Source organism: Loxodonta africana, chromosome 3 (assembly GCF_030014295.1).
Source record: "Loxodonta africana isolate mLoxAfr1 chromosome 3, mLoxAfr1.hap2, whole genome shotgun sequence".
Classification (NCBI taxonomy): Eukaryota; Metazoa; Chordata; class Mammalia; order Proboscidea; family Elephantidae; genus Loxodonta; species Loxodonta africana.
This window is the reverse complement of record NC_087344.1, coordinates 67,442,283-67,511,453: the sequence shown is the minus strand read 5'-3', so window position 1 is coordinate 67,511,453 and position 69,171 is coordinate 67,442,283. Positions and strand designations below refer to the sequence as shown.

The following is a 69,171-nucleotide window of genomic DNA, read 5'->3' as shown; positions in this document are numbered from 1 at the left end:
ATACAATACTTGTATGAGCCAGTCACGTGCCTTTCCTGGAGCTGCTCTTCAGCAGATCCAGCTGGCCACTGCTTTGACTGTGGCCAGCACCTCCACAGGGCCTCCTGTCCCCACAAGCCCCGCTTCAGCACCTCAAATCGCTGGTGACTGTAAGCCATCAGCACCAAGCCTTACCGTGGCCCCCAAGCCAGGAGCTCCTACCCCTACCTTCTGCAGTGTCTTGCTGACTATGTGCACTGCTCTAGAAGCCTTAATTCATTTAAGCCTCAAAAGAACCCTATGCAGTAAAGTAAAGTAGATGCTATTAATTTCCCCATTTCACAGATGAGGAAACTGAGATAGGGGAGAGTGTAAATGACTTGTCCAGAGTCATCTAGCTAGGCAATAGCAGAGCCAGGCTTCATACCCAGATGGCACAGCTTCACAGACTGGGCTCCTAACCACTAAATAACACTGCCTTCCATTAGGTAAAAAAAAAAAAATTCATTGCCATCGAGTCAATTCATTAGACACCCCCTAAATAGAAACTCGCGGGACAGCTACATCTGACCCAGACACAGCAAGACAGAGTCAGACCCACAAACAGTTGGCTGAAAGCATCACCTAAGATGGGAGGGAGGGATGTTTTCACCACAGCTGTGCTGGGCCAGTGGGGCATTGGTGGTTCTGTGGTAGAATTCTTGCCTTTAATGCGGGAGACCTAGGTTTGATTCCTGGCCAGTGCACCTCATCCTCAGCCACCACCCATCTGTCAGTGGAGGCTCATCTATTGCTGTGATGCTGAACAGGTTTCACTGGAGCTTCCAGACTAAGATGGACTAGGAAGAAAGGCCTGGCAATCTACTTCTGAATATCAGTAAATGAAAACCCTATGGATCACAACAGTCTGATCCACCACCGATCATGGAGACGGTGCAGGACTGAGCAGTGTTTTGTTTCATTGTGCATGGGGTCATCGTGAATTATGGACCAACATGACAGGAATTAACAACAACATTCTGGGCCAAGTGTGGCCTTTGTGCATGGCAACCCACTAGGGCTCCAGGAAAGCAGCTTCAGGAGGAGGGGACTGTGCCTATTCCCTGAGCAAAGTACTGCCTGTCTTGGAGACAATGAGGTAGATTTTGAATCCGTAAAGCCTTAAGGTCAGACTTTCCAGGCCTCACCCTCAGCCAGGTGAACCCTTTCCCACCCTGAAACCAAATCTGAGATAGGCTTACCCTCTCACCTACTTCTCTCAGTATCTCACGGGCCTCTCTGCTGAGAAGCTTGTCTTGAAGTCTAACCTTCAGCCCTCCTGCTGCAGCCAGAATGCGGCCTCTGGGGGCTATGTGCTCTCCCCCATCAGGCATTTGGTGTCTTCCCTCTCTCTTTTCCTCTCTCCCCAGGCCTGGAAGCCACTCATTCAAGCCTGCTGCTGGCTGTGCTGCTTCCCAAGGCAGGGTTGCCAGACACAGCAGGTTCCAACCCCTTGAGGGGGAAGGTTCGCAAGACAATCTCCTTCAACAAGAAAGTGGAGACAAGATGCTATCAGCCAGAGGATGGGAAGGAGAGTGTGGCCCTGAAAGGCTCCCCTCCCCCCAGGGGTGCCCTGCAGCAGAGCCGGGGCAATGGCAGCCTGGCTCCAAGGGGGATTTGTGCTTGGCCAAGGCCCTCCAGAGGCAGGGGGAGATTGTGGGGAGAGTCTGAGGCCTCACAGGGTCCTGGGCTAGGGCATTGGACTCCAGGGTCAGGTGGGTGCCATTCCTGGGACCCCTTTCCAGCAGCACCAGCTGGCCACTACTTTAGCAGTGGCCAGCACCTCCACAGGGCCTCCTGTCCCCACCAAGCCCTGCTCCAGCACCTTGAATCCCTGGTGACCATGAGCCACCAGCTCCAAGCCTCACTGAGGCCCCCAGGCCAGGAGCTCCTGCCCCCAACCTCTGCAGCATCTGCCCAGTGCCCTACAACCCCTGGGATTCTTGGCTTCCTCTGCCAGCCCCCTGCAGCTCCAGAACCCCCTGGCCCAGCCCCTGACTCCTCCTTGGGACCCACAGATGGGGCTGGCCCTGAGCACCCCCTTCCCAGAGAGGTCTGACCATCCATCACCCACCAGAAGAGGGGTGTCTCGATCTCTTTATGGGAGTTGTTCCAAGGAGAGAGGCAGGGGTGGAGGAAGAGGAGGGTCAGCATAACGCATCTGTCATGTTTGAATTCCTTGTTCTGCAGCCTGTTTGGTGTTGATTTTTGGTTCAATAAACAGTTGGACAAATTTGGGGCTGTATCTACTGACTGGTCAGGAGAGATCTCTGCATCTGCAGGAGGTCAGGTTTGGCCTGGGTGGGCGTGTCCATGGGTTGCTGTGCTGAGGTGTAGCAGAGCTAAGTGCTGGGGCCAAAGGGGGCGGTTGCCTTGTGAGTTCCTTGTCTGAGGTCCTGAACCATCACTGTGCCTCAGGGCACAGCTGTTGTCATATCGGCTCTGGAAGCATGTTGTAAGTATTCTGAATTATCTGGGAAGAAGGGGTATTGGGAGAAGAGGGTGGGGAGAGAGAGAAAAATGAGCAGAGGCTGTTAAAGGGTACCAGTTTGAAAACCAATTGTCATGGGGTTGATTCTGAGAAATGGCAGCCCTTACGTGTGTCAGAGTAGAACTGTGCTCCACAGGGTTTTCAATGGCTGATTTTTCCGATCACCAGGCCTTTCTTCCAAGGCATCTATGGGTGGACTCTAACCGCCAACCTTTTGGTTAGCAGCCAAGTGCTTAACCTAGTTTGCACCACCCAGGGACTCCTGAACGGGCACAGCCACCTAGAGATTGCTAGGGAGAAAAGTTGCAATGGTTTTAAAATTTTTCAGTTACCAAGATTTTTTTCTTTTGGACAGTGCATAACTCCATCATATTCTCTGTGTGTCTGTGTTTGTGTGCATCTGTGTGGGTGTGTGTGCATGTGCCTGTGAGCGTGTGTCTGTGTGTCTGTGTCTGCTTCCACGTCTGTGTGTGAGTCCCTGTTGAGGAACGTGGGAGATCCAGACGGGTCTCCTTTCTCTCTACCTCCTGCCACTCCCAGAGACTTGGAGGTGGGCACTCAGGGTGGGGTTGAGTTCGGATGTTAGTGCTGGATGGTGCTGCCTCTCCTTGGGCCGGGAATGTAAAGCGTCTCAGTGTGGTGTGTACCTCTAAGGGCTGACAGGGTAACCAACTGTTCCCTGGCTGACTGACCAGCGTGGGGAAGCAGGGCTAGTTTGGAGACCAGGACCTCTGCCAGGACCCCACTTTTCGCTCCCGGGCCTGAAGGGGCATACTCCTGCCCACCTCCTATCGAAGTCTACGCACATACCGGCCTTGCCCTGGACCCTGTTGGACTAGAAAGAGTAGGGAGATGGTGGGGTGGGGGCGGGGAATCCTCTGCCCCAAGAGCTCTGCGGCTGCCCTACCCGCGGCCGACAGCAGAGGGGGCCCTCGGCTTTGGGATGGAGGCCCGGGGCTGGCGGAATGGGAGGCCGAGCTGGGGGCTAGGGGAGGATTTAGTGGGAGGGGCTGGGGGTGTTAGGGTGGGAGGGGGCTGGACAGGTGAACCGGAGGAGGGGGCGGGGCTCCTGTGGAAATTTTTCCGGCTCCGAAGGGCGTGGGAGCGCTACAGCCTCCGCGCCATATGCAAATGACGCAAATTACTATGCAAACCTGCAGCTCTGATTCTTAGTCTGCAACTTAGGTCGTTTTCCTAACGCAGCTGGGGGTGTGGAGGGAGAGGGCTGTGCACACTCACCCCAACCCGGGGCCTAGGGCTTCCTCCGAGGGCGACGGGACAGATTCCTGCGTCCAGGGAGGTTTTCGGCCTTCCCGGGGCATTTAGGAAAAAACAAACTCCGTACTCCGGGAAGTGGCTTCCTTTCGGAGCTCCAGTTCTCCTCTCTGTAAATAGGGGTGATAACGCGGCTCTCTAACATCTCGCCCCGCGGAGAGGGTTTATAGGTGGATCCCGAAATCCTGCAGCTTGCCTTGAGGCTGGGGGATGGACAGCACTGACCTCCACCTTTTGGCCCCAGACCACGAGCCCCTTCCTTACTCCCCTTTGGCGGAGGCCGGGAGCGCAGATTAGGCAGAGTGTTGCTAGGGGGCGTGATTCGGCGGTTGCTAGGCTGCAGGGACGTTGCCAAGCAACGCTGGGCGGGGCTCGTGTTGCTAGGCCCGAGTAGACGTCGCCAGGGATCCGAAGGGCCTCCTAGACCCTTGGTTTTAGAGGAGGACACCCCAGGCTGACAAGGATTGCGTCCCTGCTCCCCCCGTAATTCTCCGCGGCCTGCGGCTGTGGGCGACCCGCTGCCCCACTCCGGGCCTTGGCTTCCCTGGGCTAGACGCAGTCTCTCAGGGTTTTCCGGTTCACACCCTCTGCGACTCCGTGATCCTCTGGGCTTCGGAGCGAGGAACCCTGGGTCTTTGTGCACATGTCTATGCGCCTGCTTGTGGGAGGGGTGGGGGTAGCGTTTGGGTTTCCATAGCAACCGCTCCTGTGTCACCCCCATTGCTCCCAAAGGTTAGAGCGGTTATCTGTGTACATTTACACATATTTGCACGTCATTAACATAGAGGAGGGGCCGGAATTTGTTGGAGCAACTATCCCTGGACAGTTCCCTTGTTTCTCCCTTATCCCGTTTGATGGGAAGGTGAGTTGCGCATGCGCGAGCGTTTTGCTTATTGATGTTACCAGATTTGGGGTGGATGGGAGAGCCATGATAGCGACCACTGGTTCCCAGCCCTCACCTCCCGTAATTGAACCATTAGCCTGAATCCATCCAAGATCCCTGCCCAGAAACATCCAAACCCTGAGGCAATGCCAGGCCTGGTTGAAATCCCAATGCTGCTCTTTCCTGTGTGGCCTTGGGCAGGTTTAGTTCTCCTCTCCATGCTTCCATTTCTTTCTCTCTAAGTGAGGATACATCCTATGAGCGGTTCTACTCTGTCACATGGGGTTTCTATGAGTCAGAACCAACTCGACGGCACCTAACAACAACAATCCCTAACTCACCAGTAGTGTGAGGGTGGGTTCAATGAGATGCCACTTTTACAGGTACTTATTGCTGGTCTGGCAGGCAGCAGCCACTCAGTGGTAGCTTCTTCCCCTCCTCATAAGAGCACCGGCTCCTCTCAGAACCCAACCAAAGCAGATTAACTTCCTTTGCAGCTGAAGAGATGGCAATTAGACACCAGCAAGAACTTCCAGATGTCATGGCAGTCTGGAGTTGAGGCACAGAATGAGGACTATCGGTTTGCCTGTTTGTCCTGCTTGGAGGCTGGAGGCCAGGTTGGTGAAGTGTGGGCATAATCTACGCCAACACGCACACACACAGTTGTTTCCAGAAACCTTGCATTCTTGTCCTAAAGGTGGCTGCAGCAGTGGCAGCTGAGGTTGGGAGGCTCAAAGACCAGAGCTGAGGAGGTCTGGGCTGAGATGCCAGGGATGGGGCAGGTCTGAGAGCAGAAACTTTGCTTGGGGATCCACATGTCTGAGCCTTTACCAGAGAAGACTGGAGGGGTCCTGGGGGCACTTCCTTGCCCTTTCTGGGCCTCAGTTTCCCATATGGACCAGGGGACTCCTCTGCTGTGACTAACGGGCAAAGTCAGCTCAGGAACTCTCTCACAGCTGCAGTTCCCTGTCCTTGGGGCTGCGCAAGCAAAGGTGGAGAGGGAACCCTTGAAGGCAATTGGGATGGAGCCCCAGATCTCCTCCTGGAAGTTCTTGTTCTAGTTTGGGCTCCAGCTACTCCAGATACCCTCCTCAACAGCTGGGAAGTCCTTCCTGGGACTAACTTGCACCTTTCCTGCTCTGGAGGAAGCTCCTTCTTCTTGCCCTGTTTTCTCCCAGTGTCTCTGTAACCTCAACAGCCTTGACTGCTAGGGTCAGAGGGAAGGCAGAGGAGGGGTTACGGGGGAGAACAGTTCCTCTCTCTGTTGAACTCTTAGTTTTCAATTAGGTTCAGATAATTAAAATAAATGAGGCTGGCTCCTGTCCTGGGTAGAGGAAGGCTGTTGGTGATGGGGAGGAGGTATAGGAGCTGGATTCTGATTGGTCAGTTGGCTTCCAGAAGAAGTAGGATGGCGTGGGAGCCGTACCCTGAAGTTGTCACACTGGCCACTATATGCAGCACTGCTGTCTGCTGGAGGATGGTGTTGGGCCAGCTCCTTCCCTGGGAGCCACCTGTCCTCCACAGGTGAGGGTTCCAGGGACAGGCTGAGAGCCTGGCAGGGCCTGACTGGCCTGCCTGTGTGCCTGTGTCCCACTCTGGGGGCCAATTAAGTCTCCATCCCTAGCCGTGCCGATTAACAGTTAATAAGGCAGCAAACACCTGCAGCTATGGAGGCGAATTAAGAGCAACAGTCGGCATAATACACAACCCGGTAAGTGAGCAATTAACAACTGGAGAAAGATTAATAGAAGCAATTATGTCCTACTCGGAGCTCTGTAAATACGACTGTCAATGACTGGGAGACTCAGTCCATTCCCGCCCAGCCCCGCCCCAGGCCAGAGCCTCTGCCCGGAGTGGAGCCAGCTCAGCCATCCTGTGGATTCTGGGCCACCGAGCCACATACATGGCAGACATGCACAGATATCCAAACGTGACCGTAGACTTAATGGATAGAGATACACTCCAAGAGATGGCTCACAAAATGTAGTCACACAGATACATACATCTCCCATTGTCACAGACACTCACACAGATATGTACACACATCCAGAAATATGCACAGACGTAGAGAAATACCCACACAGTGTCAGGGAGACAATCCCCTTGTTATACGTACACAATTCCCGTTATATGTAGAGGTTCAGCGAAAAAGAAGACCTTCAGTGTGGTGGATTGACACAGTGGCTGCAACAATGGGCTCAAGCATAGCAACAATTACAAGGATAGCACACGACCGGACAGTGTTTTGTTCTGTTGTGCATAGGGTTGCTATGAGTTGGAAACGACTCGACGGCACCTAACAACAACAACAATACACAGAGCTAGAGGCACACAGACTACCAGACACACAGTGAAACTCAGATACACAAACTTACCCATGTAGACACACACAAGTACACCACCATGGTGTCACAGAAGCATATGGGCAGCTGCTGTCCTTTGATGACCTTGCAAAGGGTCAGCTATAGTGGGTGAGGACATTGGACCAAGAAAATTGGAGTGAGGGTGGAAAGGGACACATAAGGACTGTATGTGTGTGAACGTATATGCAAGCATGTCTGCATGCATGTGACTGTAAGCAATGTGTGCTTGCAAGAATGTGTTTATGTATGACTTTCTTACCCATTGACGGGTATGTTTCTGTGTGTGAACACACATGTGCCTGTATGTATAACTGTGTGGCTGTATGAGTGTTTGTGTGTCATGACGTGTGCAAGGGCAGGTGTGTGCGTGCTTCTGTCTGGAAGATCTGTGACTACACATGTGGGCATCTGGTTCACGTGTGAGGCTGTGTTGGTGCCCATGTCTGGGTAAGTGTGTGACTTCATGAGAGTGGCTTTGTGGGAGTCTTCGGGTGGCTGTTTGACTGTCTTGAGGCTGTGCTGGTGGGGGAAAGGGCATCTCTGTGGGAGGCTTCCCCGGGGAGCCTAAGGTTCTGATGATGCCTGAAACCAGGGTCTACCTCCAAAGAACAGGGGCTTGAGGAGAGTCCAGGGTCCTCGAGGATTCCTCAGGCTGACTTAGTCTCCCTCACAGGGACTTCTGGGTTCTCTGGTGGGGCTCGGGACCATGGAACCTCATTCAGGTAAGAGGAGAGAAATGAGAGCGGTTTTTAAAGAAATGAATCTGGAGGTTAATTTCTCCGGGTTGAAAGCAGAACCAAGAATTCACTGAGAGTGGACACCTTCTTCCCAAACCCTAACCCTAGTCCCACCTCTTTCTCACGCCTGGAGCTTCCTTGGAAAATACCCAGACCCTAACCCATGTGCTTAGCCCACAGTCTGAGACACACACCTTCATATACAGAAACCCTAAACGACAAGGACACAGCCACACAGATATACAAACATAGACACACAGCCATGAATGCAAACACAAAATCCTACTCACAATCATACCTAAACCTACCACCCCACACAGATCACAACACACACAGGTCACATGTACAGCCCAGCTCAGACACACCTGCACTCCCACACACCTTCACACACTGATCGATGTCTGAGATGAGTCTAGTGCCAAGCCTGAGAGCCAGAGGAGAGTCCTGAGACAGGTACTTGCTTCCCCGCAACACCAGCCTGGCCAGATGGCTGAGGCCGCAAGGGCCCCAGGAGAGCTCTCCATCACCGTTAACCCACTGGCCAACAGGTGGGTTCACTGAGGCCTGGCTCTGCCAGAGTCGGGCAGGGGTGTAAATAGGAGGTAATGAGGCTCACCAAAATCCCCCCAGACCCAAATGGGCCGGGAGGAGGTTCTGAGCAGGGGACACACAGAGACACAGACTCACATGGAGACAACCACAAGACATGAAAGGACTCAGACACCAGCAGATACTCCCCCCAACACCCACAGGCGAGGCACCCTTTCTGGAGGGATGAGCTGCTCACCAACCAGGGTTGACCTTTTAGAGACTGGCCAGGCCCCTGGCTCCCGGCTCAGCCTCCCACTGTCTAATGAAAACAGACAGGAAACAATGATGTTGTCCTGGGCAGCAGATCTGAGGCCTCCAAAACCAAAACATCTGCCTGTCAGTCTGCCCTTCTGTCAGTCTATCCAGCCTTCTGTTTGACTTTTACTCATTCAATCTTTGTTTTCCATTCATTCATTCACTCATTCAACCAATAAGGATATTAAACAAACCATTGTGTTCAGTGCAATGACTTGGCTGCTCTCCTGGCATCTTGGCCTAGTGGTGCAGGAGCTGGAGGAGGAGAGAAGGGGAGTCTGGGCTCTGAAGGAGGAGGGGAATAAAAGTAAACAGAGGATGTCCCCATCCCCTACTTCTTTCCCACCCTCTCAAAGTGAAAGAGAAAGTGCTTCTTCTCCTGCTGGAGGGAAAAAGGCCAAATCCCAGAATAATAGATAATAATAGTGAACACTTACTCGCTCTTACTCTGTGCCAGGCACTATTCTAAGTGTTTTACATGAATTAACTCAGTTTATTCTCAGAACAACCCTATGAGGCGGGTACTATTACTAACCCCATTTGAGGACATGGTGAGGTTAAGTAACTTGCCCAAAGTCAAAACATTTGAAGAGCCTGGGGACAAGAACATAAATGGAAGTCCCTGGTTTTCCACCTGCCTTCCTTCTCATCTTACCCTGACTCCATCCTGCACAATGGGGAGCATTGTGTGCATGCCTGTGGACACCCCAACATTCAAGTCCCTGCTTGGTCCATACTCCCGGGAAAGAACCACCCCTTGGACCTGAGGAAGAAGGTCCTGGTAGTAGCTTGGGACTCTTTAGGCAGGGAATTCCAGGTCCCGGGTAGTCTAGAAAGGGGCTGGCACTCCAGGTGAACATAACCCCATGGGCCTTTGAATCCCTTGTCTGGAGTGGGGGGGCAGGGACTGTGGTTGCCCAGGTCTGAGGGTATTGGAGCTAGTAAGTGGCAGATCTAGGATATGAACCCAAACACTGGGAGTCAGCTCTTAACCAGACTAGTCAGGGCTGAGGGATGTGGGAAGGGGCAGGGTTTTACTCCCCCACTCCACTGCCAGCTCAACCCTTACCAAATTCAATCCATTCCCACCAATGGGAATTCTCTGTGCCCAGCTCCTGCTGGGTGCTGGAGGCTGTCAAGGATCACCTGATTCTAACTCTTGTCACACCTCCCCACCCCATTCCCACTGACATCCCACCCCTCCTGCACCAGGAGTTGGGGAAGAAGTGGAGGCTCCTGGGTAGATGGAAACCCTCAATATCAACAGTCAGCCCTCATCTCTGTTTCCTTGTTCCCAGGATTCCTGCTCAGTCTCTAGAGTCCCCTCTTTCACACAAGTTCCCAGGCCAGGAATTTCGATCTCTGGTGCCAGCTAGGCCCTTGTTATGCAAATATAAGCAAATGAGATGCAAGCAGAGCAGTCCCAGATTAACAGAGAAATCCCCAGCAGCTGGAGGAGTCACCATAAAGTCAGCTCAGGCCTGCTCTGAACTGCCCCTCCCACCTAGTCTCTCTCTGTCTACCTGGGTCTGCCTGGTCCCTCCCTGTCCTTGCCACCATCCTTCTGCCCCCCTTAGAAGTTACCTGCTCAGACACAGGGGCTCTGGGCAAGGGAGGACATCAAGACCCAGGCCCTCCACTCCCAACTTGAGATCTCTGCCCCTCCCCCCACTTTTAAGAAATTCAGGCAGGGGTAGAGGTTAGGGGTGGGGTGGGGGTGAATAGAGCTGAGAGAGGGAGACCTTTGTTTTGCACCAATAAAACCAAAAAGAGAAAAAGCCAAACCCATTGCCATTGAGTCGATCCTGGCCCAGAGCGACCCTACAGGACAGAGTAGAACTGCCCCACAGGGTTTCCAAGTCTGTAAATCTTTACGGAAGTAGACGGCCACATCCTTCTGTCTCTCTCTCTCTCTCTCTCCCACACACACAGAGCTCAGGGTCAGAATACCTGCTAAAATGTACACACACACACTCATTCACCCTTGGCTCACACACACCATCATACAAATCTGGCCAAGCTCCCCCTCCTACACCCCTCCCCCCCACCCAATAAATTAAGCAGCAGACATCAACAGGCTGTAGTGGGATGGCTGGTTGTGCCCACCCCCTGGGCCTGGAGGGTGGAGGGTCCTACTGTGGAAGGAACTTGGGTCTCTGTGAAGAAACGAGGGAACGAGGATCCTGCCCAGGGCAACACTCTGGGGAAGGGGCCTGGAAATGTGCCCAGGAAGCCTGGGCGTGGGCAGTACCCACCAGAACCCCTCTGGGTGGTTGAGATTCGTGTCTGTGCCCACGGGCACTGCCCGGGGCAACCTGGCCCGCTGGCCGGCCCAACCAGTCCAGGCCCAACTTCTAAAAATAAGAGTCAGGAACCTAAGCCTCTGGTTGGTTCTGCAGGAGCCTGTTGCCTTGGCAACCCCTTCTCAGAGGCCTCCCTTCCGTCTGCCCCGTTTGGCTGCTGGTTCCCGTGCCAGTCCCCTGTGCTGGGCCCCTCTGCCAACCCTCTGTCCTGTCCTCCTGGAGGAGGGAGAAGGGGGGTGAGGCTGGGGGTTGAGCCACTGAGAGGACCTTGGGGGCTCCAGCTGAGCACAATGGCCTGTGTGTGAGACCCAGCATGGGGCTGAGTGTGTCTGTGGCTGTGTCCGACTGTGGGTGTGTGGCCTGCCCCGTGTCTGACAGTCTCTGTCGAGCTGTGTCTCTGGTTATACACCTCTGCCAGAGACTTGATTCTCAGGGTCCCCACGGGTGACTGTGCTGTATTTGTGGGGACTTGTGTCCTTGTGTGTGACAGCGTATGTGACAGTTTGTCCATGCCCCTCTTTGTGCCCCTCCCCTCTCCGTGGGCTTTCCCTTCCCCCTGTCCACCCCCTCCTCCCAGGGCTGCAAGCTAGGAGTGCAGAGGTGCCCAGGGGGAGCCAGCAGGAAGGGTGCGGTAAGCGGGCCAAGGTCAGCTTTTTCCAAAGTCTGCAACCAAAAGCACATAAGCCCCAATCTGCCCATTTTCGGAAAATGGGGGGGAGTGCCACTCCTGAAATCGTGCAGTCTAATTCTGCGCGCGCGCGTGTGTGTGTGCGTGCGTGTGTATATGTGCGCTAGAGTCACTGTCAGAGGGCAAGCCTCCCTTCCCCCTCCCGGCCCTCCCCTCCCATTAATCACCAAGTCCTGTCAAATCTCCTCAGTAATCATTGCTCCAGCCGGCCCCTCCTCTCTTTCTCTCTGCCACCACCACCCAGCCCAGGCCAGCCCCTCTCTCACCCACAAGATGCGATGCGACAGCCTCCTAACACTCTCCTAGTTTCTAGGTTCCACATCTTGTCCCACCCCACTTCCCATGCCCTGTCCCCTTCACTCTGGGGCCATACCAGTCTTCCTAAAACACAACACAGACACAGACACACACAGACATACACACACGCCCTGTTTGGGGCCCATGATGCTCTACTTTGTTCAAAGTGCACACTCGAAGCTCTAAAGGCAAAGTCCCTGCTCTCCCCTTTACCCAGCCCCACAAGCTAAGCTTCCAGAAGAGGTCAGGATCTCTGTTGCCTCTGTGCCTTTGCACACACTGTTTCCTATGTCTAGAAAACCAGTCCTCCCTGCAATGGATAAAGCTTACTCATTCTCAGAGACAGCTCAGGCATCACCTCCACCAGGAAGTCTTCCCTGATTGGGTTAGGGGCTGGGTTCGGAGCCCCTCCTCTGTGTTTCCATGGCATGCTGGGCTGGCCTCCCCTCCCTATGGCACTCATTTCTAATGACTTTTTTTCTGAAAATTTGTAGAAGATTTGGAAGAAACAGAAAAGTATAAAATGAAACAAAAATCACCCATAATCCTTTCAGATAACTCTTGGTTTGTTTCCCACCAGACTCTCTTTAAATACATGGCTTAAATATTTTCTTTCCAAAGCCGAGACCATCCTATATGTATAGTTTTGTTTCTTGTTTTGTTTCACTTATCATCCTATAGTGAGTATTTTCCCAGGTTATTAAAAACTCTTCAAGAACATGACTTTAAATGGTTGCATAAGACTCCTTTATATGGGTGTATCATGATTTATTTAACCAACCCTTTGTTGCTAGACATTTATGTTGGTTGTGATTTTTCATGGTTATAAATAATGGTATGGCCATAAGCATCCTTGTACATGGTTCTTTTTTAACATCTTAGGTTATTTCTTGGATTGAGTTGCGCAAGGTAGATTAATGGACCCAAAGGGTCTGTCAGCTTTTAAAGCTCTTGACAGCACTGCATGATGGCCTTCCAGAAAAGCTGTTCCAATTTACCCTTCCATCAACTGAGTCTGTGAGCACCCTATATTCTAGTTCACACCCACACTGGTGCTGTCTTAAAAAAAAAAATAGGACTATTAATTTCAGAGGGTAAAAACGGCATCGTATTGTTTTAATTTGCATTTCTTTGATTACTGGTGAGGATAAACCTTTTGTATCTCCTCTTTTGTGTCATGCCCAAATCATACTGAGCTATAATTATATTTTTACATCCTGCTTCTCCCTCACCAACCTAAGCTTTTGAGGGCAGGGTCTGTTTGTGTCTAATTCTCTCTATCAGGAGCTGGGACATAGTCAGTGGGGGATTAACCAGTAAACATGGAATGTACCAGCTTACAGTAAGCAACCTACACACAGGCTTGATTGTGTGTGGTGAAACCCATGTGAAATTGTGCACTGCAGATTAGTAAGTAAACCCGTGCAAACCTTGCTTTTTGGGTAATCCATCCCTGGTTAGTGTGTGTTCTAGAATACTGGTTAGATTGAATCAAGGACTCTGTCTTCAGCCTGAGCTTTGGCATCAGGGTTAAGCTTAGCTCTGAGATTTGAGCTTAAGCAAATCGCTTTGCCTGTCTGGGCCTCAGTTTCCTCCTACGTGAAGTGGGATTGAATGAGGATTAGATATAATGAAGAGTGTGAAGATGCACGTAAAGCGCTGTGAGAAGTGGCCAGTGGCTGATATTCCAGGGTCAGAGAGAAGGTGTTCCTCTCATATCTGGGGGGTTGACTTTGCTTGAAAAGAAAAAAATATATGGGAATGGCCACTTCTTCCCTCCAGAGACAAGATGGTGCCCAGACGCTTCTTGGTCTAGGGTGGGCAAGGAGCTGAGAGCAAAGGTTCTGGGCAAGACTGAGATGAAGCATGGAGGCAGACAGGGCTGAGTTTGAGTTCAGCTGAGACAAGGAGGCTCTTGTCCTTGGATGAGCCTGAGAGGGGAGCCACTGGCTCTGTTCGTATCTGTCAAGGTTCGTATATTCTGGGCTGTTCCTTCTGCCATTGCTTAGTGTGGTCTAATTGCTGCCATTTGTACCCACTGAACAGAGAGGGCAAGCACCTCTGCTCTGGCACAGAGCATCTCTTCCTGGGGTTGGCCCTCTGCCACAGGAATGTCTCAGAGACAACCCCCTGCTGGGGGCATCCTTACCCATCCTGGCTCAGGACATGTTCCAAGGCAGACACGCACAATTTCTCCGAACATTACCAGCCTAATGGCACTGTCATTTGGAGTCTGGGAATGAGGAGAAATCAGCTTTTTCTCAGTAATTAACGTGACTGATGGGCCCTGAGACAGAGTGGCAGCCCCTTGAGTGAAAACCAAGCTCCCAGGAAAGTCAGCCAGGTCATCCCTCTGCCTCCAGAAAGGTCTGCATCCCATTCCTGGTCTCTGCCTGGCTTCCCTTGAATAGGCCAAGCACCCTCCTTCCCACTGGTCATTCCTTTAGGAATCACTTCTGGGGCTCAGCCTTGATGGTCAGGAGGTTCCTCCTTGACTCTGCCCATACTGGAATTCAGTCTGTTCTGCCATCGGCCTCATGAGAACTGCCTTAATTTGAAGGGAATCCTTAGCTTCAGCGGGTTTCTTTATCCCATTTGTTGAAAACACCAGAATGGAAGTGAGTTGAAGTAGAATACACCAGGCTTCCTGAGGGTGTTCAGAAAAAAGCCTGGAGGGAATGGGAGCAGAGCTTGGCTCTAATGGACAGAGGGTTGAAGGCTGACCCAGCTTTCCTTCTGAAGTGAAGCCTCCTCTAGATTAATGAATATTTCTCTGGGTGCTTGCCTCAGTTTCCCCACTGTCCCCAGGGGAAAATGTTTTTATATCATCACTTTGTCTTCTCTATTATTCACTTTCTGTACTGGATAAAGGAGACACTAAGTAAATCAGTCACAGACCCTGCCCATGAGCAGCTCTGACTCCCAAGTGGGACAGGCAGACCCTGATACAAACAGCTATGGTACAGAGAAGGAGCCTGGGTAGCACAGTGTTTAAGTGCTCGGCTGCTCACTGAAAGGTCAGTGTTGCAAACCCACCAGCTGGTCTGCGGAAAAAGATATGGCAGTCTGCTTCCATAAAGATTTACAGCTTTGGAAGCCCTATGGGGCAGTTCTACTGCTTTATAGGGTCACTGTGAGTCGGAATCAACTCGGTGGGAAATCGTAACAACAACATGGTACAGAAGGACCAATACTACACAAGAAGAAGGTACAAAGAGAGCCCAGAGGAGAAAAGAATTGGTGCTTCATGGAGGAATCTGGGAGGCAGGGGAGTCACAGCAAAGAGAGGTTGGAGAGCAATCCAGGCAAAGGAACAGCATGGTCAAGGCTTGGCGGTATGAACAAGCCTGGCATGATCAGGTGGTCTAGTTCCTGGGGCATGGGGTAGATGTGGAAGTGGGAAGGGAAGGAAAGCTGGGGAGGTCAGCAGTGACCCAATGGTGAAGGACATTGAATGCTGAGATAGGAGTTTGAACCTTATCCTGAGAGCACTGGAGAGCCATTGAGGGTTAAGCAGAGGAGGAATATGGTTGGGTTTGTGCCTTAGGGCGATCATTTCGGGAAACCATGGAGAGAGGATGGGAGACAGCTGCTGGTATAGTCTCACGGTCCTGAACAAGGGCAGTGGCTCCAGAGATGTTAAGTGTGGAGACCAGATGGGACCCCCGTAGTAGTCTGTAGGTGGAGTGATGGTTTCTGGTGATCCCAGATCAGGAGCCTAAATTGAGTCTTAGCACAGTCCCTTCCCCCAATTCTGAGTCGCCAGTGGCTCCCAAGGCCTGCAGGAGAATGTTGAAATTCTCTGGAATAGCATTTCCAATCTGATCTGGCCCTGCCTACCTCTGCAGCCTCATCTCCTCCCACCATCCTGTGCTTTGGACCAACTGGTTTCTCCATAGCCCTGTGCCCATGTGACCCATTCTAGCACCCAATCTTTGTTCATATTAATTACTGCCCCTCCCTCTATGCAATCTTCCCTCCTGTCCACCTCCCCAAATCCTCCCACCACCTCAGTGAAGCCAGACTGGTCTGCCTCAGCTTCTCTCTGCCCCCATTTCTCACCCTCTCTCCCCTCACTCTACACCTAGTTTAGCACAGACCGTGCAATTGGCATAAACAGTTTTGTAAAGATTCTTAAAGGAGAATGCAGACTTTGGCCCAGGCCAGAGTAGGAGGAAGCCTAGCTCTCATCCTCCGGGGGCCCTGATGGGGCCAGGTCGGGGGAACAGTCGTGTCTACAGCCATCTCTCCTCGGCCAATGGCACTGTCGTTATTGCTCCAAATTAGGCACCAATTTGCCCGTGTAATTGTTTGCTAATTGGCATGAAATCCTAATGTAATTAGTTGGGCCCCTTATCGGGGAGCCTGGGGAGCCAGAGGCAGTAGGGGGCCGCTGGAGCAGGGAGGGGGTTCAGAGGCTGGAGAAATGTATGTCTGAGCTGCCATCAGGGCTGAAACAGGGAGTGATAGAAATTGCAGAATCTCACAGCTAAAAGGGCCTTTGGAAAGGACCCCTTGCCCCCTGTCTCACAGATGGGGAAACAGTGGACAGTGAAGGAGAGGTTCTCCAAGAGCTGGTGGCATAGCTGGGCCAGACACCCAGGTCACCTGTATACAGCTGTGGTCTGGCTGTGGATCAGGATGGCTGTCTGGCTTTCTGCGTCCAAACAGAGGAGCCACTTTCGGAGGGAGGCAGGGAAAGTGGGTAGGGGTTTGGGCACTAGCCCACCTTTTGAGTAGGAAGTGCAGGGAGTAGAGGGCCAAAAGGTTATAACTGGAGGAGCAGTGGGTGGACAAGATAGGGAGGCTAGAAAACCTCCCCGGGCTCTGGGTTGTTTTTTTTTTTTTTTTGCCTCTTCCCATCTCTCTGGAAAGGGCCTGACAAATGCTCTGGAGCCAGCTCATACCAGCTTGTGAGAGCCGATTGTTAAATATTTAGGAATTTTGCCAGCCTGTTGACTTCACATGGGTAACTTAAATTGGCCATCGTGGGAGGATTTACACCATGTAAATTGGCAAACGCTACATATCAGGGCTATATGCTTCCCCTCAAGAGCCAGTCGATCAGTTACCAGCACACCACTGAACCCAACTGAAGTATGGTCAAAAAGCCCCAGAGATTCTGGTCATGTTAGGGCTGGAAAGTGCCGCTTACAGTAGTCCCTCCAAATCCCAACACAAGGGGAAACTGAGGCTTAGAGACCATCTAAGAAGTCTGTTACCCAGACCTCAGAAATCTATGACCCAGACCTTCAGTCTCCAGGATATTCTGCTCCCCAGGACCCAGCCTCAAGTTACAGGAAGGAAGCACTAATGGTGGACAGGTTGACTGCAATGGCTAGAATGATGGCAGAGGGAGTCCAGGGGACTGTAGGAGGTCAGCCAGAAGGGGACCTTTGTCAACAACCTACCCTGTTTCTTTGATTCTCTCCCAGGCTTCAGGGCACTTTGGCAAGAAAGGAGGAGCTGTGGACCCATGCAAGTCTGGGAGGAGAAGCAACTGGTACCAGGACTTTTCTGGGGATGCCATTCTAGTCACGTGGTTCCCTCCCCTACTTACCACCAGCCTCCTGAAAGTTGACTGTCATGCCTCAGGTTGCTTCCCATTCCCCTTCACAAAGTCTATCCCTAATCTCTCCTACTGCATCAGCTCCCAGGGTTCCATTCTCCTTAATCCCTATCTTTACCCAAATCTCTCCTGTTTCCTGGTCACCATCCCTGGATGTCCTGAAGGCACCTCAATGCAGCATGTCCAAAATAGAACTCATTGACTTCCCACAAGCCTTTCCCCATCTGAGTAAATGGCATGCTTCCCCTCAGGGCCTTTGCACTTGCAATTTCCCTTATTTAAACAGCTCTGCCTCCAAATATCCCTCAGCTCCTTCAGGTCTCTGCTCAGATGTCACCTTTCCAGAGATACCTTCCCTGACCAGTCTAAATAAACCCCCTATTCTTCTTCATCACTCCCTGCCCCCTTACCCTACAGTATTTTTCTTCTTTGCACTTATCAACACAGACATTCCATACATTCATGTGTTTGCGTCTGCCTCCCCTACCGGAATGTAAACTCAACGTAAGCAAGGGCAGTTATGTGGCCAGGTTCTATAAGTTACTGGGGTCCAGACTGTGTATTTGTTGAATGCATGAATGAATGAGCCATTTGCCCCAGTCATCTTTTCCTTAAACAAATTTGACTATGATTCTTTTCTGTCCAAAACCCTTCATAGATTTCTGTTGTGTTCAGAGTAAAATCTACCTCTGGCTTAGCTTACAAGGCCCTCAGTGATGTATTTCCTGCCTAACTTCCCACTTCATACACATGCACACAACACACACACACGCACAGAGCCATGCCCAGGGCCTGGGCATACTATTTCTGCCTTTGAATAGCATTCCTTCACCCGTCTGAGTGGTCTGCATTCTCTGACTCATTCATTTCCTTTCTTCATTCACTGTTGATACTAGGCCCCTAGCCCAGCCTCACCAGAGGACTCAGCAGCACTGGCTTCTCAAAATGCTCCCAATCTGGCAGGGAAGGAGGACCTAAAAATCTCATTCCATCCCTAGTTCTTCCTTTATTGTCCTTTGGACATGCTGGCATTACCTCCTTGTGTCCAGCCAAGCCCCTGGGGATGTCCATGAGGAGGCAGCCTCTGGCCCTTTGCCTGCCTCTGGGTGTGGGGTGGCACCTTACGGGCATGACTGGATTTGGGGTCTGGCCTTCCCCCCACCCCACCCCTCTTTGGGAGATGGGCTGTGGGATGAACCATCTCTGGGTCCCCAGGGCCCAAGTTGGGGCCTGAAAGACTAGAGAAGACATCAAGTAACTCAAGTCATCCCCTATTCTCTGGGGTCCCTGAGCCTCAGATCTCTTCACCCAACAGAGTCCAAGACCCAAGGGAGGTGGGGTGTTCAAGAGAGTGTGAGGTATGCACACAACTTGCCTGTGTCTCTGGGTTAGCGTGTGTGCGCATAATCCGGGTCTCAGGGACTATCCCTGCCTCTTGAATATATGAGGTGTGATTGGGGACGTGCCTGGGTGTGCCTAAATTAGGGCAGTATGCACACGTGTCGGCACAAGTGTGCATGTGCCCATACCTGTGCCTGTTCCAGATGGCCCCTCCTCAGAACCAGCCTGCAGTCTCGGCTGTCCTCCATGCACTCTAGCTTGAGGCTCCAGCGCAGCCACAGGACTGCGAACATCTCACAGCAGCAGACCCATTACCCAAGAAGGATGAGCTGCCCCCCACGCCCTCAGTTTAGCAAGAGCGTGAAACCATCACCGATCTGCCCCTCTTGCTAACGGCCCATCCTCTCCAGCCATTGCCTCCCTGAGAGCCCACTGAGTGTTCGCAGGTCGGCCAGCGGCTGCTGGCGGGGAGGGGTGCCCAGAACTGGAGGCAGGCCGGCTCGCCTTCCGAGCCAGATCCCCTCCCACACCCGGGGAGGGCCAGAGGCGCAGGCACACAGCTCAGGGTCCGAGAGGGTTGTAATGAGAGAGCGGATGGGTTCACCCAACCCCACCCACACTCACATGCGCTCTGTCCCAACCCGCAAACTCATACACACTTCAATAGCTGGATACTAGCACAGACGCACCAACACTCGCAGACGCAAGCACTTGCAGACACACAAGGACAAAGACACCCACGCACACAGACACACTGACACACACTCGCAGACACACGTAGGGGCTGGAACCCGGACATACAGATACAGACACGCCCATACAGACTCATTCCTACAAACAAGCGCCCACCCAGACTCGCAGATACACACTCAGATGCAAACGCTCGCCTACGCATAGGTACTCACAGACACACTGACACACCCTCAGCCCCCTTCGGACGTCCACATAGTGATACAAACACACAAGCACACAAACGCACTAACACACATTCACAGACATATGCAGTGCTGGAACAGGGACACACAAAGACACGAACACGTTCATACAAACACACACTTGCTGATGCAATGCTTGCCCACAGGCGCACAGACACACAAACACCCTCTCACAGACCCACAAACACTGGCGCTCACTGACACACTCGCAGCCCATGCAGGGGCTTACACATGCCCCCACAGTCACAAAACACATTGACTCAGGCACGCCACACACGCAGGCGCGCATTCGTGGACACATGAGCGCCACACACACACACGCACACACACACACACAAACTCGCACAACGCAGACGCACTTGGGCCCCAGCTGTCTTTGAAATTCAAATCTGTGCTCCCCAGCACCGCCCCGCGGCCTCTTGGCCCTGCACTCCCGCGGCCAACTCGCTGACTTGGGACTCATTACTGCAGCCCGCCTGGAGCGGAAATTAAAATCATTTCAGGGGAGACCCGGACAGCATGTGGGGCTTGCGGGCGGCCACGGTGGTGGGGGGAAGAGGAGAGGAGGCACGGTAGAAGGAGCCTCTGCTCCTCCCCACTGTGTGACCTTGACCCAGTTTTGCAGTCTCTGGGTTCCCTTAGGAGGGGGATCCCCAGAAAGGCAGAGCAGAGCTAGCTAAGCTGGTTGGAGCTGGGGGCCAAGGTCTCAGCCTGGGAGCAGGAGGGGGCTTCCTGGGAAAGATTAGTTCAAAAAGGCCCCAAAGCCAAGAGTCACAATGACACGAAGCAAATCTGCAGATGCATATGCACACACTGATCCACAGCCCTCACCTGTACACCCGTATTATACGTAATACTTAGGCCCACAACCTCACACAGACACACATTGACACCCCGCGCCTCGAACTTGAGGGCCTGCTAACACCCCAGACCCGGGGACACACCACACGCTGGCACAGACAGATAGCAAACACTGACACACACAGACCCAGTCACAGGCCTGCAAATGCCATACACCCCAACTCACATTCCACACAAAGGCACAGACATGCACAGGCCCGAAAACACTTCCCCTCTGTACACATGCATGCACACGTGTGCACATAGATATACACACAGCTCAAGAACACACTGAACACATAAAAATACCATGCGCTCGAGTTGTGCACAAACTCTAATGACATGCAGAAGTGCCCTGTAAACACACATCACATTCCCCCAGACACTGAGTGGATGCACAAACCCCAGCATCACACGCACGTATACTTTCTACACCACACATACACACAAACTGAAAAATAAATGCATGAAAATCTACACACCCTGCATACAAAGAAACACACAGCAGAGATCCCCGGAACCAGGCCCGGGCTCCTGACGTACAAAACCTAGACAGACACATACACAACCTGCTCACAGGCACACCACACACACACACAGACTCTCCCCCCACACACTGACGCACACAAGCGCCCACACGTGTACCCGAGCTCAGCCCCACTCACTCCCACTCTGACACACAGAACGCTCGCTTGGCTCTGCACTCCAAGGCCCCTCCCCTCCAAACACAACCTTCAGGAATCTTCTCCCCCACCCCCCAAACAGGGCACACCCCCAAGCCTCCGCCAAGGTCAGGGTTGTGCTAGGTGGCTTTGAGACCAAAGGTCACACCCTTCACCCAGCAGAATTTCCTGTACCACCAGCAGGAGAGACTGTGTATACTGTGTATGTTCAAGGGAGAGGTTTGACCTCCTAGAGTTGTGTCAGCATGCGAGTGTGTCTGTGAGGAGTGGGGCTCTGCCTGCCAGGGAGGCATGTGACTGTCAGTGCTGGTGTGCCTTGTCCTTTGGAACACCCTCAGCAACCCTGGTTGCCGCCCTCAAAATCTGGGCATCCAGTCTCAGCCTCCCTGGAGTCAGACCTTCCCCTCCTCCCCCCACCTTTGGCCCAATCTTTCACCCTGAGGAAGTTGGTCTTCTCTGGAACATCAACTCTAATCCTGAAATAAACTGTTTTCCACAGTTGGTGATTGGTCTATCTTCTGGGGGGTGGCAAGGCAGGACTCAGGCAGGGCCTTGAACAAACACTGAATAAGTTATAGGCATGAGTCGTGTCTTTGCCTCTCTCTAAGCCACAGTTTACTCATCTGTGAAATGGGGATGACCATACCACTTTCAGGGGGCTGGTGGGGCAAATGGTTAATGCATTCAGCTGCTAACTGAAAGATTGGAGGTTAGAGTCCACTCAGAGGCACCTTGGAGGAAAGGCCTGGTGATCTACTTCAGAAAAATCAGCCACTGAAAACCCTATGGGGCACAGCTCTACTCTGACACACATGGGGTTGCCATGAGTTGGAGTCCACTTAACAGTAACTGGTACACCAATTTAAAGGTTCTGACAGTCAGTGAAAAGCAGCTGGCACAGTGTCAGGCCCACAGAGGGGCTCAACAGGATGAGCTGGTCCCTCTAGGCCTCTAGGTCACCCCACCCTGCCTGCTATGCATGTTGTGTTCTGCTTGGCACAAGCCAAGTCCAGCAGGTTCCAGGTGGCACAGAACCCAGGGGAGAGAGCTTGGGGCATTCCGGTGGGTCGAAACACACTGGCCCCATACTGCCAGTGTGCCCCTGTGCTCAGCAAGTGTCCCAGCTCCTCTCTGAGAAAATCCCCTTTCCCCTCCACTCTGGCAGGAAACTGGGGGCAGCTCTTCTCAGCTACCTCCACCCCTTGCATGTCCATAGTCTTGGAGCTTGGGCACAGGGTATTGTGCTGTTATCTCTGGGCATCTGGAGTGGCTGCCAGGGTCTTTGTCCTAAAGGCCTATAGCAGGAACCTGTAGAATTAGACCTCAGGGAGGACTTACAAAGGGAAGTGCCTGCGCTGCCTGCTGTCAGGCAGAAGGGGTTGTGTCTGACCTCAGCTTAGAGCAGGAGGTGACACAGCTGATAGATAAACCAGAAAGGTCCCTGCTACACCAGAAAAATGGAGGTATGTTGTGTCCTGGAGTTGTGCGTGTGTGTGATTATTTATATACCTGTATTTCTCAGTCACCTGTGTATGTCTGGGGGCAGGTAGGTGTGTGAATATGGGTTCGTCTGTACATGCATCCATGTATGTGTATGTGTGTGCATGCGTTTATGTATTGTGCTGTGCATGCATTCATGTGTGTATTGTGTGCGTGCCTTTACATAGACCTGGAAGGAAGAAAAGAAAGAGCCCTCCAAATAAGGAGAGAAGACTCCACAGGGAAATGGGTCCAGATTCCATTTCTCTGCAGGGACCATACACACACATTTCCTGGTCAAGCGGGCAGTACCATGGCTCCTGCTGCCTTCTTCGAAGCACTGATCTCTGCAAATGAGAGTTCCTGCTGGCACGCCTCTCTCCCGAGGGGTCTGGGAAGCCCTCAAGATCGGGGACCCAATCTGAATTATCTCTGTGTTCCCAGAGCTTGGAACAGCTCTTGGCCATGAGTAAGTCTCAAAGGGGCCCACGTTCACGCCGATAACTCTGTGCAGTGCCCTCCACGTCTATCGTCTTATGTGCCCCCAACAGCTCTGCCAGGTTAGGATCATTATTTCCACTTTACAGAAGAGAAAACTGAGGCTTGGAGAGCATAAGTTGCCTATCCAAGGTCCCACAGCTAGTGAGGGACAGAGGCAGGAACCCAGATGTATTGACCCTAGGGCCTGAAGGTTTTCTGGTTCATCACACAAGAAATCAAAACACTGTTTTACTGAGCAAGCATAGGTCAGGGACCATAGACTGAAAGCTCTGTGAGGACAGTCTCCTTGCCTCCTCACCACTCATTCATTCACTCGTGTACGCATTCATCCATTTAACAAATATTATTGAGTATCCATGTGCCTGGCCTAGTTCTAGGTGCCAGGGGATCCAGCTGTGAATGGGTGAACAAAGCCTCTGGCATCAGGAATTTCACAGTCCAGCAGGGGAGACAGGTGATGTGTGTAAATGAACAACGTATTTTCAGAGTAATGAGTGCTCGGAAGTAAATAAAACTGGGCCAAAACCCACAGGGAGTCGGAGTCAACTGGAAGACAAGAGCAACAACAATGGGATGGAAGAACTGGGGTGCAGGGGTGCTTTAGAGGTGTGGTCATGGTGGTCAGAGGAGGTCTCCTGGAGGAGGTGATGTTGGTGTTTAGGCCTCTGTGATGAGAAGGAGTCTGGGCCATGGGAAGTGCTAGAGGAAAAGCATGAGGGCTTCTGTGACTGGAGCATATTGTGTGGGTGGGGTGAGAGATGGGTCTAGAGAGATGGGCTGGGGCCAGATCCTGCAGGCCCTGGAAGGACTCTGTACTTGATACTAAGTGCCTTGGGAAGCTATTGGAGTGAAGGGGAGTGATTTACACTTTAAAGAGATGGCTCAGTCAGCTCCAGAAGAATGGACTGGGGTGGGGTGGGGTAGGAGTGTGACCTGGAGACTAGTTAAGGGAGAGTCCAGGCACCGGATGATGGTGGCTCAGACACAGGTGTTGGCAGTGGGGGTGTGAAGAGTGGATAGATTTGGGATATATTTGGAGGTGGAACCAATGGGCTTGCTGATGGCCTGGATCCCAGTGCCTAAAACATAGCAAGCACTCAATAAATACTCGTCGAATGAATGAATGAAGCCACCCCCTTGCTGCCAGGCTCTGTAAACACTTGTGTGCACCTTTTAGTATAAGACCTGTGTGTGAAGATCACCCAGGGCTCTGACAGGTTTCTCCACTCTCCGCTCCAGGGGCCAGAGGATACAGGTACTGCCCAGATGGGCCCCACACAAACCCGGGATTGACCTTCCGGGAAGTTTTGGTTGGGGAGCAACTAATTTTCCCTTCTCTCCTCAATCTACATCACCAGGAAAAAGACAGACACCAGCCTAGGTTGCCCCAGGAGCCTAACCCATTTGGTGGTATCTGCAGCAGGCAGGATGGAGGCTAGCTGTGCAGCACTTCCCATAGACAGAGAAGGCCAGTCCATCTTTTCATGATTCCCTCCAGGTTCCATGATGTCCAGGTAGTGAGGTGTTGGTCATATGAGCTCTGGGGCAGGCCCTGATGAAGAGATTTGGGTGTCTGTGGGGACATGCTAGGAGCTCCTGATAGATGTCTGGAGGTAAGAGTGGGGGACTGGAAAGAGACCTTAGTACCCAGAGTTTTGGGTGGTGGTGGAGGTGCTGGCTCAGTAGTGATGGCAGGCAGGGGCTGAGTGAGGGGTGCTCCTGGATCCCACCAGCGGGAAGGAAACCTGCCCAGGCTCTGGGCCAAAGAAATCATGGGAGAAGGAAGAAGAACATTTTCTCATCTGTTTAAAGGGCAACGAAGCGTAACAGCGGCGGGCCCAGCGGGAGGCAGGGCTGAGGCCAAGCAAGTCAGGCCAGGGAGCTTCCTTCCTCAGCCCACCGTCCTCTCCTGAGCGGCCCCAAGGTTTAGGCTTTGAAGGCTGTGCTGCCTCCAGAGCCGTTGGTGGCTGCTGTTAACAAAAATACTAATTAATTAGTAATAAGATAATTATTAAAGGAGCCCTGGTGGCACAGCATTTAAACTGCCCCGCTGTTAACCGAAACGTCTGAAGTGCGAACCCGCCAGCCACTCCATGGGAGAGATGTGGCAGTCGGATTCCATAAAGATTTCAGCCTTGGAAACCCTATGGGGTGGTTCTACTCTGTCCTACAGGGTCACTATGAGTCGGAATTGAATCCATGGCAGTGGGGTTTAAGATAATTATTTATAATGACCATTTTGAGGAGTATCATGCTTGCTGATCCCTCTCTTTTATCTTATGGGAACCCAGGCTGATATCACTTACACCATTTCAGAGGTAAGGAAACAGAGGTCCAAAAATGCTAAAGAGACTTTCTCAAGGTCACCCAGCACAGCAATGTGAGAACAGGAAAGAGAAACTAGCCTTTAGTTGCCCTTGTGGGGTGGGTCCCCTCCATCCCAATAGAAGCGCCAGAGGAAGCCCCAATGGGGCTAAAGGGCTGGGGTCCTTGTCCTTTGCCCCATGTGCAGGGGAGGCAGGGGAGGGGGAAGAGGTGATGTTCTCTCACTCTGTCCAAGCCTTTTCTACTTAAGCACAGGCTGGTGCCCCTTCCCTTCCCAGTCTCTGCTCCAGGCTCCCTGGAGGCTGCTCCTGGGGTTAAGGCTTGCTCTTCCCACCCCGCCAGGGCCATCAAAGAAGTAATTTCTCCTCACACAGCTGGATTTGAATATGGAAACGATTTGTAATTACTCCAAGTCCTCCGGGGTAGGCGGCATTATCACCAGCGTGAGTCTGGAAGGGCAGGGACTCCTGGAAAAGGAGGTGGGGAAGCCCTGATGGAAGGAGACACCTCCAGGGAGGAGGTCCTGCCGTCTCCATCCAGTTCCCATAGCCCCTCCTGCCCTGCTGACTTCCCCATTCTGCTCTGAGAAGACCCTGGGGATGGGGTAACATCTCCGTCAGCCCCTCGTCCTGTCTGACCACCTGTTTTTCCTAGGGCATACAATTTTGTGGCTGAACGAATGGATACAAGAAGTCAGAGAGCCACCAAAGAACAGACAAAACACTGATCTATCTGGAGCCAGCCCCTCCTACTACCCCCATCCCAGCCGGATCCTGGGGGTTGGGGGAGGGCCTCAGGGATCCAGCTGCATCACATCTGCCAAAGACCTGCCTGGGTTTCTTTGGGTTCTGCGTCTCTAGTATGCTAACGATCATGAATACTCATAAGAGGGGGAGGCAGGCTCCCTAAAGGAGGGGAAGGGGCTAGACCTCTGGGGAACAGGGTCTTGGAGGCTCCTGAGGGTGTCCTTATGGGGACCCCATGTTTTGACCACTCTCTCTGCCTCTGCCCACCTCCTTGAGGCCCCAACCCCAGTAACCCTGTTGCCCATCACAGTGCATAAGTAAAGAGGGGGCCCACGGTCTCAGCTGGAAACCCTGGTGGCGTAGTGGTTAAGAGCTATGGTTCCTAACCAAAAGGTCAGCAGTTCAAATCCACCAGGTGCTCCTTGGAAACTCTATGGGGCAGTTCAATCTATAGGGTAGAACCTATAGGGTTTCTACGAGTCAGAATCGACTCCACCATTCTGACTCGACGGCAGTGGGTTTTTAGGGTCTCAGTTCAGACACCCTCTGTCCTCCTTGCAGCTCTCAGCACACACTGCAGATGGAGAGGCCTGCCTCGCTCAGCTTTCACGGTAGCAGTAGAGCCTCCAAACCCAGAATCACTGGAGTGTGTTTGAGGGTGCCCAGTAAGAACCCAGAAGCCCTGCATGCCAGCACTAGGTCCAATGCCCAGCCCTGCTTGGGCTCCCGCTGGGAAAGGGAAGGTACCAGGCCAGTCCTCCTCCCTGCCTCATACCAGCCCAGCCTTCCTCCCTGCCTCATAAAAAAAAAACTAGCCTCATACTGCCTCATAAATTCCCTTAAGGTGACAGGTGAAATTCCTTCATCGCCCCTTATTACCTCCTTCCATTAAAGTCGATAATCTCTCACAATCACTCACAACAAATGTTACAGAGACCGCTGGAGAGGGAAGGACAGACAGAGGGAACAGGGGGTGGTTCTGTCTTCCTCTTCCAAGTACTGTCCCCGGGGGCACGCGGAGTCTTTCTGTCCAGTCCTGGTCTCCAGCGTGACACGACTCAAGGGACCCCAGTAGAGAGGTAGAGTTGGAGGTGGGTAGACTGGGGACTTCTTTGCCCTCCAGGTTTGGTCCCCTCTTGGCCAGAGAATCTTCAAAAAGTAAGGTTCCTGAGACCATTCCACCCTTACTGCGAAGCTGCCCCCTGCTGGCTTCTCCTTAGACCAGAGCTGTCCCTCTCTGACCAGAGCCATCTGATTAACCTACTTGTCTTTGGCTGCAGTGGTGTGTCCCCAGTCTGCCCACCTTCCTGGTGGCAACATGCCCAGGCCACAAACCAGGGCCCTGAGCCATGGGTATGTCCGTGGCCACCACCTGAACCATGTAGGCTCAGGCCCCACCCAACTGTCCCTGGGCACAGTGCCAGGGTGGGGAGGGGGTGGGTCTGTACATTTTGCTGCTTCTACACAAACAGATGCAACATGGGGGCACAGGGAAAGGCACTTGGAGAATATACAGATATTTAGAAAAACATGTAACATACTGCACACATGCAGCATCCCCGTGCCTAGGGACATGCAACATTGCAGAGTTTACACCAGAGTATGCACCAAACATAACACACTGCAGTGTGCAGATGTGGCTCCTACATAAGCTTGCACACATATAGTATCTCTGTGTACAGGAACAAGCAACATGCAATCAGGGTCTGAACACAGGTTAACACGCTGTGCAAGTGTATGGCGCTTGCATGCACAGAGCCAGGCAACATTGCAATGCACACAAAGGGCACCTGTATGCATAAGAATATGCAAAGTTCAGAGCAGACGAGTGACACTTGCATGCACAGGGGTGTCCAATATGGAATGTACATGAGGGGCACCTGTTTCAGCCCCCAGGGCCCTGGAGACCCTGGCTGCAAGAGATGTCTCCGACCATGGGTATCACTGGAGGGGCGTCTCGGATCGCCTCATCCTGCGGTCCAGGAGGCCGCGGGCGGGGCAAGGGCTTACCCCGGGCTTCTCCCGCGCCGGCGCCGGGGGTTCAGGGCGGGGGAAGAGGAGGGTGCGCTGCCTCGACAGGCGCTGCTCCCCCTTTAACAGGAGGCGGCGCGCCTCGCCCCCGCCCCCCGCCCCTTCTCCCGCGGCTCCTCGCGCCCGGCCCGGCGCGCGCCCCCTCCCGGGCCCGGCCCGCGCAGGCGCCGCGTCCCGCCTCGGCCGTCACTCGGCCCCGCGCGCGCTGCGGGCAGCGGCCGGAGCGGCTGGAGGAACCTGGCTTGGCGGCGGCAGCGGCGGCGGCGGCGGCGGCTCGAGGAAAACGAGGAGGATGCGGTTCCGGTTCTTGGGGTTCGGGGCTGCGGCCGCCGCCCGCGAATAGGAGGCAGCGCGCGGTGCGGGCGGCGCTCGGGGTGGGGAAGCGGGGGTCGGCGCGGCGAGGAGGCGGCGGCGGCAGGAGCCCGCGCCCGGCCCGGCGTCTGCCCGCCCGCCCCGCACTGCTCCGCCGCGCCTTTTCTGCACCCGCCGCTCCGCGGAGCGGGAGCCTCGGCCATCGGCGCGGCTGCTGCGAGCTGCCCCGCGCCCGGCCCGGCCCCCGCCTCAGGGATGGCAAACTTGCGCCCCTTGGCAGCCTCCGCCAGCGCCGGCCCCCGCTCCTGCTGCTGACGGCGCCCAGGTGAGTGCACGGCCCAGACCCTGACCCGGCCGCTCACCGAGCCCTCCGGCGCGGTCCCGAGTTTCCGCACCGGCCCGAACTCGGGGCGCTCCCCTAGCCCATCTCTGCTGAATTCTACCCCTGAGTTCGTTTAGCAACCACCCACCCCCATCTCTCTGGGAACTCCCAAGCCTGGGGCCAAGGACCCCTTCATCTCTGATGAGTCCTTTTTCCTCCCCCTTCCCCAGCCTGGACCGACCCCCTTGCCCATCTCTGCTAACCCGCCCCCCCCAAATCCTGACCCAAACCGTACCCCCATCACCGTCTCGAGTCTCTATCTCAGCTCGGATCTCGGCAGTGCGACTCCGCCTTGATTAGAGCTCCTCTCTCCAACCTGCAGCTCGACTGTGTCTTCCTCCACCTCCCCTCCTAGTCTGGGTGCCGGACCATGCCCCCTATTCCCCACTTCATCTGTGCCCAGAGTCCTTCTTGTCCCCATCCATGTCTGTCCATAGTTACTGCCCTCCCCCACGCCCGTACCCCAACTGTGCATCCCTTCCATTTCTGCCCCGAGTGCCCCCTCCCCCCCTTATCTGCCTGGAGTCCCGCCTTCCCTCGCCTATCTCTGCTGCAAGTCCCCTCCCCCCTAGCCTAGACTTGGGGCCGTGTCCCCCGTGTCTGCTCCGAGCCCCCTCCCCTCCAGCCGGATCACGCTTGGATCTGCATCCCTGGCTCCTAGTGTCCATCTTTGGCAGGAGTCTGTCCATCACCCCACCCCTCTCCTCCCACCTCTGGCATACAACCAAGGACCAGACGCACCCTCCCGCAGCCCCGGGGGCCGGCATGACTTGGGGGTTGTAGGCTGTCGAGTTGGCTGCCACTCCCGCAGTCAGCTAGGTCCGAGGGCACGGCCGCAGAAAGTCCTCGGCGCCGCGGCCGGTGCAGAGCGGGCGACCGGTCTGGTGCCCGCGGGGGGAGGGGTGCCCGGGCCGGGAGATGCCGCCTGCCTGCCCGCCTCGCCAGCTGCCAGCCGGGCCCCCGGGCGTACTCTGGCGCCCCCTGCCCGCGGCCCGCCCCTTCTCCTCCCATGGGCAACCCCAGGTTTCCGCAGCCAGGAGCAGCAGCGGTGGCTGCAGGACTGGCACTGGGAAGTCCCTAGGGAAATGAGGTTGGTGGGCGAGGCCCCCTCGTGCTACTTGTGCCCGGACACTCCTTGTTGTCAGGTCACATGCTCTGGGGGTGGGATGGGGTGGAGGGCTCGCCCCAGCAGCAAGTCAGGAGTCCTTTGAGGCATCAGGCACAGGCCAGTAGGACTAGCACCCTGGCTTCAGTAGGGTCCCGTTGGGCTTGTTTGAGCTCTGGTAGGTGTCCCTAGGGAGCCTCTGTGTACCCCAAGGCTGTCCCAGCGAGATGGGGAGTGTGGGCAAAGGTGGGCTCTGTCTGGCTTGGGGATGGAGCAGGCAGGCTGCAGTGGAGTCCACCCGACCCTACGATAGAGCAGGCACTTGGGAAGTGTCCCCTGTGCTACTGAAGAGGTGGTAGAGCAGTGTGAATTCTGGACACGGTATGCCCTTGTGAGGAGGGGGGTGAGGGAGGGTCTCCTCTAGACCAAGTTGGAGGAGGATGTCTTCCCCTCTGCTTCCCTTCTCTCCTCCTTCTCCTTCTTTCTCTCTCCCACTCCCATTACTTTTCAAAAAGGGACAGGCCTAGCCCGGGGGTGTATATATATGGTAGGCATTTCTGTAACACAAAGTGAGGTCCTAGCTGGTCCCTGCCCCTTTTCCAGCCTCCCAGCCCCCAGGTAATTGAGCTGATTAGCTAGGAACTCAGCTTTTGGTCAGATGATCTGGGTTCAAAGGCTGTGTGACCTGGGCAAGCTACTGAATCTTTCTGAGCCTCTGTTGCCCTTCTGTAAAATGGGTCAGTGATCACTGCCTCATATAGTTGCTGGGAGAATGAAATGAGATTGTATAGAGTGTCTGGCACCTAGCAGTGCTCAAAAATGATAGGTGTGTTGGTCTGTTCAACCCCAAAGTCAACCCCTCCCCCACCTTATGCTCTGAATTCCAGAGAAACACAAAACAGGTTCTGGTGTCTTCACCCCGACCAACTTCCAGAGTAATAAAGCCAGAAAATACCTCCAGCTCCAGTAGTTTCAGTGGGTCCCCCCCGCCATCCTGCAGCATCCCATTGGACCTCTCTGGGGTACCATCTGGATAGGGGAGCATCAGTGAATGCCAGGCACTGTCTCCAAGGCCCTGGTTCAGGTGTAGAGGCTGGGGAGGTGGGGTAAGTAAAGAGAAGAAATCTGTGTCAAGGCCCCCCAAAGGCATGCTGCCTTGTGTGTGTGTGTTGGGGGGGGGGCCCTGCACCACAGAGGAGCTTCCACCTCCCCCCAGAAGGTTAGACACAATCAGGAACTTCCCAGGATACTGTGCAGAGGGATAGAGCTCCAGGTCAGAGTTAGAGGGTGGCCTGGACTGAGGGCCCTCGACTTTTGAAGAAACCTGGCTTTGGCATGAAGGGGTTGGTGAAGGGTGGATAAGGGGAAGAGAGGGGCCTCGAAGAGAGGGGCCTCGAACCGGTGACGTCTGCTCAGCTGGAAGTCCTGTGGACAGTGTGGCTGGACCTGAGTCCCACCGGGGAGTAGGCAGCCTCCCAGCCACCCGCCTGCCAGGGCAGCCCTGACATTGGGGAACAAAAGCTTTCGGTTCCTGTAGCAACGGAGGCTCCAGCTGCTGCAAAGTTCCGGGGAGGCAGGCGGAGGGTGGCTGAGTCACCGCCCCCTCCCCCGCCTCCCGCGCGGCACCGCCCCCGGGGGTTGGGGGCTGCCCGTTCCGCCCCTACCCCCGCTCTGCCTGCCTTTACTCCTTGTGGCCTAGGGGAGGCTCCTGGAGGCCCCCTCCTCCGACAGACCCCCAGGAGGGAGACAGAGCGGCCCTCTTTGCCAGTCCGAGGAGAACAGGCCGCTGGGGGGGGGTGGATCGCCCCTCTGCTCAGTCCCGCCCACCAGCTCAGAAGGCCCCGAGGAGGGTGTGCTCCCTCTCGGATTCCCGAGCTCCAGGAGAGGGGCCCCTTGAGGACCACCCCCCCCAGCGGGGTGCGCAGGCAGGAACCCAGAGGCCTCGAGTGGGGGGCGTCCCTGTCCGTGTAGCGGCCTGGGTCCCGACGGGGAGCGAGCACCCGGGAGGCAGAGGGTGAGTGACGGGCAGGCGAATTGGAGCTGCCAGGTGGATAAACGCGACCGAGGTGCGCGCCGCCGCGGCCCCCGCCCCCTCACGGCCTCTCCCCCGCCCGCAGCCCGGCTCCCAGCCGCCCCTGACCCTGCTCACCGCATCCTGGCCGATTGGGCCCGATCCCTGGGATCCCGAAGACCTGGCCCTTGCCCTGAGGCGCCCCTCCCCGACGCTCTAGGCCCCCTTTAGCTCCACTCTCCCCAGTCTAGTCTGGCCACTTCACCAGCTTCGAAAGCCTAGGATTCCTTCATTGGTGCAGAAGGGAAGCTCGAGGCTGGGCAGGCTGGTGGGGTCTGGGAGGAAAGGCACATGGAGTAAGGGCCTGAGTGTTCTTGGGCAGAGAGTGGGATTCTCGGGTCTGCTGAGGGAGGGGGGCATGCGGTGAAGTGAGCCCTTAGCCTGAGAAAAGGGTCCCTGAGATTACTGGGACCAACCCTTCACTCACCTCAGCCCAGAGAGGTCCTGAGGAAGAAGGCCTTTTGATCTTCCTCTCCATCAGCCTCCTTCTGACCCAGGAAGCTCTTCCTCAGAACTGATCTCCATACCTCTTCTCTCTAGCTCTTGTTCTGAGGGCTTTGTGGTCTTGCTGGGCTTGGAGGTGGGAAAGCCACTCTTGTGGTTCAGCCTTCCCAGAGGCAGCGGTGACCTCAACCTCAGCGGGAAGGAGGAGAGAGTTTGTGAGGTTCTGAGAAGAGGGAGGAGAGCCCACCATGTGCCAGGCACATGCTGGGAACTGGTCAGGAGGCTGAAGGAGAAGAAATATGCAACCCCGAGGGCAAGGATTATGGTCTCCATTCCTCATAGGGGGAACTGAGGCCCAGAGAGGTTAGTCATATATGGCTAGTAATCACTTGGACTACCTGTGAGGTGGAAATCCTTCTAGGTGTCCCCTTCTAGGTTCCCTCACAGGGCAGTGGCTCAGGACAATGGCTCTGGGTCAGTGCCAGAGGAGAACAGGCCTTTGGCCATACACACCCAGGAGGGTTTGAATGAATCACTGGCTGTCTCTGGCCTAGTTTGGGATTTCATGAGGTGGGGAGTGATATAAAAAGGAACCCCTAAAGGGTCTTATGTTGCAGCAGAAACAATAAGGGTCATAACTACACAGGTTGGAAATCCTAAAAGGAGTGCAAAGGGCGTGTCTGAAGAGGACTGAGCGGAGGAGGGGGCTTGGGCTGGGTTTAGAGGTGGCCCGGCTCTGAGGAAGCCAGGCTGGGACTCTGCAGGAGTGGACCTAGTGCTTCTTGATGGGTTGGGGCTATGTAGTAGGGAGCAGCAGAGTTCCAGGAGGTGGGGCTGGGTGGCCGAACCCCCAGTTTCAGGAACACAAAGGTAGGAGCAATAGGTCAGATCACATCTGACCCTTAGCTGTCATGTGCTGAGCCCCAAAGGGCCAAATACCTGTGTATATTCTTGAGAGTACATTTGCATCTCTGTGCATGTGTACAAATATCTGACTCTTTACACCCTTGTACACCTGAGTGTGTGCACTCTGTGTGCATATGAGTTCATGCATCTGCGGTCCACACTGACCTGTGTGCTTGTCTGCCTGTTCATGTGCAGAACACCTGTAAATGTCTGTCTGTGCATACGTCAGTGCACACATGCTTTCGTGTGCATGTCTTCATGGCACAAGGATGTTCAAGCTCAGGCGTGCTGGTGCGTGTGGGGAGGCTCCCCGACCTGCTCTAAGTGGGGGAGGGGAAACCAGTTATAATGAACCCCCACCTCCCCTCCACTGAGCCTCAGCCATGGCCTGAATTTTGCAGACTGCTTAAAAATAATTGGGGGCAGCAGGGGGATTGGATGTCACTCATCATCAGCTGCTGGCTTTGCTGGTGCTGCAGCAGGCTGGGTGGGCTGAGCGGTTCAGGACAGGCATGATGTAGGGTGAGGAAGACCAGGGCTCTGGTCCCTGTTTCAGCTCTGGGGTGGTGGGGGGGGTGGAAAAGGGGGGTGGTCAGGATGAGGGGCCAGGGACACATAGCCTCTTCTGGCTTCTGCTGAATAATGCCAGGCAGGGCTTTGGAGGAGATTGAGGAGGCTTCTCCTCAGTGAGTGGGTCTGTGCTGAGCTTCCTTCCTCACTCCCCCCCGCCCCCGCCCCGTAGAGCTGGGGAGGGGCAGAGGGCCTGTTTGGGCCTTGGGCCGACTTAGAGGCACAGCGAATGGGATCTGGGGCAGAGAGGAGCTCCATCAATGCTGTACAGGGGTTGGAATTTTGGAGTTCTGGTTTCTGCATGGAGCGCTGGTGGCCCAGTGGTTAAGTGCTATGGCTGCTAACCAAAAGGTTGGCAGTTTGAATCCACCATCCCATTCTTGGAAACCCTATGGGGCAGTTCTGCTCTATTCTACAGAGTCACTATGAGTCGAAATTGACTCAGTGGCAATGGGTAGTTGCTGGGTACCCCCTCCGCACCCGCCCCCCCCCCCCAGCCACGATTTAGACTTCTGAACAGCCAAGTGGAAATCTGTCCCCGGGGAGCAGCTATATCTTGGGAAATCTAACCACACCTGTGAATTATCCTTCTCTTTGTAATTCAGTTCCCAGATCTGGCCTGAAGCCTGAGCAGCAAGGAAAGGGAAGGAGCAAGAGACTATTGGTGAAAGAGAGAGAGAAACCTAGGCTGGGGCCTCAGGCTCTGGATTCCAGTCCCAGCTGTTGTGCAGTCTTGAGCATTACTGCCCTTCTCTGAGCCTCATCTTTTCCCCTCTCACGTGAACAGCCATGTTCTAGGGGCCCATTCAGTGCTGTAGGCTATGCTGTGGGCACGGAGAAGGGAGGGAGTGTAGATTGCTCAGGGGGCAGGGCTGGAAGTGGAGCTGAGCCAGACCAGGGGCCAGGCTCCACTTACTGGATCCCTGTGGGTACAGGCTGGGCAGGCTGTGGGCAGTCGCTCCACACTGGGAGGGTATCTGCAAATCTCCCACTCCGGCCCCCTTGTCCACTCTGGCCTGTGCGTGTGTCTGTCAGGGTAGGACTTGGGTCCGAGTTGCCTTCCGACACTCTGAGTAAGTTCACACCTGCTGGAAGCTCAGCTTAGTGCAGACACTTTGAAGGGAGGTAGAAATCAGTAAACCCTGGTTCCTGCTCTTAGGAGATTGAAGACTCAAGAGATGAGCAAGCTAGCCCTGGGGAAATAGCAAGGGGTAGAGATCATGATAGAATGGTTAAGCGCTGGACTACTAACCAGAGGGTTGGTGGTTCAGACCCACCTAGAGGTGCCTTGGAAGACAGGCCTGGGCATCTGCTTCCAAAAGATCACAGCCTTGAAAACGCTATGGAGCAGTTCTACTCTGCACACATGGGGTTGCCATGAGTCAGAACTGACTTGAAGGCAGCTAACAACAACGAAGGTCATGACTGTTGATGCGGACTTTGAGGCAAGGGCTGTGGAAGCTAATAGCAGAGAGATGGTTTAGTGGCCTCACTGGGGGGAAAAGCAGGCCCTGAGCCAGGCCTTGGAGGATAACCCTACATGGGCAGGAAGGGAAGAGGAAGGTAAGGGGGGAATTATTGCCCCCATTTTGCAGATGAGAAAACTGAGGCCTACAAGGGTCACCCAGGTAGTAGGTAGCCGGCCAGGCTGGGGCTTAAGCCCAGCAGCCTTTTCCCAGTGCTCCTCCCCTCATTTCCACCAGGAAGTCCACAGCAAAGATACACATGATGTTCACACTTGCGATACCCTTCCATGGGCATGGCCAGTCCCTGGCACACTGGTGGTAACCCACCCCTTTCTCTCCCACTCAGCAAAGCAAGTGAGTGCCAATGACGTTGTTCTAGGAATAACCTTGAATTGCTTTGATTTATAAAAAAGCAAATCATTGTCAAACATCACCACTTTGACAATTACTGCTGGATTATGCATGACACACCTCACAGCTGATCACGACACACTGTGACTGAGAGCGACAGTTAGGGAGAATAAGGGTGGGGTGGTGGGAATGGGGCTGGATGTGAATGTCAGGCCGAGACCCTTGTGGTTGATGAGGTTGACTGTGAGGAACCATGGAGTAATAATAACGACAACAACAACTCATGCTTATGAAGTGCTTACTAGATTGCAGGTCATCTGTGGAGTGCTTTTCCTCACCTGTTTCATTTAATCCTTGTAGGAAACTGTGAGATAGGCACTATCACTGCTCCGTTTTACAGTTAAGGAAACTGAGCCTCAGAGAGGTCAAGCTTCTTGCACTAAGGTCATACAGGTGGGCCTGGGGGACTTAAAAGAACATGGTCTTAACCACAGGCCCACTCCCTATAGCTAGCCACAGAAGGTTCAGAGCCTAGGCAGCCTGCTGACCACTGTCTTTCTCCACAGGGCAAGGGACATAGGATGACCCCAGCCTGTCCCCTCTTACTGTCTGTGATTCTGTCCCTGCGCCTGGCTGCCGCCTTCGACCCTGCCCCCAGTGCCTGCTCTGCCCTGGCCTCAGGCGTGCTCTACGGGGCCTTCTCACTGCAGGACCTCTTTCCAACCATTGCCTCGGGCTGCTCCTGGACCCTGGAGAACCCCGACCCTACCAAGTACTCCCTCTACCTGCGCTTCAACCGCCAGGAACAGGTGTGCACCCACTTTGCCCCCCGCCTGCTGCCCCTGGACCACTACCTGGTCAACTTTACCTGCCTGCGGCCGAGCCCTGAGGAGGCAGCGGGCCAGGCAGAGTCGGAGGTGGGGCGGCCAGAGGAAGAGGAGGAGGCAGCGGGGTTGGAGCTGTGCGGTGGCTCCGGCCCCTTCACCTTCCTGCACTTTGACAAGAACTTCGTGCAGCTGTGCCTCTCTGCTGAGCCCTCAGAGGCCCCACGCCTGCTGGCGCCCTCCGCCCTGGCCTTCCGCTTTGTTGAGGTCTTGCTCATCAACAACAACAACTCCAGCCAGTTCACCTGCGGTGTGCTCTGCCGTTGGAGTGAGGAGTGTGGCCGCGCTGCGGGCAGGGCCTGTGGCTTTGCCCAGCCGGGGTGCAGCTGCCCTGGTGAGGCAGGTGCTGGCCCTGCCACCACCACACCTTCAGGTCCTCCTGCTGCCCACACCCTGTCCAATGCCCTGGTGCCCGGGGGCCCAGCCCCACCTGCTGAGGCCGACTTGCACTCTGGGAGCAGCAATGACCTGTTCACAACTGAGATGAGATATGGTGAGTGGGAGCTGGGCCCTAAAGGGTGGTGTGTGTGGGGGCCTGAGGGTGCCCATTGGTGCCCATCCTGGCAGGTGCTGGGGCTATTCATGTAGTCATTCACTGATTTCCCTTGGTGTCCAGCCTTGTCCAGATGTTGAGGTCACTGAGATGGATTGGGGTCAGACCTCATGCTTGAAGAGTTTGCAGCCTAGGGCGGAGAATGAGGGTGCAAGTGAGATAATGCAGAGTGATCAGCATAAACACAGGGAGGGACCCCCCTAACTGGATAATCAGGGAAGGCTTCCTGAAGGAAGCAATTTGGGAGCAAAAATTGGAAGAACATGTGGATGTGTGCCAAAATAAAGGAGTAGTGAGGGTGTTCCAGGCAGAGGGAGCAGCGTGTACAAAGGCCCAAAGCTGGGAGTGACCGTGGCAGGCCCTGCTCTGCAAGTTGACGAGTTTGCCTGTAGGCTGGATTACACAGGGAGCGGGGACATACGTGGGTCAGTGATTTTTGGCAGTGGCCCCAGGGTCAGGGCAGACGAAGGCAAAGAAGAGCGTGCCTGGGTGAAGAGGCCTGAGCTTCGTGGTGGCCTTGGAGGGCTGGGCTGGCTTTGCTCCCAGCAACCCTTGTCTCCCCGCTCTGGGCCCATGTCTTCTGGGACTGAGGCTGCCAGCTGCTAGAGCTTCCTGCTGACTGGGCAAAAGCTCTGCGAGCCCTTGAGTCCTGTCTGCTCCCTCTCCCACCCCACCCCTCAACCACGGTTGCCTTCCACCTACCCTCCTTCCTGCAGCTTCAAAGCCCCAAACCCTCAGCTGACTCCTGCATTCCTACTGAACAGTGCTGGGCTAGGGACTGGGCAGGTGGCCTGGCAGGGAACAGCAGCTGAGGACATAGGGTGGGTGGGAGGCAAGCCTGGGACCTGGTCCCCATCCCTGGTACTGACAGGGAGACCCCTCTCCTCTCTGGGTCTCAGTTTCCCCATCTGGGATAACATGCTGGCCTGTCATCATGAGGATCAAGGACATAGGGGTGGAAGTTAGGAGAGGCATCTGGATTTCCCGGAGGCATTTATGAGGAGGCAGAGGTCTGGTCTGGGGGCTGTAGGAGGCCTGGAAAACTGAGGTGAGCATTTTGCCTCTGCCCAGCTCTGCTTTGGAGGCCAGACCCCTGGAGTTAGAAACTACCTTTGGCTGTCACCTTGAGTGAATTCCTTTATGTTTTTTGGATATCAATTTCTTCATCTGTAAAATGGGCAGATATTTCTATGATTTAATTAGATGGATAGTTATCATGACAACCAGTGCTCTGGGAGGGTGGGGGCTTCTTAGCCTCCCTACGAGACAGCCGGCATTGTATCCATCCATGACAAGTGCCCAGGGGCTCTTCTCTGGCCTCTCCCCCAGGCCAGCTTGGCCTCTAACAGCGGTCGATGAAGCCGTCGGAGTGACAGCCAGGCTGTGGGCAGGTTATGGGCCCTGGAGGCTGGCCTGGGATTTAGTGCCTGCAGGAAGAAATTGAATTTCGCTTCTTTGTCGAACATCGGCAGAGAGCACCAGGCGTATATCAGAAGGTTTATGGCTCTTCCTGCCTGGTGGCCATTGCCTATCACACTCTGCAGGGGCCTCCCCCATGGTGCTCAGTTGAGGGCAGCTTCTTTTGTCTGGCTTTCCCTGTGGTCCCTCGGCCCAGTGGTCCGCAATGGATGGAGCAAGGCTCTGTCCTCATGGGCGGGCACCATCTGGGCAGGCTGCCATGTGGAGCATAGAGCCAGGAGCAGCCAGCTGGGCTGGGTGGAAGCCGGAAGCAGGAGTTGGTTAGTAGCCGAGGTGTCTTTGGGGGTCAGTGAGGCCAGTGATGAGAAGGGCACCCTAACTGGGCCTCCCCACTATCCTCAGAGCCTCTGCAAGGGCCTCTGGGACTGGAGAGGGGTGGAGATGAGATGCTTGATTGTTTTTAGTCATGAGGCCTGGTGTCATCTCTGAGCAAGGAGCCTTGACCTGGGACTCCCAGCTGTTCCCAAGCCTGACCTCTGCTCTTACCCTTGTCCTACTTGGCATGTCTCAAGATTTCTCCATGGGGTTGCCTGCAGGGAGGGCCCCTCTGGGGAGCAGTGTAGGGTGATACGGCATCAGCCATGGACTCATGTGGTGCACTGGTGCCCTGAATCTTGCTCGCCCAGTCCCTTCCTCTCTCCTTGTCCCCCTTCCTGCCCAACCTCTCTGAGCAAATTGATGCTAGCACATGGGTGGCAGCCACATGACTTAGTTTGTTCCATGTGGCAGGAGTGTCTGAGGGTTGGTGGCATTGTCAGGGCCCAGAGCACTCTGTGCCTGGTGGCAGCAACACCTTTGCCAGGCCCTTGGCCTTGCCTCCATCCCCTTACCTCTCCACCTGGACCAGCTGGACATATATACCTGCCACAGGAGAGTGGGCTGGCATGTGGAACTGGCCAGTCTGAGAGCAAGATTCGTGAGGGCAGAGGTGAGCAGGAGTGAGACCCCTGGCCCTGCCCCTCTGGCAGGTACTGGGGTAGGGGCTGTGCTTACGTTCTCCAGAACATCCGGAGTAGGCCACACGGGGTAGGGCTGGGCTGGTGCTGGAAGAGCAGCTGGGCTGGGAGCTGGTGGGTAGTGATGGGGTGGTGGTGCCTGGGCCTGCCTCAGTGCCGCGTGGATTTGACAAGAGGGTACAGACGCCTGTTAATTTCACGCAAACTGCCTTTGATAGATCTCTTGTTATTTTTGGTGAGTTGAGCCATAAATTTGTGCCATCTTGCTGCCGCAATCTGTTAAGTGGGGGGAAAGGAAGAAAGGGAAGGCAGGCAGGAAGAAACTCGGCAGAGGACTGGCACGGAGGCTGGCTGAGGCCAGGGCAGGGAGGTGGGTTGCCAAGGGAGGGCCAGCTGCAGAGCCCAGTTCCCGGGGGCTGGCCACCAGCCTGAAGCTCCTGCCCATTGACCCTCCATTCCTGAGGAGGCACTGTGCAAAGTGACAGTAGGGAGAAACCCCCTCCCTCCTCTGCTGTACACCCTACCTGTCCCCAGGGGTACTGTTCTGCCCTTGGGTGGCTGGGTGCTGCTAGCCCACCCTCCCCACTTCATCCAAGCTCCTTTCTGAGGCCATAGCCACCAGTTGAGCCTGGTGTCTCCTGAGTGTTGAGGCTGGGAGGCAAGAGTGAGTTCAAATCCTGGCTCTGCCACTGCTGCTGTGTGACTTGGACAAAGTACTGTTCCTCTTGGGGCCTCAGAACCCCAGTTCTCTGTGGGTCACTTCCCTGATCCAGCTACCGGTGACTCCTCATTGCTGCCCAAACTCCTTAGCTTGGCATTCAAGCTCCACCCTGGCCCAGCTGTGCCTGCTTTTCAGCTTTCCCTTTAATACTTTGCTGTCAGGGCTCCTCATTGCTCTCTGAGCCCCCACTTTCAGGCCTCCCTGCCTTTCCTTGGGCTGTTTCCCTCACCTGCAGTATCCTTTGCCCTTGGTTAGCTGGAGCTTCCATCTTTACATGCACAGCTCAAGCCCCGTCCCCTCCAGAAAGCGGCCTCTGACCTGCCCAGCCTGGTCCCAAGACTGGCCTCTCTCCTCTGCTGCCCTCCTTTGGCCAGCTTGGTCTGGTGACAGGAAGTAAGGCTGTACTTGCCTGCTTGGGCTCAGACAGAGGGGAGGCAGGGCCTCTCTCAGCATGGGGTGGGGGAGACCAGCACGTGCTGTGGCATTTCCTCGAAGGTGCTTCTAGCCAGAGCTCGGCTGAGTTTCCTGTGCATGCCTTTGCCCTGGAGCTCCTCTTGCCACCACAGTGTGGGGAGGGGGCACAGACTCCCCTGGACATCCTCAGCCGGGACTGAGCTCCCACCAATCCATTCCACACATCTTCATGTTTTTGTCTGGGTGAGATTGTGCCAGGCCTTGGACCAGCTCTGGGAGAACGAGACCTGAGATGAACGAGATTGGACTTGTAGTCGGGGAGAATGCAGTGGTCTATGGTGCTGGTCAAGGCGACAGACTAAAGTCGCCCAGCCCCTGGTTCGGTTCCTGACCCCACCACTTACTAGCTGTGTGGCTGTGGGCAAGTTACTTCACCCACATTTCCTCACTGTCTAAAGGGGATGAGGCATTGTGGTTCAGTGGTAGAATTCTTGCCGTTCATGCGGGAGACCCGGGTTCGATTCCTGGCCAATGCACCTCATGTGCAGCCACGCAGGCCTCTCAGTGGAGGCACTATGATGCTAAACAGGTTTCAGTGAAGCTTCCACACTAAAATAGACTAGGAAGAAAGGCCTGGTGATCTCCTTCCAAAAATCAGCCGTTGAAAACCCTATGGATCACAACAGTCCAATCCGTAACCGATTGTGGAGATGGCATGGTGCGGGACCGGGTGGCATTTTGTTCCATTGTACATAGGGCTGCCCTGAGTCAGGGGTGACTCAATGGCAGCTAACAACAAATAATGGGGATAGTGAAAGCTATTCCAGCAAGTAATGGGGAGGAATAAACAAGAGAATGTGGGTAGTGTGCTTAGCACAGTGCCTGGCACATGATACATCCCAAATAGCTGCTGTGCCACCATCGTGACTGTACCTGTGTTGGTGTCGGGCAGAGGGGGTAGGAGAGTGAGGGGTTAAACCATGAAGGGGCGCAAATGTCTAAAAAAAGTGACGCCGAGTTGGGTTTTGTGGAGTGAATAGAAATTCGCTAGCCTGTGAAGTTCTCTTTAAATTGAATTACTTTTTAAATTTAATATGTCTAAAAAGGAAATTTTATATCCGAAGTGGCAAAAGAATATCGCTTACCTTAAATAGAAGATAACCGAAGAAACCACCACAGTGAAAACAAAGCGGCATATTAAATCCCAGCTAGATGCTGTTTCCTTCTCTCAATTTGTTGGAAAGAGAAATTAGCAAGTGCTGGAGATGTGTTAAAGTCTAGCACCACACAGACTTTATCTTTCATGCACTAGGAAGGATTAAAAGTAAGGTGATCGGATAACATCATCTAAACAGGGATACTCTTGAGATTATAAGGGTGACTGAGATAGGTACTATTAATTACTTCAGGGCAGCAGGCATAAACCAGACTATCCCAGGCAAATTGGCAAATAGTCACCTTGATAAATTAAAAGAGATCTGGAAAGGGGCTAACTTCCTCAATCCATGATCCCGCGTTATTTAATGGCGCATCTGTGAGCCATCCCAAGGCCTCTCCCACCCCACGCTTTGGGAAACCCTGCGTGAGGCAGACAAGATGGAGAAGGGCTTTTGAGGTAGAGGAAACAGCCTGTGCAAAGGCGTGAAGGTGTGAAACATGCTGAATGTAGGGAGCTATAAGTAGACGGAGCTGCTGGACCATAGCCTCAGTGGTGGCAGGTGGGGCTAAGGACATGGGCCAGCCTTGACTGCTGCCCCAAGGCCCCAGCACCTTGTTCTGTTGGTCAAGGGCTTTAATTAAGGCAGCAAGAAGCTGGGCATCGTGGGGGAGGCAGAATGAGTCAGATGTGGTCCCTGCTCTCTAGGAGCTCCTGGCCGCATGGGGGAGGTGGCAGAGACTCAGCGAGCTCTCATGTGAGGCTGGGTGGACAGGCCAGCAGCAGGGCTTGGGGAGGAAGAGTCATTGGAAGGGGAACTGACCTTCTGTCTGGGTGTCTGGTCTCATAAAACCATAGCCGTTGAGTCAATTTCGACTCGTAGTGACCCTGAAGGAGAGAGTAGAACTGCCCCATAGGGTTTCTAGGGCTGTAAATCTTTACAGAAGCAGACTGCCACATCTTTCTCCCACAGAGCAGCTGATGGGTTCGAACCACCTACCTCTCAGTTAGCAGCCAACTGCTTTAACCACTTCGCCGCCAGGGCTCCTTCATAGGTCTCACAGGGGGCTACATTGAGCTGCAAGGGTAGAGCCTGGAATTTTCAAAGGCCAACTCCCTTCTTCCATGCCTGAGCCCTCGGGATTCATGTGGGGAGCCGTGGAGGGTGGGACAGAGCTAAATCTCAAAGGGATCACTTGGTGCCGTTCAGGGCTCCAGGTCTGGCATCAGGGAGGGTGCAGAGAGCCCTGGGGATAGGACTTTGTAAATGGCAATGCTCTCTCCTTATGGAACTGATGATTATTGTGGTTATTTTTAACATGCTTATGACAAATGAGGCTGAGGGGCTGGACTGTAAAGTTTGGAGTGCAGGGTCTGTGGGACAGAGAGTAGCAGGTGTCAGCAGTCCTGCTCAAGTGGCAGAGAGCCTGTGCCCCCTGCCCACTGGTTTCAGGGGTGAGACAAGGTAACGTCTGTGTGATTAGTGCAGAGGAACCCCCAGGGATAGCTGGCCCATGTTTCTGAGTGCCTGTCCTGTCCCTGGCTCCCCAGGGCTAGGCCTTGCCTGTGAGAGGGGCAAGGAAGATTGAGACCCTCCCTCAGGGTTCACAAGACAGATGAGCCCAGGATACTCCCAGGCACAGCAAGAGGAAGCCTGGGGCATAGGCCATGAAGAAGGGGCCAGCATGCCTAGACCTCTGTGTGGTCAACCTATGAAGGCTTCCTGGAGGAGGTAGCATTTGGCATGTAGAAGATTTGGGTATTGAGATGGAGGAAGAGCATTCCAAGGGAGAGAGAATAAGCATTAGCAGATGTGTAGAGGAAAGAAAACATTTGCCTGTTCAAGGGATTTAAAAAAAGGGGGTGACAACTCATTTTCATTAAGAGCTTGTCGTGCTCCAGGCAGTCCATACCTCTTGTCTAATTTAATCCTCATAGTGAACCTATGTGATAGGAAGTGTCGTCCTTATTTTCAGTTGATGAATCTGAAGCTCAGAGAGATGAGGTGACTTGCCCAAGGGCACACAGCAAGACAACTGAAAATCAAACCCACATCTGCCTGTCTCCAAAATCTGTACCCTTCCCACTGACCCACCTCGCCTTGCGGTATGCTTGGTTGCATGGTAGGAAAGGAAAACAGGGCTGGACAGGTCACAGGGCCTGCAGCATGTGGGCCCAAATACCAGGCTCTGAGAGGTTTACACTGTAGGCTGTAGCAGTGGGAGCCACTGAAGGTTCCTCAGCAGGGGAGTCATATGGCCGGAGCTGGACTCCCAGAGGATCATTTTGGAGGCTACAGAGGAAAATCAGACTCCCATCCTGGTGGAGAGGGGGTCAGACGTGCAAAGGAACAGTTAGAAAATGGTGTGAAGACAGGATAATAAAACAAGTACCAGGGGCTTTGGAGGGAGGGTAGTGACTCCGTGCCCATGGGAATTAGGGAAGGCTTCTCCAAGGAGGCCCAAGTTGAGCTGTATTTGGTCAGAGCTAGTGCAGGCCTGGGTTCAAATCCCACTGCAGCCTCTCTCCCTTGTCTCACCCCTGATTAGTAAAATGGGGGAAACCAGTCCTAACGAGGCTTCAAGGAGATGTTGTAGAGTGCACTGTGACTGGCACGTAGGAGTTGTTTACTAAATGTTACCTTTAAGAAGTGGCTGAGCGGGGGAAGTGTGTCCTGGGCAACAGGCATCATCTATATACTGGGAAAGCCGATTGGTTGCAGGACAGTGAGCACCCAGCTGAGCTCACTGGACAGACATTTGGGGGGTGGCTAGGGGCATCTGCTCCTCTTCCTGGACCCCTCCATGTCCTCCTGGACCCTGCCTGGCTCTGCTTCCTCTCTGGCTCCCCCTGTTCCGGACCCAGAACTGGTTGGGGCCTGTATGTGGCTCATGCTGAATAAATGTCTAATTCAGTATATGACACCTGTGGTCTTCTCTGTCTTCTCCCCACTTTGAGGGAGAATGGCCTTTGCATTGCTGAGTGGAGGAGAATCAATTGCTGGCCTCTCTGTTGAGCGGGGTGGGCAGAGTATGGAAGGGAAGGCTGGTCACCCTAGGCCCCAGCTGGTGGCTTTGGGCATATTCTTTCCCTTCTCTAGCACAGTCCAGGGGCTTCAAAGCCACCCCAGGAGATGGGAAAGGTGCTCAAGAGCTGGATTTGGGGACATGCTCTGATTTTCAAATATGGTAGATTCTGGAGACCACCAACACCACCCTTGGCTAAATAGTGGGCCGGCCAATGGTTGATGTGTGGTTGACAGAGAACACGGGCCACAGGTACCAATGTGAGTCCGTGACGAGCAGGTCAGGCTGGTCTCCTACATTTCCTTTTTTGATGAGCCAGTGGATGGGCAGGAGGGGGTTGCCAGAGACAGGTGATGGACAAGATGCTGAAACAAGAGCTGGATGAGAGGACTCAGCTGGACCTGCAACAGGTGGAAGTGTCTCCTGAGTGTTTATTAATAAATGGGTATCAGACTTGGGGTGGTCTAGGTGGAGGCTTCAGAGTCCTGTCTTTGAGCCTGTCTTCGCAGTACCTGTGGTGAGCGCTGGCTCATCTAATTTGTGATGCTGGTGCTGGTGGGCAGATTAGATATTCTCACAAGGGGAGTGAAGATTACAAATGACTGTTCCAGTGACCCCGTGGGGGACGGGGAAGCCAGGAGCGGTGTGTTCATTGGTGTTGTTGATGTATCTTTGGGCTGGGTTCTGTGCTGCCGTTCACTGGGGCCAGGGAGATGACTCACACACAGCCTTCCCCTCAAAATACTCACAGGAGTCGGGGTTCAGACAGATGAAAGGGCATGTAGAAGAGAGGGTAACCAACTCTGTCCAGGGAGTAGGGAAAGCTTTACAGAAGAGAGGGCATTTGAAGTAGGTTTTGAAGCACAAGTAGGAGTTTTCTAGGCAAAGAAGGTGGGGAACAAGGAGGTAGCAAGTGGGGAAGAGAAGATGATGAACCTATTATGTTGAGCTTGAGGGCCCTTCAGGAGAACTGTTCTAGAGGCAGGAGGATATACAGGAATGGAGTGTGGGAGAGGTGGGGACTGGGGATGATGACCCAGGAGCAGTGGTTTGGAGGGGCTAACTAAGCCTTGGGGGTAGTTGTACAGTGAGAACAGGTCTGAGTATGGATGTCTGATGGGGAAAGCAGGAGGAAGGTAGACCAACCTAGGACACTATGACAGAGTAGCCAGAGAGGTAGGAGGAAATCAGAAGAGTCAGGGAAGGAAGGATATCAAGGAGGGAGTAGTCAACAGGGCCAAATGCTGTTGACGGGTCAAGTGAGACCAGGCCTGCAAAGTGTCCACAGGATTTAGCAACAAGCAGGATGCTGATGACTTTGTCAAGAACAGTTTCAGCCAGAGATGTGGGCAGATGCCAGACTGCAGTGGATTAACAGGGGAGGTGACATTTGAGCCAGGAAGTGAGTGGCAGGTGAGAAACTGGAGTGCCAGCTCATGGACCACTCATTGATGGTGACGAGAAGCTGGGGACAATGGCCAGAGGAGGATGAAGGTTGAAGGAGGGCTCCCCTAGCATGGAGGAGGCCTAGGTCATTTATGGGCTCCCAGGAGAAGGGAATGCTAATGGAACGCTGGTGAGACAGGGGACAATGGATGGAGCCCCCTGGGAAGGTAGGAGGAGGGTGCAGGAGCAGGCTGAGTGGCTGCCCTTTGTGGGGAAAAGGGGCTGGCAAGAGAGGCTGGTATGCTACAGAAACATTGGAAGTTGGAGGGGCAGGGCAAGAAGTCATAACTTCTGGTTTCTCTGTGAAGGAGGCTGTTGCCGAGAAGTGGGGGGAGGTGAGCTGGAGGGGAGAGGTGAAGGAAGGGAACCAAGCAGGGCTGCTGAGAAGCTCTGGGGACCCAGTGGACACGGAGCCCCTGAATCAGTTGTGGTGCCAGTTGGCACAGCTGTGGATTTCTTTAGCAGCCTGGGGGTGGGCGTGGAGAAGGCGGCTTGTCACAAGGCTCCAGGTCTGGGGACTAGCTGAGCGGGTGTGGTGGAGGGCTGGGTGAGGGGACTCAAGAGCTGGCAGGCATGGCACTGACACATTCTCTGTGGTCCCAACTGAGGCAGGGCCTGAAGCAAAGCCAGGCGGGATCACAGATGCTGCACAAAGGGAGGAGGCCTGGGGGGCTGAAGGCTGGCGTGTGAGGGGGCAGGAGGTTGGAGGTTGGGAGGGGAGGGGAGATGACAAAAATAAACCGGATAGTTACTGCCTTCTGAGCTCTCCACGTGCCCAGCACAGTGCTGAGTGCTTCACAGCCTCATGGCAGGGAGGCCTTGCATCAGCCCTCGGGGTGGTGGGAGAGCTGTGGTTATAGTTCCGCAGAGGAGAAAGCGGGGTCCCAGAGGTGAAGGGACTGGCCCAGGCTCGCACCTTGGCCCTGGTCAGTGGCCAAGCCCCAGCTAGAAACCAGGATTGCCTGACCCCCAGCTTGTCCTGGGGTACAGGTCTAATGATGGATGGAGAAGTTCAGGGATGTGGAGTGGGCCCTGGCATGGGGTAGCTGAAGTGAAGGGAATGGCACTGAAGTGGATGGGACTGGAAGCTGGACTGGTCCCTCTGAGCAGCGGGTCTGCCCAGCATGGCCCTCCTCATGGCTTGTCAGGAATAGCTTTCTCTCAGACACATACTTGGGACTGGGCAGAAGGGGCAGAAGGAGTACCGCTCTCTTGATTGTTGTCATTAGTTGCCATCGAGTTGATTCCGACTTGTGGCAGCCCTGTGTGCGAAGTAGAACTGCTCCGGAAGCAGACTGCTAGGCCTGTCCTCTGAGCACCTTTGGGTGGGTTCAAACCACCACTTTCAGCAAGTAGTTGAGTGCTTAACTGTTTGCACCACCCAGGGACTCTTGGAACCCTTCAAATGCGCAGTGCCTGTTCACAGTGCTCACTTGGCGTTCAGAAATAGGAGAGGCCCTGGGGGCGGGGGAAGAGTACCCTCTAGTCTGGGACAGCATGGGCTAAGCTCTGTCCCCAGGTGCTGTTCCAATCCCACCTGCCCAGTAGCGTTCATGTGCACTCATGCCTCCCCTCCCTTAGTGCATGGGGGAGGGCCTGGGATGAGCTCATGTCTGTGCAGGAGGGGCAGGCTTTGGAGATACAGAGCTCCCAGCCCCTCCTCCAGTGTTGGAGGCACTTCCAAGGCCTAGACCAGACACATAAATAAGGGCGGACAAGAGCCTGATGAGGCCAGTCCCAGGCAGCCGCTGCCTCTGGAAGCACCTGCTGCTCTCCTGGCCCCAGGAGCAGCTGGGAGGAGGGTCTGCTGGATGCAGGCCCTTGGGTCTCAGGACAGTGGCATTCTGACCTGTGCCTCCAGGCCACAGTCCAGTGCTGCTTAGGGAGCAGAATCCGGGCCTAGAACCTAGCACCTGGCTTGGCACGAACCATGGTGCAGAAGCAGGCTTGGGGGTGGTCCCTGCTACCCACCTGGGCTGTCCTGCCAGCCCTAGGAGTCAGCCCTACAAGGGGGAAAGAGTGTGAGCTTCAGACTTTGGCTGTCTGAGTTGTGTGGTCTTGGATAAGTCACTTCCCCTCTCTGGCATGATAAACAGAGATGATGGAGCCTACTTCCCAGTGAAAGCACTAAAGGTGATAATGTATGGAAAGGACTAGGCACAGAATCTCACCCAGAGCTCATTGATGTGAGCGGCCACTCTCCTGTACTCTCGCCTGGGTCTGGTTGAGGCAAGAGGAAGTAAAGATGGTTATGAAGCTTGGGCGAGTCCTGAGCCTGTTTCCTCCTCTATAAAATGATGGCAGCGGGGGCAGGGGACTGAATGTGCTGCTTTCTCAGCCTCACCTGCAGTCAGTTCCAGACCCCCAGGCTAAGAGCAGGCAGGGCTACCCTCTCTGCGCCACTCTGGCAGGGCAGTGCTGACCTTTGCTGAGCCCCTGCCATCACCTCCGTGTTCCAGGTGAGGAGCCGGAAGAGGAACCGAAGGTGAAAACCCAGTGGCCAAGGTCTGCAGATGAGCCTGGGCTATACATGGCGCAGACAGGTAACTCGGGCCACCTCCCTTCCTCTGCGGTGGGGGCCCGACTGTGTGGCGTCTGGTGGCATGTGTGCTTGGCGTGTGCCCGTCTGTCTGTGTCCTGGAGCTCAGTCACGTCTCTTTGCCACATGAGGCCTGTGGGCAGGGCTGGGTTGCCTTCTGAGGAGCCTGTCACTTGGGGTCAGGGTAGGAGGGTCCCTCAAATGCTGCTCCCCTCCCCCGCCATGAGGCTGAGTGCCTGGGAGGTGCCTCCTGCCGCCGACGCTGTCCCTCTCTCGTAGGTGACCCGGCGGCTGAGGAGTGGTCCCCATGGAGCGTGTGTTCCCTGACATGTGGGCAGGGTGTGCAGGTGCGGACCCGCTCCTGTGTGTCCTCCCCCTATGGGACCCTGTGCAGCGGGCCCCTGCGGGAGACCCGGCCCTGCAACAATTCAGCTACCTGCCCAGGTATGCCCGTCCCCCTCCCCACCCGCTCAGCCTGCAGGGCTAGGTCCTGCCTGGGACTCAGGCAGGCTAATCTGCCAGAGATGGTTGGCTGCCTCCTTTTATTCATCAGTCTTGACTGACGCCCATGCCATGCCTGGCCCCGAGCTAGGCATGGGATGCAGATGCATCAGACCAGGGTCCACTCTAGTTGGCTCGGTTCTGGACACACCGCTCCCCTGATGCCGGAGTCCTGGGACTCAGAGCTCATCTTACCCTTGCTGCCCTCCATGTTCCCAGTGCTGTGGTCACAGCAGCACCTCCTGCACTGACCAGCCTCCTTGTGTTGGCTTGTTCTCCTCCTTTCCTCGCTTCCCCTTCTTGGCTATTAACATTCAGCCTGTCCTTCAAAACTTAAGACAAGTGCCTTATTTTTTTTTAAATGAAGCCATCCTTGACCATCCCCTGCCTCCTCTAGGCTCCCCCCACCCTGCTCCCCTGGGAGCCTCCTCTAGACCCTTAAGCCTTCCTCAATTTAACATGTAGTTGCTGAGCCTGTGCCATGTGCCTTCTGGGGACAGGTGGTTCACTGTAAGGGACAGGGCAGCTTCAGCCGGTCTGCCCCTGCTGCCTGAGGGGTGGTGGCCAGACCACAGGGCTGCTGGCTGTGGTTTATTTAGAGCAGGGCCTACCTGGGGAGGGGTCGGTTTAGAGTAGGGCTTACCTGGGGAGCGGTTGTGGTGCTTGGGGGTGTGGCAGGCACTTTCAAAGGGCTGGGGCAGGATGTAGGGGGCAGGGGCAAAACTGTGTGCCCAGGTGAGAGCTCTCTGTGTTGGTGTCCATGTAGAAGCTTGTGTCTATTCGTGTGTCCATGCACTTGTGGTGGGGAGGGGCACTTCTCCTGCCTCAGGCCTGCCATGCTGGATTCAGGTTGTGGGGCTGGATGGTGGAATGGGGACTGGATGGATCTTGGGGCCTTTCCTGTGCGCTCAGGAGAGGGGGACCCCTGGCTCCCCTCCCAAGCTGTACCAGTTTCTCTGTTGGCGTGTCCGTGGGGGCTGTCCCTTGTGAGTTGAGACTAGAAACCTGTGCCTTCCCTGCCCCCCTACAAAGGGTGGAGTCCTGGGGCCATGAGAAATCGCCCTGGCAACAGAACTCAGGGCAGAGCCAATGAGGAGCAGTCGCAGAGCTGCTAAGCTCCTGATTGGTGGGGTGGATGGGCAGGCTCTGGCAGTGGGCAGGGCCGAGGTGCAGCCCAGCCACTGGCCACGTGCTTCCTTGCAGTGCACGGCGTGTGGGAGGAGTGGGGGTCCTGGAGCCTGTGCTCCCGCAGCTGCGGGCGGGGGTCCCGGAGCCGGATGCGGACCTGCGTGCCCCCCCAGCACGGCGGCAAGGCCTGCGAGGGTCCCGAGCTGCAGACTAAGCTCTGCAGTATGGCTGCCTGCCCGGGTCAGTAGCGCCCGTGGGCTTCCAGGCGAGCGCTGCCCAGCCGGGTGGGGGGTCGGGCAACCCAGGGGAGGCAGTCAGGTCCAATGCCCCTGGGGATCCCTGGAGCTTTCACCAAGCATGGGGAGACTGGAGAAGTATACCCGCCAGAGTGGGAGGTGACCCCTGGCCCAGACTTGGGGGTGGTGCATTGTGACCCTATCCAGCACCCCATCTTCTAAGCCCTAGGCTACCCTTGCTGGTCATAGCACTTTGGTGCTGATGGCCAGCTGGGCTGTGAGGGATCCTAAAGCTGGGCTTAAGTATGGGCAGAGATCAGAGGGTGCCCCTGCAGCCCATTTCACTAGTCAGGAGATAAAATTGCGTGGCTCAGTGATGAGTGGAGAGGTGTCCCCTCTTCCTGGAGCTGGTGACAGGCAGGCAGGATGAGGCCCAGGCACCACCTGCTCAGTTCAGCCTCCCTTCATCCACCCCCCTTCATGGGGTTGGCCTGACTCAAGCCTTAATGCCCAGCAGACTGATGTCCCCCTGCAGTGTTCCACCTCCCAGTCCTTACACCCCTGCTCAACGGCCACCCCTGCTTTTGTCTCCCCATACAGTGGAAGGCCAGTGGCTAGAATGGGGTCCCTGGGGCCCGTGCTCCACATCCTGTGCCAATGGGACCCAGCAGCGCAGCCGGAAGTGCAGTGTGGCAGGCCCAGCCTGGGCCACGTGTACGGGTGCCCTCACAGACACCCGCGAGTGCAGCAACCTTGAGTGCCCGGGTGAGTGCTCAGCACAGGGGTAGTAGGTGGCAGCCCTAACCCCGGGGGCACCTGAGGCCGCTCACACCCCCCTCCTCCCACAGCTGCTGATGGCAAGTGGGGGCCGTGGAATGCCTGGAGCCTATGCTCCAAGACATGTGACACAGGCTGGCAGCGCCGCTTCCGCATGTGTCAAGCCACAGGTACACAGGGCTACCCTTGTGAGGGCACTGGCGAGGAGGTGAAGCCCTGCAGTGAGAAGAGGTGTCCAGGTACTGCTCAGCAAGACCCTGGGGGTGGGGGAAAGCATGTGGGCCCCGCTGAGCCCAACCCTCTGCCCCCACAGCCTTCCATGAGATGTGCCGGGATGAGTACGTGATGCTGATGACGTGGAAGAAGGCAGCTGCTGGCGAGATCATTTACAACAAATGTCCCCCCAATGCCTCAGGTGAGGGCTGGGCAGCTCTCCCCTCTGGGCCCCCAGCCTCTGCGGGCCTCCAACCTGAGTATGGAGGGAGGTAGGTGAGAGCTCGGTCCCACACCCAGCCCTCTGTTCTCTCCCCCTGCAGGGTCTGCCAGCCGCCGCTGTCTCCTCAGTGCCCAGGGCGTGGCATACTGGGGGCTGCCCAGCTTTGCCCGCTGCATTTCGCACGAGTACCGCTACCTGTACTTGTCAGTGAGTGTGTCCTGCTGGGCGGGGCTACACAGGGTCTCTCCTGGACTATGCGAGGGGTGGAGGGAACTTGAGTCTCTCTCATGCCCACATGCCTTGGCATACACAGTGCGCACTTTGGTCTGGCTATGCCTCTCCTTGTCTGGCAAACTCCTACTCATACCTTGAGGCTCAAACCTCAGGTGCCTTTCCTTATCCCTGGTGCCCACCTCCATGCTGCTACAGGCCCCCAAACTTCTCAGTCCTTAGGTGTTATGAGTGCTCATCTAGGTGCTTGAGTCGTCACTATACTGTGAGCTGTTCGAAGGGAGGGACAAAGTTGAATTTATTTGTGTCCCCAGTGTCCAACCCAGGGCTGGGGCAGGAGTGATGTCAGCGAATGTGACCTGTACAAAATGTACCCATTTGTCTGACTATAATTGAGTATTTGCATTTGGAGCATGTGTTCGTAAGTGATTGTGTGTGAATGTGTGTGTGTGTGTTTGTGTGCATGAACCCTCTGGGATGGGGAGGTACCCAGTTCCCATACAGTGCTTGGCATCTTTGATGTATACATCTAAGCATCTTTTTTCTCTTGGTGTTTCTATTTCAGTCTTTTTTAAAGTAGCTTCTGGGATTCTCTCTCTATATGGGTCTCTTTCTTGGACTCAGTCTCCCTGTGAGCGCCTTTGAGCGTCCCTCTGTGCCCCTTTCCCTATTTCCTTTCACCTAAATGCAGGCAGTGGGTGGGAATGGACTCCACAGTACTGGGTTTTTTTAGATGCAGGCAGTGGGTGGGATGGAGTCGGGTGGGCCAGGGTCTGTTCCAGCTCCTGACACTCCTGGTGACTGCACCTCCCCCTGTTGCTGCAGCTACGGGAGCACCTGGCCAAGGGGCAGCGCATGCTGGCAGGTGAGGGGATGTCGCAAGTGGTGCGCAGCCTGCAGGAGCTGCTGGCCCGGCGCACCTACTACAGCGGGGACCTGCTCTTCTCTGTGGACATTTTGAGGAACGTCACCGACACCTTCAAGAGGGCCACTTACGTACCCTCGGCTGATGATGTACAGGTACCACCCCGCCCCGCTGGGAGGAAGGAAGCCTGAGCAGGGAGAAGGCCCAGCCCGCCCCGCTGGGAGGAAGGGGGCCTGAGCAGAGAGAAGGCCCAGCCTGAGGGGGATGTAAAGGCCCATGGCAGAGTCTTCTGGGAGTGGCCCGTGTGACAGTCATGGGGAAGGCCCCGCCCCCCAGGTCCAGGGCCCCCTTACACTCACTGCTCTTTCCCAGCGCTTCTTCCAGGTGGTAAGCTTCATGGTGGACGCGGAGAACAAGGACAAGTGGGATGATGCCCAGCAGGTGAGGGGCTGGGCTTCCAGGCCTCTCCCCCTGTGACCCACCCCCACCTCGGACCTTTACACACTCTCTGTCCCCAGGTGTCCCCTGGCTCTGTGCACCTGCTCCGTGTGGTGGAAGACTTCATTCACCTGGTGGGCGATGCCCTCAAGGCCTTCCAGAGCTCTCTGATTGTCACAGACAACCTGGGTACAAAGGGGTAGGGTGGGCTATGCGGGTTGCACAAGGTGGGAGCCCAGGCTGTCGGGAGGGAGAGATGGTTTGAGGTGTTTTCCCATTTTCCTCTCTCTTTCTCTGGGCCCTGTGGCTCCACCTTTAACCTCTGTTTGTATCTTTCTGTGTTTCTTCCTCTCCTCCATCTCTGTGCTGTGTCTTTGTGTATGCCTCCCATCCCTCACCTTCTGTCTGTACCTGCCTCTCTGTTTACATCAACCTTCCCTGGTGTCTGTCCCCACACCTGTCTCTTTCCCTGTGTCTGGCTCCTTGTCTCTGTCCTTCCCTGCCACCGCTGCCTACCCTCCCTGCCGCTGTAGTGATCAGCATTCAGCGAGAGCCCATCTCGGCTGTGTCCAGTGACATCACATTCCCCATGCGGGGCCGCCGGGGCATGAAGGACTGGGTGCGGCACTCAGAGGACCGCCTCTTCCTGCCCAAGGAGGTGCTCAGCCTCTCCTCCCCCGGGAAGCTGGCTGCCCCTGGGGCCACTGGCAGCCCCAGCCAGGGGAGGGGCCCCGGCACCATGCCCACGGGTCCAGGCTACTCCCACCAGCGCCTCCTCCCAGCAGACCCTGATGAGTCCTCCTACTTTGTGATCGGTGCTGTGCTCTACCGCACCCTCGGCCTCATCCTGCCACCCCCCAGGTGAGTCACGGGGAATGGGTGGTGGGGGTGCAGTAGGTCCAGCGAGGCCCAGGTGAGAGCAAGGAGGAAGGAGCCTGTGCTGGCCACAGAGAGATGTGTCTGCAGTCTCCTATACCCTCAGGGACCCCTCGCCTGGCTCTGGACAAAGGTGCTTCTTCAAGACATCCATGTAGCTCCCGGGCCTTTGGTGGGATCTGGGGGAGGGGTGGGCTGAGCTCTGGACCTCACCTGAAGTCCTGGGTTCCACTGAGCTCTGGGTCTTCCGTGGGCCTTGGCCATGCCCCCCATCCAGAGCGTCTTCAGGGTTCCTGACTGGGACTGGGACCCTGCTGGCAGGAGCTGACCTCAGTACCTGCCCCCAGGCCCCCGCTGGCCGTCACGTCTCGGGTGATGACAGTGACCGTGCGGCCCCCCACGCAGCCCCCAGCTGAGCCCCTCATCACAGTGGAGCTCTCCTACATCATCAACGTGAGTGAGGCCCAGGTTGGGACCCCGGGCACACCCCAGCACCAGCATTCAAAGGCCTGTCTGATGGGGAGGTGGTTTTCCACCAGTGGCAAGCTGAACTTCTAACCTGTCTGGGCCTGCCTTGCACGATGGGTGGGGGTCAGAAGTGGGGAGCCCCTACCCCACACTCATCTTCTCCCCAGGGCACCACGGATCCCCATTGTGCCAGCTGGGACTACTCCAGAGTGTGAGTTGGGCGGGGGCTCTGGGTAGGAAGGGTGAGGCCCTAGAACCCCTCCAGCCAGAAAGGGGCCTCCTGCCGGGCAGGCCAGAGGGTTCCTTGGTGTCATCTTTGGCATAAGGGGCCGAGGGCACATCCTGGGACTCCCACCTGCCTAGTTCTTGGATGTGGCCTTGTTCTGGGTTTCATCTGCCCCTGGGCAGTGGTCACTGCTGGGGGTAGGGCCACAGAGCTGGCCTGGGGGCTCACTCTACCTGTCCCTCCACCCAAGAGATGCCAGCTCGGGGGACTGGGACACAGAGAACTGCCAGACCCTGGAGACCCAGGCAGCCCACACCCGCTGCCAGTGCCAGCACCTGTCCACCTTTGCTGTGCTGGCCCAGCCACCCAAAGACCTGGTGAGTGGAAGGGGATACCTGGGGTGGGGCAGGGGAGGAGGCCCCCGCTGCCAGCCACCATCTGTGAGCGTCTTGGCAGGCATTTGTGTGTTCCTGAATGTGCATCTGTGCAGGTGCACTTGTATGATTTCACAGGGAATTCTGTGTACCTGTGACGGTGCCCACAGATGATGCTATGTGCCTGGAAGTGTGTGGACAGTGGGTGAGCTTGTGCAAGTGTACACATATTGCAAATGTGCAAATCTGACTGTGTATGGAAGAGTGTGGTGGCTGCATGTAAATGCGTCCACATGTAGGACTGGGTCTGCTCTGTGTCCATGTGAACACAATGGTGAGTGCCCTTCTGCGTGGGGGCATGAGGAAGGTGTAGTTGCCAGTCTCCACTAGACAGGGTGTGGGGAGAGTGGCAGGCACCCCTTCCCAGCAATCCATCTGAATGTCTGCCCACCTTCCCCAGACACTGGAGCTGGCGGGCTCCCCCTCGGTGCCCCTCGTGATTGGCTGTGCCGTGTCCTGCATGGCACTCCTCACCCTGCTCGCCATCTATGCTGCCTTCTGGAGGTAGGCCTGGTGCTGGGTGGGTGGGCAGGAGGAGGGCAGCCACACCAGGTTGCCTGGGCAGCCAGCTCCCTGTCTGTGCCCACTGTACCCTCCAGGTTCATAAAATCTGAACGCTCTATCATCTTGCTGAACTTTTGCCTGTCCATCCTGGCATCCAACATCCTGATCCTCGTGGGCCAGTCCCGGGTGCTGAGCAAGGCAGGTGCAGGTTCCCAGGGGTGCCAGAGGGTGCGAATGGAGAGTGTTGGTAGGTCACAGTGCATGTGTTTGTTGTAGGTACTTAGTGATGGATGTTTGTGTACACCCGAGCCGTGTCTCGGGGCAAGGGGGTGTGTGTGAAGTGTGTGAGCATACGTGAGGGTGTTGGAGAGGGTGTGTGTGTACTCGAGGGATGACTGTTTGTGTACATCTGTGAACGCGGACGTGTGCCGAGCGCCTGTGTGCGTGTCTGTTGGGTGGATGGTATTTGCAGAGCCTGGGCCTCCTTGTGTCTGAGACACGTGGGAACCTGCACGAGGCCTCCTTTGCCACCTGCATGTGGATGGCCTGTGTTGGCTGTTCCCTCTGCCCCCTTGGCCTTCTCTGCACAGTGCCAGCACCGTGAGTGCCAGGCGTGGGGCCCGCCTGGCCGTGACGTGGAAGCACTCCTGTCTGTCCCCCTCCCTGCAAGCCCCGTCTGCGCGTAGGCAGCCTGCCTGCCCGCCTCCCCGGATGCCGAGTGCTGTGTGCGTGTCACCAGGCCTGTGTCGTGCTGTGTGTGGGTGCAGGAAGGCGGGGCCACCTGGCAGGGCTCTTTGGGGGGCAGGGCTTGGGTGGGCGGCCATGACAGCGCCCAGCAGCGGGTGTGGGAAGGCTGGCGCCTCCTGCCCTGGCGGCTGCTCAGGACCACACCCTCTCTTCCCTTCTCCCTGCAGGGTGTGTGCACCATGACGGCTGCCTTCCTGCACTTCTTCTTCCTCTCCTCCTTTTGCTGGGTGCTCACCGAGGCTTGGCAGTCCTACCTGGCTGTCATTGGCCGAATGCGTACCCGTCTCGTTCGCAAGCGCTTTCTCTGCCTGGGCTGGGGTGAGCAGGGCTAGTGCTGGGCCCTGCCACTGGGCGTGGGGGATGCTGGGCTGGGACCTGGGGGGATGAGAGGACCATCTCGCTCTGGTTCCCCCCGCTTCCCCAGGTCTGCCTGCCCTGGTGGTGGCCGTGTCTGTTGGCTTTACCCGCACCAAAGGATATGGTACATCCAGCTAGTACGTGGGCCATGGGCCTCCCGTGGTAGGCGATGGGGGTCAGCGGGACCCGCTCAGGGAATTGGGCCTTCTCAAGCTGAAATCCTGGCCCCTGCCTGCTGGGAGACTTTGGGCAAAACCCTCCCAACTCTGAGCCTCAGTTTCCCTGACTGTAAAAGGATGCAATAGGATTGGATCATCTCTAAGAACAACCTAGCTCAGGGAACAGCCTTGTTTTGTCCCCATGGTGGCCCCAGGGGCTAGGTCTGATATTCTTGGCCTTTGTTGGAGGGGAAACTGAGGCTCAGCAAGGACCAGTGGCTCACTCTAACCCTGTCTGGGGCTTGGTCCCCATCAGAAATGGATCGTTGCAGCCTGGGGGGACTGAGGGATGTGCAGCTGGGGTGGTATTTAAGGATGAGGAGGGAGCCTGCTGAGTGTCTGACACCCCTTCCCCTCCCTCCACCCCAGCTGCTGGCTCTCCCTGGAGGGTGGCCTGCTCTACGCCTTTGTTGGCCCTGCAGCTGTCATTGTCCTGGTATGTGTCCCTGTCAGTGTCCTGGGAGGGTGTGGCCCCGGGGGTCAGCCTGTCTCTCCCTCCACCTCCTCCTTGACACCCCAGATCCCACCTGGGGGTCCCCTTGTCAGGAGGGCATCTGGTGATCCTGTCTTCCCCCACCCACCCCCCACGGGACACCAGGTGAACATGCTCATCGGAATCATCGTCTTCAACAAGCTCATGGCTCGGGATGGCATCTCAGACAAGTCCAAGAAGCAGAGGGCCGGGTAAGGAGGGTGCTGCAACTTGGCCTTGGGGGCAACGGTGCAGGGAGGGAGGGCTGTGGGTTCTCTCAGAGACTCAGGGCTTGAGGAGGCCGATGGACTGGGGCTCCCCGACCTTGGTGCCCCAAGGGCGCAGGCCAGGTGGGCACCTGGAACGCTCAGCTGCAGCCCCTCACCCACCCTAACTCGGCTCTCTCTCTCTCATCTGCCCTCCCCCTCCCCCCCGACTCGGGTGCATTCTGCCCCTGTACCCTCCCGGCTTCCCATGTGTTTCCCCTTCTCCCGTGTCTGTGCCACACCCCCGAGGTCGGAGCGGTGCCCCTGGGCCAGCCTGCTCCTCCCCTGCTCAGCGTGTGGAGCGGTCCCCAGCCCCCTGCTCAGCTCAGCCTCGGCCAGGAATGCCATGTTAGTTGTGCCCCCTGGGGGGCGGTGGGGGTGGGGGTGGGCAAAGGAATGGGGGGCAGTGCCCGCGGTGGGGGGAGGTGGGATATCAGCCCAGTGCCAAGAAAACTTGGCCCCACCTCGCCAACTGCCACACACTCTCAAGGGCTTGGCATCTGGTGGCCAGGGGCAACGGGGAGTGAATGTCTGTCTCCTGGGACGTGGGGTTCCTGTGCCCACCCCTACCCCCGCCTCCACCCCTGGCTTATGCTCTATCCAGGCACAGCCTCAGCTCTTCCTCCTCACACCCTCATCCCACAGAGGCTCATAGAATCTTAGGCCCTTGAATTGTTGAGCCATAGAACTTTAGAATTAGAATGATAGAATCTTAGAATAAGACAATCAGAAGCGAAGAACGTTAAAAAGAGTGAATCATCGAGTCTTATCATCTGTCACAGAATCTGAGACTTAGCGTTTCAGAGCCATTGAATCTCACTATTAATCGGAGACAGCCAGGGAGGTACAGAATGATTTCACTGCGACCCCCTGGCAGCCTAGAATCTTAACGTCTCAGCCCTACAAGAGGAGAACGGATCCACAAGGGCCTGAGGCTCAGCCTCCCACCCAGAGTCAGAAATCTGACTGAGCCACCCTGGCCTGGGGGGTCTGCTTACTCTCACACACCTCCAGGGTCAGGGAGCTCACTGCCTCTGGAGGCGGCTGGCACCATGGAGGGGAAGCTCTGCATGGTAGAATGCTCCCTCTTACTTGGACTGGCACTTGCCTCTATGACCCAGTCTGTCTGAATTTGCAGTTAAGGGCTTGGGCTTTGGAGTCAGCCAGGCTCAGTTTGTGTCCCAGCTCTGCTGTCTGCCCAGCTGGGCAAACTCCAGTTTCCTCATCTGTGAATTGGGATAATAATCCCCATGGCTTTCTCTTTGAGTTGTTTTGATCACGATGTGAAATAATATATGTAAAGTGTGCAGTGTAGGGCCGGGCCAAGAATTGGTGGTTAATCAATGGTAGCTCTTATTACTGTCATTAGCCTTCTGGTGGTCTTGGCTCTGCCTCCAGGGTCTGCAGAGACCACTATGTCACCCCCTGCCAGGCTGAACAGCTCGTCCTAGGGCAAGTCTTGGCCCCCTGCCTGGCTCCCTGCCTTGACCTCCCCTGGCCACCTCTGCAGAACAGGGCCACCTTCTGCTCTGTCTGGACCTGCACCTGCCTGACTCGCCTGCTGTGCCCATTAGGGACCTGGGGGTGTTCATGAGGCAGAGTGGGCTGGGGATGGCACCTGGTCCAGTAGGGGAAGGCTGCCCCCACTGTGCTCTCGTGAGCTGTAGCAGGGGGAGGTGGAGGGGCTGGTGCCTCCATGCGAGGGCCCATTTGCCTTTTTTCCCTGTCCTCCCCTAGCAAGAGGCTGGATGTTTGGGTTTGGCCCTGACCTCTGTTTGCCTGCAGCCCCAGCTGTGTTCTCTCTGCCCAGGTCCTCTGAGCAGCCCGTTGGGGGGGGCCCTGGTACCTCTTCTCTGGGGAGCTGAGGGGGAAGAGCCTCTGCGTCTCTGGCCTGGCCCCGGCCCCACCTTCCGCCCAGAGATTTGTGCCCTGTTACGTCCTCTACGTGCTCTGCCTGTGTAACATTTCAGTCTGCGTGTCTCTGCCTGGCTCATGCCTTTTCACTCTGTCTGTCGTATCTCTCCGTCCCTCATCCTCTTCTCCTCTCCCAGCCTCTGAATCAGACCCTCTGGGGAGGCAGCCCAGACCTATGCATTTCTGAAAAGCTCCCCAGGTGATTCTGTGCAAATCGGGCCGAAACTCTTGGCACCCGCATCTGTCTGCCTCCTCTTCTCTCCTGCTGTCTCCTTCTACTTTCTCCACCTCTGTCCTTGATGCTGCCTTGGTCTCCCACTCAGTCTCACTGTGTCTGTGTGTCTGTCCCTCCCACCTCTTCTGGTCCTGGCTCTGGCCCATAGTTCTCCATTCCCTGTCTCTGTTCTGTTTCTCTGGTTCCTCAGCCCCTCTCTGCTGGGAGACATTCCTGAGGTCCTGGCCCCTGGGGCTCTGCCAGTCTTGGTCAATTTGAGGGTCCCAAACTGGGTGGAAGCCCAGGCCCAGCCCACCCTGTCCCTTGGAGTGTCACCCTGAGGGACCCTCTGCTGCTGTCCCCCCTCAGGGCCTCGCTGTGGAGCTCCTGCGTGGTGCTGCCCCTGCTGGCGCTCACCTGGATGTCCGCCGTCCTGGCCATGACAGACCGCCGCTCCGTCCTCTTCCAGGCCCTCTTCGCTGTCTTCAACTCAGCGCAGGGCTTCGTCATCACTGCTGTGCACTGCTTCCTGCGCAGAGAGGTGGGACTGGGCCTTGCTGCCCCTTGCCTGCCCCATCCCCTCATCATGCCAGTACACTCTGTGCAGACAGGGAGGATTGAGGCCCAGGGAGGAACCAGCAGGGTTACAGCAGGGATAGCATCTCGAGGCCCAGCTTCAGGCCCCCAGCCAGGCAGCCCTTGGTGCCGAAGCTATGAAAAGCCCAAGCCCCATGAACTGTACTCCAGCCTTGTCCTTGGCCTTCTGATCTCCTGGGATTCCTCCTCACCTCTGATCCAACCCCTTCCTTCCTGTCTGTGCTTCCTTTGCACACCCGCCTGGGTGCCTGGGGTGGGAGGCACGGTCAGTCGTGGCAGGGCCCCTGTGGTAGCCTCAGATCCAGCAGGCACCCTCTGCCCCCAGGTCCAGGATGTGGTCAAATGCCAGATGGGCGTGTGCCGGGCCGATGAGAGCGAGGACTCCCCTGACTCGTGTAAGAATGGGCAGCTGCAGATCTTGGTGAGTGAGGAGGCCCGGCAGGCACAGGTAGATTCTGGGTGCCCCTCCATTCCCCTGCCCCAGGCCACTCACCTCTCCATCCACAGCAGGGAGGAAACAGAGACCGGATTTGATTCAGGCTTAGCCACTGACAAGTGGGTGACATTGGCCAAGTCCTTCCCCCTCTCTGCCTCAGTTTCCCTATCTATCAGGCAGGGCTGGAGTAGATCCTGTCTGGGGCCCCATTGGGTTCTGCTGGGCAAATTCCTTGTGTAGCCCCTCTGGCAGGCCAACTGAGCAGAGGTGGGTAGGGAGGAGTAAGCACCCCTCCTACCCTGGTACATTGATCCTCCCTCTGCCCACCTGCTCTCTCCCTCTCTGCCTATAGTCAGACTTTGAAAAGGATGTGGATCTGGCTTGTCAGACAGGTGAGTCTACGGGGCAGAGTGAAGAACGGTCCTGGGAGTAGACAAGAAGGGGAGCCCCCACGTCCCATCCTGGGAGGCCTGTAGGGAGCCTGCCCGAAGTCCAGCCTTGAGTTAGACAGCTGTGAAACCCGTTGACTGTATGACTTTGAGCAAATAAGCTCTCTGAGCCTCCTTTAACACATCTGTAAAGGCGAGAATACCATTCTCCCAGAGTGGGTGGGAGGCTTAAATGAATTAGGGCTCATCAGGTATTTAGCACGGTGCTTGGCACAAAGGGCTGTTGCATTATCTTATTTCCATGATTCTCAGGGGATATCTTTGCAGTTCTGTCTCTTAGAGAGAAGCTGAAGTGGGGAGGGTAGTAAGGCCCTTTTGACACCCTTGGAGCTGTGGGGTCAGAGGTCAGGACTTGCACAGAGTACTGTGGGAGCTGGGCCTTGGCTCGGTTTCTTGTCATGTTCTTAACCCGTCTGGTGTGGGAGAGAGGACCAGCTACCCTGAGAGTGCCAGCACCCAACCATCTCCCCAGGACTCAGCTTCCTCCCCTGTCCAAGCTCGGGGGCCTGGAACCCACCTAGCCAGGCAAGGGCATCTGGGGTCTTCTCCTTTCCAGGACTCACCCCTCCCTTCTACTCCTGTCCTCAGTTCTGTTCAAGGAGGTGAACACTTGCAACCCGTCCACCATCACGGGCACACTGTCCCGCCTGTCCCTGGATGAAGACGAGGAGCCCAAGTCCTGCCTCATGGGCCCTGAGGGAGGCCTGAGCTTCTCACCACTCCCTGGGAACATCCTGGTGCCCATGGCAGCCTCACCAGGGCTGGGAGAACCGCCACCCCCGCAGGAGACCAACCCCGTGTACATGTGTGGGGAGGGCGGCCTGCGACAGCTGGACCTCACATGGCTGCGGCCGGCTGAGCCGGGCCCCGAGGGGGACTACATGGTGCTGCCCCGGCGGACTTTGAGCCTGCAGCCTGGCAGTGGGGGTGGAGCTGGGGAGGAGACCCCACGGGCCCGGCCTGAGGGCACCCCTCGGAGGGCTGCCAAGGCGCTGGCCCACACCGAAGGCTACACCAGCTTCCTGTCCGTGGACCACTCAGGCCTGGGCCTGGGCCCTTCCTATGGGTCTCTGCAGAACCCCTATGGGATGACCTTTCAACCACCACCGACACCCAGCGCCCGCCAAGTGCCCGAGCCTGGGGAGCGCAGCCGGACCATGCCCCGCACCGTGCCTGGTTCCACCATGAAGCTGGGCTCCCTGGAGGTGAGGGGCGGTAGGGCCATGGGTCGGGGCAGGAGGCCTACCCCTGTGTACCTGGGACTGTGTCTAAGTCACAGACTGCAGCTGGGAAGGGACAATGGGGAGCCTCCCCAGAGCAGCAATTTTGTCCAAAGTCACCAGGTGTGTGGACAGTGCACATTTCTCCCTCAGTGCTCATGGCTTGTTCTTGTTGTTAGTTGTCATCAGGTCAGTTCTAACTCATGGCGACCCCAAGTGTGCAGAGGAGAACTGCTCCATGGGGTTTTCAAGGCTCTGATGGTACACACAGTTGGTACTCAACTACTAACCTAAAGATTGGCAGTTGGAACTCACCCAGCAGCCCCATGGAAGAAATGCTCGGGGTCTTGTCTCCATAAAGATTACAGCCAAGAAAACCCTGTGGAGCAGTTCTACTCTGTAACACATGGGGTCACCGTAAGTCGGAATTGACTTGAGCGCAATGGGTTAGTTACTTTTTTCAGACCTTTCGAAAGCAGATTTCCAGGACTATCTTCTAAGGTGCCTTGGCAGCGCCAAGCCTAGCTCAGCTTCTCTGAATTCCTCAAGTGGGCTTGGAACTCACTCATGCTTTGGTGCCTATTTTGGGGTAACAGGTTAGAATGGGTCCTCCTTTAAAAAGACTGTGGCTCAGGCAAGGTATGTATTGTCAGGGAAGCCACACAATGGGGATTAAGAGCCTGAGTCCCCGTGTCACACAGATCTGAGTTCAAACCTGGGATCTGCTGGGCACCAGTGACATCTTTAGCATATTACTTAATCTCTCTGAGCCTCAGTTTCTTCATTTGTAAAGAGGATAACATAGTAGCCCCTTTGTAGAGGTTGATAAGTTGAGTGAGGTGAAGCATTTGGCTCTGTGTGGAGCAGGTAGGAAATGCTGGATAATTGGAAATTTCTGCTCTTGTCATCCCTGCAATCAGCCTGTGATACTGCCCATAACCTGTTGCTGTCGCATCGATACCAACTCGTAGTGACCCTATAGGACAGAGTAGAACTCCCCCATGGGGTTTTCAAGGCGCAGCTGGTGGATTTGAACTGCCGACCTTTTGGTTACCAGCCTGGCTCTTAACCACTGAGCCACCAGGGCTCCAGTACTGCCCATAGGCCAGTGGTAATAGACCATCTTTTCCTGAGAAACTGTACGGCTCTCTGTCCCCCTCTGTGTGTTCTCTGTGGACACTTCCCTTCCTTCTGGCCTCCTAAGGCCTGCTGCCGGCAGAGTGCTCAGCCCTGGGCTGACACTGGGGTCAAGCAAGCGATAGTGACCTGCTCTCAGCTGCCCTAGAGCTCTAATCAGAAGGACAAGGGGGATGTGGATAAGGAAGGGGGCTGGAGTCGTGGCTCAGACATGGCTGGCTGCTCAGGTTCATCCTCAGAAGCCTGCTCCCATCCTCTGCATAAAAAAAAAATATATAAGTTTGCAGATAGAGCGTTTGCGAGTTTAGTTTTTCCCTAAAGTGTATCTTGAACATTTGGTGCCTGCTCCTGCTGCAGATGGCAAAAACAGGAAGGCGTAACAAAGACTGAAAACTCGGAACCGGCACTGGGGAGGGGTGCGCTCAGCGTCGGCAGGTTTTGTTCTGTGGCCACCTGCCTGCAGTGGGGCCGTGAGGAGGGGCCTGTGTTAGCTCCTCGGTGGGAGGTAGCAGTATGTGGCAGCGTTCTGAGGGTCCCAGACAGCGTCCAGAATTCTGTTGTGTGCATTGGCGATGGGGTGGAGGCGAAGGAGCAGGTTTGGGGCTGGGAAATTATAGGTTTATTTAGTTGGGCACAAGCTGTGTCTTCAGTGCCTGTGGGGCATTGGAGGGCAGAAGGTGTCCTGGTACTTCTGGAAGTGGGGAGGATGCACATGCAAGCAGTGAGGGGCAGAGCGCAAGGGCCTGGTGTCAGAGAAGCCAGGTGGGCCACGGAGAAAGCACGGGCAAGGAGGTGGGAGAAAAGCCCAGTGTGTGGTGTCTTGGATGCCAGTGATGGTGAGCATGTTCACTGGGGCCCGGGATTGGGGAGGTCCAGACTGTGGTCCTACTTTTCCCACTGAGGGATTTGGGGCAAGCCCCTTCCCCTCCCTGGGCCTCAGTTTCCTGATCTGTAGCATGGGAAAGTGAGCCTTGGCCTCATGAGTCAGTGCCAACATTCTAGAACTCTAAGGCCTCTTTCTTGAGCAGCATGGACACTGTGTAGGTTGTTGGGGCCATGAAGATGGTTTTAGATGAGTAAGGGCCAGGGGAGGCATTAGGGAGTGGGAGGCCAGGGAGGCAGGGCCTGGTTTGGTAAGAAAAGGGACAAGGTGGAATCAAAGGAAGGTTTCGGAAAACCCAGGTCCCTGTGTTTGCAGAAGTGGAAGGTTCCACGGAGAGGGGAGCCTGTAGCTGGCAGAGAGAATGGGAGGATGGGGAGGACAGAGATAGAATCCAGTTCACAGAGGAACGAGCTTCTGCTCCAGATCCCAAGTGGGAATCCATGTCCCTGCCACAGTGGTAGTCTGCACAGTGACATTTGGCCTGTGTGTGCGTACAGCCATGTCTCTCTGTGTGTCTGTCTATGTGGTGCTCTCTGTATCTGCCTGCAGCGTCTGGCATGTGTGCATTGCAATGGCAGGAGAGGATGTGGGCCTGGGGTCTGAGCTGAGCCCAGGGGTAGGGCCAGTGCCTCAGCACCTCACCTCCCTGTGCCCACAATGACAAGGGTTCTGCCTTATAGACTGTCAGCTCTGGGTCTGGGCTGGGGGGAAAGGAGCAGTGGGCAAACCCTGGGATGCCAGGCTTCCTGGCTTTACAGCCCCTTCATGGGGTGAAAAGCTCTCTCCTCCTTCCCTGCCTCCTTGTTGCTCCTTCCCAGCGAAAGAAGTTACGGTACTCAGACCTGGACTTCGAGGTAAGCACCGATGGTGTGTGTTCAGAAGGGGCATCTGTCTGTGGTGTCTGTTCCTGGAGGGTTGGACTGCCACTCCCAAAAAGGGCCCAAGCCCCATTGCAGAGCCTGACCCCAAGATCCCAAGCCTGTATTTTCTGTGGGATCTTCCCAACATTCTGTCCCTGCCCCAGCCCATGGCTCTGGGGTGGAAGGAGAGCCACGTGTTGTCCCAGAGGGGTCAGCAGCAGGCAGGCCAGCAGCGGAGAGCCCAGGATGCTTTGTCCTTTGTCCTGGGTGGGGGTCACAGTGTTGGGGGGTAGGGCAGGCACCTCCTCTGACACCTTGTGGTTCCTAGAAGGTGATGCACACCCGGAAACGGCACTCGGAACTCTACCACGAGCTCAACCAGAAGTTCCACACGTTCGATCGCTACCGTAGCCAGTCTACAGCCAAGGTGAGGGCTCCTCCCTGGGGCTGCCCCTGCCATGAAGCTCAGGGCTTGATCTGGTACACAAGGCCTGGGCTCAGCCACTGGCCCCTTAGGTTGGGCTCTGACAGGTGGCCCCTGTCGTAGAGGGGGAAGCGGTGGACTGTGTCCTTGGATGAGGTGGCTGAGCAGAGTGTGTTCAGTGTAAGTCCCTGGGCTGAGGGGTGAGGTGGGCTCCCAGGGTCTCATTCCCTCCTGGCTCTCCTCCCTGGCCTAGCCAACCTCATCCTGTTTCCGCCAGGGCTTCCCCCACAGCATGAGCTCAGTTCTTGGGCTTCAAGGGGTAGGAAAGGCCACAGACAGTGGGCATTAATGGGGCTCCACCAGGATCTTGGGGGAGGGCAGGCAGATGGGAGCCGTGGTCCCAGGGCACAGTTGGGCACAGGGTCAGGAGCTCCAACTCTGCAGCCTGGTGGATCTGGATTCAAACCCTTCCTTGGCGTCTGCTTGCTCTGTTGTTGTTAGTTGCCATCAGTTGATTCCAACTCCTGGTGACCTCGTGTGTGAAGAGTAGAACTGCTCTATAGAATTTTTAAGGCTGTGACCTTTTGGAGGCAGATTGCCAGGCCTGTCTTTTGAGGCACCTCTGGGTGGGTTTGAACCATCAACCTTTTGACCAGTAGTTGAGTGCTTAACCGTTTGTACTATGCAGGGACTTTGTAACTTTAGGCATCCCTGGCCCTCTTTGGGCCTCCTCAGCTTGTTCTCTGTGCAGTGGGTAAGAGGGTGTTGGCCCATCTCCATGGGCCCTTCCCACCCACCAGCAGGAGAAGCCCAGCCCAGGGGAGCGTCCTGGACTGTCCCAACAGCGGCGACATCAGAGCTGGAGCACCTTCAAATCTATGACACTAGGCTCGCTGCCCTCCAAGCCCCGAGAGCGGCTGGCCCTACACCGGGCAGCAGCCTGGGAGCCCACGGAGCCACCAGAGGGCGACTTCCAGACAGAGGTGTGAGTGCCACGCCGGACTGCCCACTGCGTATAAATATATATATCTCTCTATTTTCACACTCCACTTTGGAACAACCCAGGAGCCAGCGCCCCCTCCCCTCTCCCGACGGCTGGGCAGGGAGGCAGAGTGGACTCAGCTGGGCTGGGGGTGCGACATATGGCATAGCCTGGGGGCCAGGGTCCCACCCTGTTTCTTGGATGTCCCTCAGCCACTAGAGTCCCATCTTCGCCCCAGCCTGTTTGTCCCTTCCCGGGCTGGGGAGGGGGGAGGGGACCTTTGTTGGGAATAAACTTCACTCTGTGGATTTTGCTGCTGCGCTATTTGCTTCCCCCAGGTGAAGGCCATCCCTGGGACCCCTGCCTTGCCCTCCATCTCCCTGGCTCACCTCACTTGATCTCATCAGATTGTGTGATGGGGTGAGCCCTGACTGGGAGGGGGAGGCCTGGGCTGACCCCACCTTTGCTTGACTCCTTGGGTGTCCGTAGGCAAGTCCCTTCCCCTGTCTGGGTCTTGGTCTGGGGTGAGCAGATTGGGAAGGTGGGATAGGGCCCCTTGCACCTGGCCTTCCCTAGTGGCTGTGATGATCATGGTGGCTGTTCACTGGGGTCCAGGAGCCTGACTGCCTGGTCTGGAACCAAGGCAGAGTTTACTGGACTGGCACCAAATAAGCTTTCTACATTTTAGCTGTTATTACTTGGCGCCTGGCCTCTTGTGCTAGGAGCTTCACACACATGGCCCCTACTCCTCCCAACAACCTGGCTGGAAGGTTTTAGGTCGTCCAGTCTGTGGATGGGAAAGTGAGGCCAGAGAGGGGAAGTGCCTTGCCCAAGGCCACAGTCAGAGGGAGAGCTGGGATATGAAGCCCAGGCTTGTTGGATGCTGGGGCCCACCCTCTTTCCTCTTTCTCACCCTCTTCCTGTTAGGACAGGAAGTTGAAGCTCAGCTTCCTGGAACTTTGCCTTCACGGCTGCTGGGCCAGGGCTCAGGGCCTGCGTGGCAGGGTGGGCATGGGGTAGACCAGCTCCAGTTGGGGAGCCTGGCTGGCTTGATGCCAGAAGGCAGAGATGGGAGACTCACTGCTGGTTGTATTTTTTATACCCCTGAGTAAATGGACCGTTGCTTAGTTCTTGGGCCCCTAGGAAGAGGGGCCATAGGATCAGCATGCTGAAACATACTGCATTGTGCACTGTGGCTCTTCTGTGGTCAGGCAGCAGCTAAGCAGGGGCATAGTTGGCAGGGGCCACAGATGCAGCTGCCGGCCTGACCACTTGGCAGGATGGGCATCCCTGGGCCCTCCCCAGGGACTCTGGGCCACAGACCCAGGCCCTTGGAGAGCTGACAGTCGGGGTTGGGGGGTTGAGGGGTGGCGGACATGTCGGGGGGTGGGGGAAGGTGCCAGTGGATCTTGAGGGGCCAGAAGAGTGATAAGGGATACAGCTCCTGAGGACCCAGGCTTCCTCTCAGTCTCACCTGAATTCTGCTGGCTATGGGAGCTGACAGAGCTCTCTCAGCACTGTGGTCTTGGCCCCAGGGTTTCCCAGGCCCTCAGCTCTTTGGGTTCTCCTTCCTCTTCCCTCTCCTGGGGCAGCCACAGCACCTATTGTACAAAGTGCTCACTCAGGCACCACCTCCTTTGATTCTTAAAGGTAGGTATTGTGACTCTGACATTCTATAGATGAGGAAATTGAGGTACAGAGAGGGAACGTGATTTTTCCTAACTCCCACAGCTTGTAAGTGAC

At 55.8% G+C, this 69,171-nt stretch overlaps 2 protein-coding genes across 2 annotated transcripts in view; both read left to right on the top strand.

Annotated features, from left to right (window-relative positions):
• LOC100656887 (SPOC domain-containing protein 1) overlaps window positions 1-2,157 on the top strand; it is an 11,190-nt gene extending 9,033 nt beyond the window's left edge. The window contains 3 exon segments of the mRNA XM_064281630.1: window positions 1,389-1,888; window positions 1,890-1,940; window positions 1,979-2,157. Coding sequence (XP_064137700.1) covers window positions 1,389-1,888; window positions 1,890-1,940; window positions 1,979-2,077 — 650 coding nt within the window. The 3' untranslated portion in view covers window positions 2,078-2,157.
• Window positions 2,158-36,506: 34,349 nt separating this feature from the next.
• Window positions 36,507-67,988, top strand: ADGRB2 (adhesion G protein-coupled receptor B2). The gene is made up of 28 exons (XM_064281629.1): window positions 36,507-37,335; window positions 49,053-49,136; window positions 49,412-49,576; window positions 50,837-51,001; window positions 51,598-51,762; window positions 51,846-52,013; window positions 52,088-52,189; window positions 52,311-52,417; window positions 53,267-53,461; window positions 53,679-53,747; window positions 53,825-53,933; window positions 54,278-54,605; window positions 54,968-55,073; window positions 55,256-55,299; window positions 55,565-55,691; window positions 56,149-56,252; window positions 56,348-56,450; window positions 57,167-57,317; window positions 57,424-57,493; window positions 57,944-58,010; window positions 58,173-58,258; window positions 60,810-60,981; window positions 61,363-61,458; window positions 61,826-61,865; window positions 62,511-63,127; window positions 65,981-66,016; window positions 66,354-66,449; window positions 67,247-67,988. Exons 1-28 carry the CDS (start codon window positions 36,540-36,542, stop codon window positions 67,433-67,435), a joined length of 4,557 nt encoding a protein of 1,518 aa, XP_064137699.1. The 5' UTR covers window positions 36,507-36,539; the 3' UTR covers window positions 67,436-67,988.
• Window positions 67,989-69,171: the final 1,183 nt, after the last annotated feature.

Bases quoted from the DNA above. Each gene is read 5' to 3' on its own strand.
- ADGRB2 (XM_064281629.1), top strand. From the start codon at position 36,540: ATGACCCCAGCCTGTCCCCTCTTACTGTCTGTGATTCTGTCCCTGCGC. The intron at 52,418-53,266 runs GTGAGTGTGTCC...CTGTTGCTGCAG, and splicing joins ACCGCTACCTGTACTTGTCA to CTACGGGAGCACCTGGCCAA. The intron at 57,318-57,423 runs GTGAGCAGGGCT...CCGCTTCCCCAG, and splicing joins CTTTCTCTGCCTGGGCTGGG to GTCTGCCTGCCCTGGTGGTG.